Here is a 69667-nt window from a genome sequence, read left to right on the forward strand (position 1 = left end):
CAAAATAGAGATATTTTTCTAGTTATCCTATTGGAATTAAAGGTCAAAAAAACAATAATAATAATAATAAAAATGAAAAAGCACCCAACAACACCACTTGATCGATCCTGTTCAAAAGTTCTGGCCTGAAGTACTTTTTCCAGTTCTTCAGCCACTTCCGTCTTCACTTGCTCACCAAGCTCATCCCCAGCAGACTTACGAATCACACTCCCTCCACTGTTTGAAGTCAATATAATGACGGTGTTGTCATTAAAATCTACTTTCTGGCCTCTGCTGTCAGTCAGCCTTCCATAATCCAAAATTTGAAGCAGTACATCAAAGATATCCCTATGAGCCTTCGCGATCTCATCAAAGAGGATCAATGAATGGGGCTTTTGCTCCTGATGGAGATACAAAAAAAAAAGCCTTATTTTTTACTCATTTTCAACATGATTCTTTGGTTTCGTATAAAGCTTTACAATGGATTCTACCTTAACTATTTCCTTCTAACTTTTACCCCTAATTCTTAGTCATTTTCAACCTTGTACCACCATTAACTGAAACTAGTACTGCTAATAGATCAAAGTTCTACTCAATTAATAACTAGGTCCTAACCCTGGTGTGTCTTTGAAGCAATTAGGTTCTTTCATGCCAAACTGCATATGTTATAAGGAGAATTAACATTTTATGTAGCAATTAGGTTCTTTCTATTTATTTCTCTTTTTCTTTTCCTATATCTATTGCATCTTTTCTCTACCAACACACCTTATGGGAAAGCCACTATGGTTCAGCCTAGTATCAACTAGAATGCCAAGCCAATTTACGTTTCATTAACTTATAAAGTGGTCAATTAAAAGGCTTTTTGTCTTTTATTGTGTAATTAATATTCATTTTCTGTCGTATTATATACAGCAATAGTAAGCTCCTTCTCTGGCCAGCATAGATGCACATAGCAAAGATTTTCATTGCAATGCAGTTCCAAGTGGATGTCTCAAGTATATTAGAAATTAATTTTACCATTCATATTACTCAGAATAACATACATACTGCCTGGATAACCATCAGACAAAAACCATTAAGGAATTCACAAAATTAAGACCAACAAACTATTCCTCAATTATTTAAAGTGCTCATTTTCAAATGTCCTTACCACACCAGACAAAAGAACAAAATAAGAGAACTACAACATATTCACATCTCCATTTTTGTCGATGCGAAGTGTCACCGGATCACCCTCCTTTATGTCTCCTTTCAGTATCTTCTCCGCTAAGTAATCTTCTAAATTCCTTACGATTGCCCTTTTCAGTGGCCTTGCACCATAATTGGAGTTGTTGCTCTCCTTCACTAACTTCTCTTTGAATTCTTCTATCACATTTAATCGAATCTTCTTTGCAGTCTTTAGTCTTTCGATAACTTTATCAAGTGTAATATCTGCTATTTGCTTTAGCTGACTGGTGCTCAACTTATGGAACAACACAATTTCGTCAATCCTGTTTAAAAATTCTGGCCTGAAAAACTTTCTTAGTTCTTCAGCAACTTCCATCATCACTTTGTAACCAAACTCATCGCCATCAGCCATGCCAATCACACTCCCGCCAATGTTCGAAGTCAATATAATGAGGGTGTTACTGAAATCAACTTTATGGCCTTTACTATTTGTCAGCCTTCCGTAGTCTAAAATTTGAAGCAGTACATTGAAAATGTCTCTATGAGCCTTCTCAATCTCATCGAAAAGTATAAGTGAATGAGGCTTCCGACGAATAGTTTCAGTGAGTTGGCCACCTTCATCATGTCCGATATAGTCGGGAGGAGAACCAAAAAATTTAGAAGCCGAACAACATAGTCCTTAGAGCGAAAATATTCAATAGCCAAAGTGGTTGCCATCTCAGTTTTTCCAACCCCTGTTGGACCAGTGAATAAGAAACTCGCAATTGGTTACTAGGGTCTCTTATACCCGATCAAGCACGACGAATGGCATGGCTTATAGCTTCCACTGCTTTATGTTGCCCTATCATGCGTTTGTGTAGAGTACTTTCCATGCGCAGAAGCTTAAGAGATTCAGATTTCGACACACTCTCAACAGGAATTCCGGTCCACACAGAGACCAAATATTGGATATGAGACTCTGTCACGATCTGCATTGTAGATGGTACTTGTGCTTGTTTAAGTTGAAGCATAGAACCTGCTTCATCAATCAAGGCTATAGCCTTGTCGGGAAGAAAAAGATCCCTGAATTATATATTAAGAAAACCTTAGAAATTTATATGGAAAACCATTTCTAGGAATAGAGCACACTAGATATAGAAACGTGAAGACAAATTTGATTCACCATAATCTAACCTAATGTACTGACTAGACAATCGACCAACATCAACTAAAGCCTGTACTGTATACTTGACATTATGGTGTTTCTCATACTTTGTGCATAAACCTTTCAGTATCTCAACAATTTCATTTACAGTTGGTTAAGGCACTTCCACCCTTGTAAACCGCCTTTTCAAAGCTGAATCTTTCTCAATGTATTTTCTGTATTTGTCAAGTGTCGTAGCTCCAATGCACTGCATATAGAGAAAAAAGATTGCATTAGATAATACAAACCGAAGAAAAAAAAAAGAAAAAAAAAAGAAATCAAAAATTGGGTGTCATGGTATCAAGGAAAGTATGAGATTACTTAAGGATCCAAGCAAACCTTAAGTACTATTGGATTTTTGGAACAAAAAACACAGCAAAAAATAAAAGAGGAAGAAGCTTAAACTGGTGTGGTCACTCCACCAGCCATACTTTGTTCATTATAGACATAACATATACCCATAAGTTTTCAGAAACATTAAACCACCTAATTTTCACCTACTACTGCGATAATCATATTACCAAAAGACAAGCCATACTTTGTGTAACGGCCCAGTCCACCCGCATCAAGATATTGTCCTCTTTGGCCCAGGGTTCACTCCCTCTCTCCCCCCTGGCCTCAAGGTTTTGTCAAAACGCATCTTGAAGGGAGAGGTGTCCACAGCCTTATAAAGACCACTTCGTGTCCCTCTCCAACCGATGTGGGATGTTACACTTTGGCTACCTAATACAGCACTGTTTTTATCAAAACTGAAAGTACAGTAACTAATCATTACAAAGCAACTTATGATGGTAACAAAAGTGACATTACACTAACACTCCTCCTTGGCACTTTTGCTGGAAACACTAAGATCGTTTCTTAATGTTTCAAACTTGTTTCTTGGCAAAGCTTTCGTCAAAATATCAGCAAGCTGGACCTCAGAACTGCAATGAACCAGCTTCTCTCACAGCATGATATTTGACTGGAATATGCTTTGTTCTTCTATGTTGACCTGGATTTTTAGCAATGGAAATTGCAGATTTGTTATCACAGTATATTGTGGTAGCTTCTTCTTGCCTCTCATTTAAATCAACAAGCAACTTCCTTAGCCATAAAGCTTGATTTGAAGCATCTGCAGCAGCAATATATTCAACTTCAGCTATGGATTGAGCAACTGAACCCTGTTTTTGTGAGCTCCATGAAAAAGGACCTGAATCAAGAGAAAATAAATACCCTGAAGTACTTTTTGAATCCTCCATGCTTCCAGCCCAATCACTGTCAACATAGCCCATCAACTTGCCTTCTTCTTGCTTCAAAAACCAAACACCATAGTCTATGGTGCTTCTAATGTACCTTAGCACTCTTTTAGCTGCAGAATAATGCATATGTGATGGAGCATGCATAAATCTGGAAAGCAAACTCAAAGAAAACATAATGTCAGGTCTTGAAGCACATAAATACAGCAAACTTCCAATAAGGCTTCTATAGGTTGAAACTTCAATCTTAGCAGCACCATCTTCGAGTTCAAATTTTTTATTGTAAACCATTGGAGTGTCAACTGGATTACACTTCTCCATGTCAAACTTTTTGAGTAGTTCCACAGCATACTTCTTTTGGGATAAGAAAATGCCATGACTAAATTGATATATCTCCATGCCAAGAAAGTAGTGCACACTCCTAAATCTGACATTTCAAACACCTTTTGCATTTCAGATTTAAACTCCAACACACTTTGTAAATCTCCTCCTGTGACAAATAAGTCATCATCATATAGAGAAACAATCAATTTTTCATCATTTGAACCTCACTTCACGTACAAAGTAGGCTCATTCTCACTCCTTTTAAATCCTCTTCCAATAAGGTGTGAGTCAATTCTGCTATACCAAGCTCTGTGAGCTTGTTTCAAGCCATAAAGAGCCTTATGCAATTTATAAACTTTGTCTTCCTTTCCTTGAACAACAAAGCCTTCACGTTGTTAAACATATACTTCTTCCTGCAGGTAACCATTTAGAAATGCAGATTTCACACCTAAATGGTAAACTTTTCAGCCCTTTTGAGCGGCAGGTGCTAGTAGAAATCTGATTGTTTCATGTCTCACAACTGGTGCAAACATATCTCCATAATCAATACCAGGTTGCTACACATAACCTTTAACTACCAATCTTGCTTTATGCTTATTTATTGTATCATCAGCATTGACCTTGATCCTAAAGATCCATTTCACTCCAATGGCCTTTTTGCCTTAGGGTTTGTTCACCAATTCCCAAGTTTTGTTTTTGCTTATCATATTGATTTCCGTTTTCATGGCCTCTCTCCGTGTCTTGAACTGATTTGTGTCCTTGAAAGTAATTGGATCACACAATGCTAGGTTGCATCTTTCATATTCATCAGTCAAGGGTCTTGTACCTCGAACATCGGATAGAGGTCTTATAGCTCGGACATCGGACAAGAGTCTTGTATCTCGGACATTGGACAGAAGTCTTGTATCTCAGACATCAGACAGGGATCTTGTATCTCGGACATCGGACAAGGGTCTTATATCTCGGACATCGAACAGGGATCTTGTATCTTGGACATCAGACAGGGGTCTTATATCTCGGACATCGGACAGGAATCTTGTATCTCGGATATCAGATAGGTGTCTTGTATCTCGAACACTTCTCTCGGATGCATCAGTGAAGGGTCTTGTACCTCGGATGCTTATCTTGGATGCATCAGTCAAAGGTCTTGTACCTCGGATGCTTATCTCGGATGTATCAGTCAGAGGTTTTTTAGCTCAGATGCTTTTCTCATATACATCAATCAAGGATCTTGTACCTCGGATTCCAACAGCATCTTCATCATTTGAATCATTTTCATCCTGAATCTCATCATGTTCTTGGATAAAATTATTTTCTGAGGCTTGAACTTCACTCTTTCCCCAATTCCAAACAGCAGCTTCATCAACTTTAACATTCCTACTAACAGCTAGCTTGTTAGTTTTCAAATGATATACTCTGTACCCTTTTGTGTTGCTGCTGTAACCAACAAAAATTCTCATATCAACTTTTTGATCCAAGTTGTCTCTCTTAATTTCAGGAACATATGTATAACAAATGCTCCCAAATATCTTCAAATGCTCCACAGTAGGCTTGACCCCATACCACACCTCATATGGAGTTTTAAACTCCAATGCTTTAGTTGGTAATCTATTTAGCAAATACACCGAGGTATTTACTGCTTCAGCCCAAAACTTCTTTGGTAATTGCTTCTCAACTAACAAGCATCTACACATCTCCATAATAGTCCTGTTCTTCCTTTCACTAACCCCATTTTGCTAAAAAGTATAGGGAGAGGTCAGCTGACGTTGAATTCCAGCTTCTTTGCATTGCAACTTAAACTTTTGAGTTGTATATTCAGTCCCATTATCAGATCGTATCACCTTGATACTACATTTTGCTTGATTTTCTACCATGGCTTTAAAGCTGGTGAAAATCTCAGCAACTTCAGATTTTTGTTTCAGAAAATACACCCAACACATTCTGGAAAAATTGTCTATGAAAGTAAGAAAATATCTACTACTGTTGATAGAATTCTCACTCATAGGTCCACATACATCACTATGAATTAACTGAATCTTTTCAGAGGCTCTCCAAGCACCTTTCGAAGGGAATGGCAGCCTTTGTTGCTTACCAAGCTGACACACTTCACACGCTTCCAGGTTTTTGCTAACAGCAGGCATATTCTCCACCACTTTCTTTTCATGCATTAGATTTAAGGAGTCATAGTTAAAATGACCAATCTTTTATGCCACAACTTAGATTCATCACTAGTTTTGGCATAAAAAACATTATTTTCCTTCTTGTTCCACTCTACCACAAAGCTTTTATCTTTCATTCTAACACTTAGAATTTCACTTCCATGTTGATTATATATTATGCAAGACTTATCTTGAAAATTCAAAGAATATCCATTTTCAAGCATTTGTCCCACACTTAACAAGCTTTGATTAATTTCGAATACATATAACACTTTTGAAATAAGTTTAGTACCTGTTGAAGTTTCCACAGCCACTTCTCCTTTACCTTGAACTTGAATAAAATCTCCATTTCCTATTTGCACTTTGGAAACAAAGCTTCTATCCAAGGTCTTGAAGAGATGAGTATCATGAGTCATATGTTGAGTGTAGCCACTATACACCAACTAAGCTTCTTTGCTGCCATTTTCTACATAACATGTAGCAACAAATAGCCTTTCCTCACTTTGCCGTGCTTCATCAGCAACTTGTACTTGGTGTGCTTGTTGCACTGGTCCTCGTTTGTTTTCGCAAACTTTTTCAATATGTCTTAGTAGTTTGCAAACTCTACATTGAACATTTGGCCTGAACCAACAATATTTTTCAGGATGGTTGTCCTTTTTGCAATAAGAGCACTTCGTAAACTTCTTTCTTTCACCTTCTCTGCTTGTACCAGCACCATGTTTTCCTTTGACATTACTTCCTCCACCTTATTGCTTCCTTTGATTATTGTTTGTTGGAGCCTTACCTTTTTGTAATGCTAAAAAGGCCTTTCTGAGGTTTCTTCTTGTCTTATAGATCTTCTTTGTTCAGTTGCGTGTAAACCATTAACAAGCTCTGACAAAGAAATATGATTAAGGTCTCTTAACTCCTCCAAGGATGATATCTTTGCTTCAAACTTTTCTGGTAAGCTGACCAGCACTTTCTCCACCACTCTTCTATCTCCTAGCTCCTCTCCAAGAATTCTGATCTGGTTTACTACCTTCATAAGTCTGTCAATAAAGTTTTTTACCAACTCAGAATCCTTCATTCTTAAAGTTTCGAACTCCCTCATTAAGTTCAAAACCTGCATTTGTCTTGTTCTTACACTTCCCTGGAACTCTTCTTTTAGCTTGTCCCAGACCTCTTTAGCTGTAGTGCAAGCCATAATTCTGGTGAACATCACTTCTGAAACACTAGCATGTAAGGCAGATAAAGCTTTAAAGTTTTTAGCAACCTCCTCACTATGTTGCTTTATTTGAGCGATAGTGGGATTTGTTGTCAAAAGGGGAGGATTTCTTTTGGTCTCTACTACTTCCCACAAGTCAAAAGCTTGAAGATAAGCTTTCATTTTTATAGATCACATGGCATAATTTTCTCCAGAAAAAATAGGAGGTGATGGAGCAGAAAAATGAGTTGAAGCCATTTAGAAAGGAAAGGTAGAAGGAAGGTTTCTTGTATTTTTGCTATTTCACTTACAACACCTCTAAGATCATTAGAGCTCTGATACCATTTGTTGGATTTTTGGAACAAAAAACACAACAAAAAATGAAAGAGGAAGAAGCTTAAACTGGTGTGGTCACTCCACCCTCGTTCATTATGGACATAACATATACCCACAAGTTTTCAGAAATAGTAAACCACCTAATTTTCACCTACTACTGCGGTAATCATATTCCTAAAAGATAAGCCATACTTTAGCTACCTAATACAGCAGTGTTTTTATCAAAACTGAAAGTACAGTAACTAATCATTACAAAGCAACTTATGATAGCAACAAAAGTGACATTACACTAACAAGTACACCTCTTGCAAATGCCGGCTTCAAGACATTAGCATCATCCAGAGCTTGTCCCCCTGCACCTGCTCCAATGAGAGTATGAACCTCATCAATCAAGAGAATGATTACTCCTTTACTTTTTTCCACCTCATCGACAATATTAATCAACCATTTTTCAAATTCTCCACGGTTTGAAGCACCTGCAAGTAGACACCCCATGTCTACCGAAAACACCTGCATTGCATAGGGTTAAAGAAGACAACACAATTTTTTTTTTTTCCATTTTTATCTTATGCAATTTCTAATGCAACATTGTTCTTCAATTCCAAAGAAAAAATAAATATGTAAATAGTGAGTGTGATAAGGTCTTCCAACCTTTTTTTTTCTGCAGTTTGAAAGGTATTGTTGCCTTACACAATGACTTGTGCAAGGCCTCCAGCAATTACAATTTTTCCCACCCCTGGATCTCCAATAAGGCATGGATTATTTTTTCTTCATTTGTTTAAAATCTGAATAACACTTTCAATTTGTTGTTCTCTTCCAATTACAGGATCCAACTTACCCTAAACAAAGCAAGCTTTTTATCACCTTACAGGACCAATAAACACAAGCACAAAACACTGTCTATACCACACACACACACACACAGAAAAAAAAAAAAAAGGACAAAATTTGAATTACCTCCTCAGCCATTTTGGTTAAATCAGTGCCGTACTTTGACAGCATTTGAATCTTGAGATTGTTTAGCTCAAGCTTCTCCATTTGCAATTTCAAGCAGACTTTTTTTTTTTTTTTTTTTTTTTTGGGGGGGGGGGGGGGGGGGTTGCAAATTTTAAATGAAAATTATGCTGTGAGTAACAAGATGAAAAAGTTCGACTGGTTGGTTACCAGTTTGCTTGATATTCCATGCTATTTTATACATACCCTGCAATTAATGCTTGAGAATGTTGAGGAATTCCAATGCAGCATTTTGGTCCTGCCAAATGATTTCCCAAGACAGTTGCTTGCTCTTCCTTAGCATCTCTCTTTTCTAAGGATTGCTGCAACTTATAGTGACTATTCAACTTCCAAAGAATTAATTCAAGAGGGTCACATTTCAAAGCATTTTCACTATGTTTCCTTTCTGTCTCTTTTCTGGATTTTCCAACAAGTTTAAACCGAGAGATGATCAGTTTCTTCGGCGATTTGATCCTCTATATAGATATATAGCTATGAAATTTTTCAAAAATAAAAGCATGTGCTTCTAATTGTGAATCCCAACTTATTTTGCTACATTATTCACCAATCATTAACCCCAATGAAGTCCTAAATGAAAACATGAATTCCAATGATCTCTCTCTGTGCCCCACATTCAGATGGGAAAATGGGAAAACCCACTTATGTTTATGTTAATTAAATTTTTCATTAGTAACATGAAGATTCATGAGCTTGTTCTTTTTCCACTCAGAAGAAGCATGAAATTTTTGTCCAATCTTCATAATCCCATGGACTTCCCATTAGTCTCAGTGAGAAACTTTTCTCCTACATCATTTTATTAGGAAACGTAGTGAACAAGATGAGTTTTTATATCGAAGTTGAACGAAGCGAGAAGGTTCACCATAGCAGACGACTAGCACGAATTAAGAGTTTTAACATCACAAACAACCACATCAAAGCTATTAATATGGTATGACTGGACGACTTAGCATAAAATTTGCATTATTTAACGATAAAAGTTGCCATTGCTTATTTAATTTAATAGCACTCGTCCAAATATTTTTCAGGACATCTCATAACTGTAGGTGGAGTGAAACTTCAGCTACTACCATAGAATGGGCAATGTAAAACTAAATCAAATTCTACCACACCTTGGTCAGCTACATTTTGTTAGTTCGGAATTTGGATACACACTTCCATAAAATCGAGCAATGAAAATCAGGTTTGCCAAAAATATCAAATGTTTGATTTTATGTTTACAAACATTTTCCAAGGGGATTCAACAAAGCCTAAATGCGAGCTTCATAACTCTAAAAAATTCCAAAACTCAAATCCCAACCAAAAAAAAAAATATATATATATATATATCCATTTCAGCAAAAACTATTAACATTGAAGTAAAATAATATCAAGAATGAAAATCAGGGTAAGCCAAATTATTAAAAACTTCTTCTATATATTGCTATACGTGTTAATATATTTTCTCCAAGGGGGATTCAATGGAAGCCCAAATGCAAGCTTCATAACTCTTAAAGAATCCCAAAAAAAACTGAAAACCCAATAAATTTCTATTACCGATAATTAAAAAAAAAAAAAAAAAAACTGAAAACGCCATAAATAACAGTAATAATAACAACAAATAACCAAGAATGAAAAAAAAGAGACCCATTTCAGCAAAAAGTGGAAGTGTTGCGGTCCTCAATAGCAACCGGAGGTATAACAAAGTGCCAGAGCCTCCCAACCGCTTTCACCAAATATTTCCTACAAAGAAACTCCTCGGCGAACATCTTCTCAACCTTCCTATTCACATCGTGAAGGAACACGTGCGTCACTCCCTGACCCTTTCTGTCGCGTGCCATTACCGCCGCCGAGAATATTGCCGCCATTCTTCCCGGAGCTTCAGGGAAATACCCTCTGGGCGCGTCGATCATTATCAAGTCCCACTCTCTCTCGTAAACCTCATCCGGCAACTCCGACAGCACCAACCTGCACCGGCTGTTCTTGCTGACCCGAGCGTTGGCCGGCAAACAGTCCGGCTCCGATTTGTACGAAGCCAACAGTTTGTCGGCTTCCGAGAGTTGGGTCCGATACTGAACCGAATGGGCCTGAAGTATCGGAGTTTTCCCGACGATGGTTTGGACCCATTTTGGGTCCTCTTCGAGAAAAAGGGTGGTCCCACCTGGGTTGAGTGAGGCCCACATAAGGGAGTCAAAGCCCAGCCCGAAGACAAGGAAGTTACAGGGGGCGAGAGATTTGAGGACTTCGAAGGAGACTCGGATCTCGTTGATGCTCTGTTGAGGGACGATATTCGACGTGGCGTAGTGGAGGATGGCGAGGAGCTGAGTGGGCGTGGTGGCGTACTCGGCGGCTTCCGGCGTGAAGTACTTGCCGGAGTTAGAACAGAGGAAAGTTGATGATAATGGTAATGAGCTGTTGACGTACATTCGGCTCAAGACGATGACGATAACGGCGGATATAACAGCAGAGATTAGAAGGGCGATGAGCCGCGGCCTTTCGATTTGAAATAATCGGCTTCGGTTCTTCATTTCCTCGTCTTCTTCTTCTTCTTCTTCTTCTTCTTCTTCTTCTTTGAGGTTTAGCTTAGCGTTTTCTCTGCGTTGAAAAAGAATGGGCCTTCTTGATATTTTTATAGGTAAAACGAAGAAACCCAGACAAAGGACAGAGGTATTAAATTTTTATGGCAAATTGCTGGATATGAGTGGATGGACTTTTGAATGGGAAAATCTAGTCGCTACACGTTTCTCGAGGTGATGGGATTTCTCAATGTGGACATGTATGACGTGGCTCGTTCGCATTGGTTGAGAGTAGAGGATTGCAACCGGTATAGGGTAAATTCGAGTGCAGGTTTGTTTGGAAAAAACATAACAAAAAATAAAAAAATGTTACAGTCGGTTGGAGAGCTATTAAATTAAAAGGGATTGAAAATTGAAACTTATGAGTTTGAAGGACACGTTTCAAACATTATAGCAAATAACAACAACTTCAAAGCGATGTTGGTGACGGACCATTCTCATTAATTAATCATAATGCTTCGGTTTATTTGGTTTAATCTCGTAATCATATCAATAAATTACCATTGTTGGTGATATTTATTATATAATATAAGGACTAGATTTTGTGTACTATTTTCGTTATTAGTATTGTTTTTTTTAATTTTTTGTGTTGACTAGAAAATAATTTGGATTGTCAGTTTTTTTAATCTTAAACTGATTGAAATTGCCAACAACAAAGACAAAGACGGTGTCGTTTTTTTTGGTCCGATAAAATCAATGTGTGAGGTGAAAAGAAAGACAAACCAATCGGCAGAAAATAGCACCCTCTCGGTAGGTTCGCCTTCATGCACTGTTTATGTCCAACATACTTAAAAACAAACCACAGGAGAGTGTGTGCAAGTCACGTGAGGTAAACACATTATTATTGACATTATAATCAGCCGTAATCTTCTGTCTTTTTTGTTGATAGCTAAATTCTTTATTCTTCATCCATGAGTCAAGCATTTCCTTCGTATCAGACAATGTTCAGCAAAAACTACTCAAAACAACCACACGGTTCTTATTTCCCTAAAACCAAATATACTATAATTATAAACCCGTCAATACTCACTAATAGTGATCTAATTAAAATAATTTGTTTAAACTATAGAGGAAGTTCCAAAATTATTATAAAAAAGTAGACATCACAGAGAGCTCTTTTATCATCGTCTACCCAAAATAGAAGACCCAGACAAAGGACAAGGTATTAAAAAAAAAAAAAAAACTTATGTCAGGTGGCGGAATATGATTGGGTTGACTGAGCATCTTGTCTTTTGTTTGGATTGAGAAAATTCAGTGGTTATACGTTTCTCTATGTGATGAGAGATCTGGATATATTATCATATGACGTGGCTTGTTTGAATTGGTTATGAGTGGGGGATTTCAATCGGCAGAGGATAAACTGAGTGCAGGTTAATTAATGGTCCTTTGACAAAATTTTATTGTTGGAGCGATTAGAAGGATTGCAATTAGAAATTTATGAGTTTGAGGACACGTTTCAAACATTAATGGAAATAATAACTTCCACTTCCAAATGATGTTGGACCATTTTTATTAATTAATTGTAGGGTGGTAATTTAGGTTTCGATTTGAAAACAGTATAAAATTATCCTATTTAAGTTTATTATAAATAATTTTAAATTAAATTTAAATTAATTCATTTAATATGATTATTAAATACATTGATCTATTTAATTTAGAATTAATTAGAATTAATTCGTTTAATTAAATATATCAATTCAAACGATTATAATCTATTTAAATTATAATTTTAATATATTAAATTTACTATTAATAAAATTTTAACTAATAGTTTTTATTATTAAATTACAAACTTATTTGTAGTTGAAATATTCATTTTTTTATTAATTAAAAAATAAAAATTAAAAATCATTAAAATGATATTTATTTATTTAAATATAATATGTTTAATATATATATATGTGGATTTATGAATATAAAATATTAAAAAATAATATGCTTAAAAATATTGGAAATGTAGAAAATTAAAAACATGATTACTAATAGAGTTTCGCTGTACACTATACACATTAATGTCGACACTTTCATTCAAAGAGCATCAATTTTGATGCTGTCCGTATACGGATCGTCCGCACTGAAAAATTCTCCTAGATTTATTATGTATATATATAACTATTACATGAGATTTTTATATTATCATATTATATGTTATAATAGTGTAAATTTGTAACTGTAATTATATAATTAATATATATATATATATATTACTTTAGAATTAACTAATGACTAAATATTTTTATTTTATATGAAATAATTAATTTAAACAAGATAATTTATTTAATTGGGTAAATTTCCTGTAAACGGATTAATTTCATGTAAATGAATCAATTTAGTATAAACGAATCAATTTTATTGATCGTGTTGACCCAAATTGATCTATTTAATAAATAAGTTATATAAGTTGTATCAACTTACCTGTTTATTAAACAAGTTATATTCGAATTGAGAGTTTATGACACAATTAATAAATGAGTAATATTCAGATTGATCAATTTCAAAACAATTAATAAACAGATCATATTCAGATTGAGCAATTTGAACATGATTAGTAAGCAGCGTGATCTAAATATGATCTGTTAACACGAATTGTCACCTCTAATTAATCATAATGCTTTGGTTTACTTAGTTTAATCTCATAATTATATGAATAAAATACAAAAACTTTGTCACTATTATTAATATATGTAATATACATACATGTATACATATATATATATATATATATATATATATATATATATATATGTAAGAATACAATTGTGAGGGGAATCGTCCATCATTTAATGCATAAAAGTTTTATGTAGTTGTTGGATTATGCAAATTATACTGATTTGATTGTTGTGAGTTGTTATCACCCACTATGTGATGTCCAATTTCACCACTTTAACAACCCATATATATATATATATATATATAAAAAGTGATGAAATTGTATATATATATATATATATATATATTTATTTATTTATTTAGTAAGTCGTACATATATATTTATTATATAAATGGATTGACCTGAACATGTTCGCGAACACAAATTACCATTTTTAATTAATCACACTGTTTTGGTTTATTTAGTTTAATATCATAATTATATGAATAAAATATAAAAACTTTATCACTATTATTAATATATGTAATATACGTACATGTGCACACACACACACACACACATACATATATATATATATATATATATATATGTAAGAATACAATTGAGAGGGGAATCGGCCATCATTTAATAGATAAAAGTTTTACATAGTTGTTAGATTATGCAAATTATACCAATTTGATTGTTGTGATTTGTTATCACCCACTATGTCCAATTTCACCACTTTAACAACCCATATATATATTAATTGGTAAGTTATATATACATATATATATATATATATATATATATATATATATTTATTATAATTAAAGGATATATTTATATGCTATTTTCGCTTTTTGTGGTTGCCTACGTTTAGGGTTCTCAATTAATCTCCAATTTTATATAAATGCTCTAGACTCTGGAGGTTGTTGATTTGGTTATTTATTAAATACAAACATTTTCCAGGATTCGAAAAACATTATTCAATTGATAATTTTTATCATAAAGTCCGACGATAAAGACAAGACGGTGTCGTTTTCCGATAAAATTGATGTGCCGACAGAAAGAAAACCAAAACAGCAGAAATGCTGTCGTCTTGGCATTTTCAGGCACTGTTAATGTGCAACATGAAAACAAACCGAGAGTGACCGCAACTCACGCGAGATCAATACAATACTGACATAATCAGCCATTTTCATTTTTTTTTTTTTTTTTTGATAGATTATACTCTTCATCAATATTCTTAGCATCCTCCCTCTCAGACACAAATCAGTAAAACCACCCAACAACCATTGTTTTTCTTATTTCCCTAAACCAAATCTACTACAAGCCCGTCAACACTCAATGGTAGACATCTAAAATAAATAGTTTTATATATAAAACTTTATATAATATACATAGCAAAGAAGTAGTTCCAAAGTTATAAAAAGAAACAAATTATAGAGCTTTTGCTTTCCCAATTCCCAAAAGATTGGATTTGTGCCAATGCACCAATCGGTGCACATAAATAGCTGCAACGTTACAAAAAGAGAATGAATCAATACCACAATACAGCAGATTGATTGGGAAAAAAAATAAATAAAATAAAATAAAAATTGGAAACAAGTCCCAACGTCTAGAACAGTCAGGCGAAAAGTAAATTAAGATTTTGCATCCCATAGATCAGAAAGCTAAAGCTATATTTTTGCATGCACACCAAAGCGCATTACAAGAATACCAAGTAAAAACTAGCATATCGTGGACAGAGGAAGGCAATTTATTTAATTTTTGGACCTAAGCACTCAGATACTGCATAAACATAACAGAAATCACACGAAATCAGTGCATATGTTACAAGGTGAGTTGGAGAAAACTAGAAGTGAGAATTACACAAAATAAATAAATAAATTTATCAAATACTGCAGGTGACAAGTTCATCACCAGTCAGTTAAGAGAGACGAGGTAAAAAAATTTTACCATTGATTATTAGTCAAGGTCCTAGAATAGCTTGTGAAATGATGATACAAGTATTTCTAGTACGGCCTATTCTATTTGGTTATACTTCACACAAGTAGTCTTTTTTAGAAATAATTTATATAATAGTCCGGAGATAATTTGGTTAGCAATCAATTTAAGATACTAGAGTACCATGAAATGCATAAAGGCATAAAACATCATGAACTAAAATATGAAAAAGATACGAGTGGAAGTTTTCATACCTATAATCGCCACGTAAGAATTGTAAAACCATTGAACTCCATGATAGAGGCAAAAGTTTACACACTTTCATGAGGAGATTATGGAAAGCTCGACTGTACCAGATAAAAAAATCAACCCCCAACCTCAAAGCAAACCACATGCAGAGCTGTCAAAATGGCATGTTACAATTTGCATCCTATGCTTCACCGGCTCAAGAAGCAGGAAAATCTCCATCATTTATGTAAGTCATCAAATTCATTCACAATATTCCAATCAAAATGAATAACACCATATTGATTAAGCCTGCAAAGGTGAAATCAAAGTTGGACGGTTCCCATATCTTTCCAACCCATTTCTACAAATGCACTTGCTTAGAGTCGAAATCCTTACACAACCCATTTTTCTTCATCTACTTCAGGAACTGCAATATCTTCCCTGATCAAACTAGCATAATTCTCACTTACATGTGCACCAGCTTGTGCAAATGTTTCCACCACTGCAGGTAACCTACCATAATATCTCTTCAAACTATGTTCTAGCGGTTTATCTCCTCTTGGGTCTAGAACATGCCACACATACACTGGAGGAAGTATGTCATCAACTGTTGCCTCCTGCCATGCATGCTGCCCATCCCTCATCTGGTGTTTGTAAGCTTGACAATTTCTCACTTTATGGCCTTTAGGTCCAACCTGAACCTCTGAACAATATCCACAAGTTTGGACAACATACTTCTCCATAAGTCTTAATGCTCCGGAACGCAAAATCTCCCAAGCCTCCATGCCTCGAACAGCGACAGCTGTAAAACCGTCACAACCTCAGATGGATTTATTACCCATACAGAAATGATAGTCAAATTACAGTAGGTCAAAGAATAAAGCAGCTGTTGTACAAATGATAACTACGAGGAAACTGATACCAATGAAAAATTTTGGAATCACAATGATGACAAAAATAAAGAACTTGAGAAGTAAACCAGGGAACAAAGGACAGGTTAAGGCAGCATATCATAACAAAGCTGCATGCGAGAAAGTGCTATATTTTGGATGAAAAGAACAATCAGACCAATGAACCAAAAGAAAACGCACCATGAATATCTTCAGAAAGCAAGTCCAAAGACATTTTGTCTTTGCTGGAAATATTTTCCCAGAACCCATATGTGTTAACATCTTTGCCTGGAAAATCACCTTTAGGAAACCTCCTCTCGAAGTCAATAATCCTACCTGCAACACTGTACACAGGAAAGGTTCTTCTCCTTGTAGGGTACTCAGGTATATTCACCCCAGCTTGAACACACAATTCCACAATTGCAGGAATTCGATCCACTAGAAGTTGCTCATTATGGGAAACAGCTCTTCCTATTCGATCATAGAGATGAAATGATTCTACAAGAGGCAATACACTTTCCATACCTCCTCTTTTCCAACCGTGCTCTTTGCTTGCAGGGCTACCGGTGACATCACATGTTCTAATTTTATGTGGTGGATGACCAACATGAACTTCTCCGCACAAGCTGTCCACAGGATTAAACGATTGAAATTAGAACATATGAGATACGGATTTCTTAAAGATTAATTTTGTCATTAATCCACTTTACAGACCCTCCTCAAGAAACAAACTTATTTTACCCACAATCCCATAAAAGTAGTAATTAACCAGAAAACTAAAACCCAGCAACTTATACACTTAGCATCTCTAATCACTTACAGAAAAAATATCCCTCAATTCCAATAGCTTGAATGTAAGATATAGAAAATCTTAAGCTTTTACCTGCATGAATATATAGCAATGCTCTTGACAACCTTTGAAACACAAGAAAACAGTATGGACCTTGCAGCATACACTTTCTGAGCAACTGGAATCAATTCTTTGATCACCAATCCATTTTCAGGAGGCTGCAAAGTAACTTCATGGGCCTTCTGCCTTTCTCTCTTCCTCAATCTAGCCTCACGTTTGAGTTCATTAAAACTCCTTACCAATGGCTTCCTCTCAAACTTCTTAAGCTTCCGTGGAAGCTCAGTTGGCACAAACCCAGTTGAGTACCAACCACAAGAATGCTTACTTGTGCCACTCAAATTTGCAACATAATTTCGTGAGATTATCCCAAATAGGTGTCTGATGTTCTGAACTCGTCTATGCAACATTTCAAATGATAAAATTGGGCCGTATACTCTGAATATACATGGATTTCAATTAAAACTCAACATAATACGCAAAACACAAAAGCTAAAGCTGTTCAACTATCCCACCCAATTCAGACAGAATACACGCATCTTCAACAAAAGACAATAATAATTGATAATAATTCTAAGAAACCCAACACATCTAACAAAAAAGATAAATAAATAAAAATTAAAATTAAAAAACCCAACGCAGGCTAATAAATTTAACTTAAAAACATGTAGCCGGCAAATTCAAAAGCTGGGAATTTTACACGGAAGTGTTGCAGGTGCTGTGAGTAAGGAATATTAACAAACAGTTTGTGAGCAACATCAAGTAAAAGCAATTCCTATCATTGAATTTGAGTGAGACCCTGCAATTTCAATGAGTGTTTATCTATCCAAATGCTGAGAGAAACGAATTTCCTACTTCAAAGATGTTGGTTTTGTCATTGCAAGTAATAAATTAGCACTTGGTAACCAATCAAAATCTATAAGAAATAATAGTAAATGAGAAAAGAAAAAAGTGAGGGATTACCTGTCCCTAGATGAAATCTGAATGCATAAAAATTCAAGCTTTTTCAATTTTCAGGCCGTTTTCGGAACAACCTTAGATAGGTCTTTGGCGGGGACTACTGCTTACAAAATAATTTTGAGACAATTCGGTTTTACTTATTTACTGAATAAATTTTTGCTTCCAATAAATGGGAAGGAGAATGGGACCCACTATCTCTGACAAACCCCTGATAAGATGGACGGTTGAGATGCAACTAGTCCATGGCCACAAGATAAAGTTAATTTCCACAATATCACTGAATTCTCCATTTTTCTATCCACAAGCGCCAGTCCTCGGCTTTCAACAGTGTATGAAAATTCTCAAAATTCTAAATTTTTTTCTTTTCCATTATCTATTTATGCTTGTAGCTTCTAAAACCCATTTGAAAATCATTCTGGCTTCATTTGGATTGAATTAATTTTTCAGAGCAAGAAGCAGATAAAATGGCGGCTGCTGCATCAATGAGTTTCAACCTGGTGGGAGCATTCAGAGGAATGTCTATAAGCTCAAGCTCTTCATCGTCTTTCTTCAAAGGTGGGGATTTGGGTTCGTTAGCTGCGACTCCAAAGCCATTTCTTTACAACCCACAGAGGTTCCCGTTGATCATTGAGAATGCCCACAAGAAAGGAGCCGGAAGTACCAAGAACGGTCGCGATTCCAGAGGCAAAAGGCTCGGCGTCAAGATTTTCGGTGACCAGGTCGCCAAGCCCGGCTCCATCATCGTTCGTCAGCGAGGCACCAAGGTTTTCTTTTTCCCTCCCTTTTTTTTTTTGGGATAATTATTGAAACTCTGTTTTTGGTGGCATAGGAAGCCTTTCTAGTGGCGAATCCTTTGTACCCTCGTAAGTAGAAACCTACTCGTGGGCAATTGGGAACTGAAAATTTTCTTCTGGGAAATTCATTCAAGCATATATGAAAAAAAAAAAAAAAAAAAAAAAAAGGCGGTTCTTTAGGCTGTTGATTTGTAGAAGAATTATTGGCCAATCCACAAAATGCTGCTATACAACTTCTTGTGTGTGATTTTGAGGAGATTTTCCTACAATTACTAACTAGTTTTAAATGTGCCACTTTGAAATTGATATTTGGCATGGAATTTCAAAGTCGATACCCCTCCTAATCCTAAATTCAGTGATTAATATAGTTTTGGTGAAAGGAAGATTTGGGGTTATGTTTTTTTTTTTTTTTGGTGTGTGTGTATGTTTATGGTTATAAGAAACTAGTGGATGTTTGCTTCATCTCCATCATATTATGAGCAAGAAACCTGTCTCAAACAATAGTGTTTCTGTAAAGGATTTTGTTGTGTATTTAAATGAGTTAGCTAGCCTGCAGATTTATTTGAGGCTTCATTTGTTCATAGGAACTGTAGTATGATGTAATGACTAGGAGACTGTTAAATGTACACTGCTTCACTGTTTTTCTTTTCATTTTTTTATCTCACATTTGAGGAGTGGCATAGTTAGTCTCAGTTAAAATCAATTCAAACTGGAATAATATTATTCCAGTTAGGTGGCTATCCGACCGGATGTGATATTGCAGAATGCTAAATAACATTTCTAAATGTCGTTTCTATTTCCTTGATATGCATAATTGGTTTCTGAGTTCTCGCAGTAGGACCTTTCGGGATTAATAGTAACCTAATTGGGAACTGTGTGATGGAAATCTTTCTATTAATCATGACCTCTTATTGGAGGTAGTTTATTGTGGAGGCTATATAATGAGAAATTTATCCAACATTTCTTAAGTACTGAAATCAAATGAATTACCAGAAGAGAAATAGAGGCAGATTAACAGCATAGATGACACGCATGATGCAAAATAAAACTTGCATATATGATCTATTCTTATTTGTGGAGATTTGCGAAATTTTTTATTTTTATTTTTTTTTTCTCGCTTTTCTTTGGATTTCTTAAGTGGGAACATCAGGGCATGTGTTAATTATTGTTGCCTAATAAATGTCATGCTCTTTAGCTTATGATATCTGCATCAATTTCAGTTTCATGCAGGGAAGAATGTTGGCCTTGGCAAGGACCACACTATCTTCTCTTTGATTGATGGGCTAGTAAAATTTGAGAAGTTTGGGCCAGACAAGAAGAAGGTTAATATTGAAGCTTCTAAACCTTAAAATTGGTTCTTCAAAGAGCTGGCTGCTCTATACTGAAATGGATTCTATGCTGTGTAATTTTCAGGTGAGTGTTTACCCACGAGTAGTACAACCTGAGAACCCCAACAGCTATAAGGCAAGGAAGAGAGAGTACTTCAGGTTGCAAAGGGAGCGAAAGAAGGCGAGAAAGGAAGGCATTATTTCTCCACCCGAACCACAGCTGGTTCTTGCTTCTGCTGATGACACTGTTGCTACCAATCCAGTTTGCTGATCTTCTTACAACCTTTACATTGTAGTGTGGCTTTAGCCGACATTTTTATCATTTTTTGTGTATAACATCCTATGGATCTCAACTGAGAAATCTTAATTCTGTCGCATCAATTCTGCATATTCTTATTAATCTTCGTATTTTTTTTTTTTCCCTCCCAAAACAGTTTACAAGCAAAATGAGATTCTGCTGTATCAATTCTGCCAATTCTTATTCATCTTCAATTTATACGCAAAACAGCGCCGTATAAGTTTGGCGGCTCTTGAGTTGAGCTTGCGCTCTGGGAAAATATTGCAATAATGGTACCCTTTAGTATTTTGTAATGTGGCCTAGGCCTTTTTTGTTTTATTATAACGTGGTGTAGGCTTGCTATTTAAAAATTTCTGTCTATGGAGATTAAGCAAGTACTCAAGTCATAATATCTTAAAGTAACACTAATAAGACATGCTTATCGTCTTATCCATGTGACGAAAACGCCCCTTGTTTCAATATCAGATTCTATAGTGTGCGCTTAGGTTTGTGAAATGCTATAAACAAAAAAAATCAAACCATGTGCATTTCCTCGGCCCCCCCCCACTTTTGAGTAAGACAATGGTTTTAGCTTTAAAAAAAAATTATAAAAAAAAAAAAAAAAAAAAAAAAAAAAACGAACACGACAACAACAGAAAACTTGCTATTTTCTGCCAATTCGATATAAAATGATTAAATAATAAATAGTCAACTACAAAGTAAGAAACTAGACGACAGAGTGACTACAATTCTAAACAGTATCAGTTCAACCAGCTTACAGAAAAACGAACACCAAAGTTTTACGACATTATAAAGCACTGGGCAGTTAGATCTTCTTCCACTTAGATGTTTACTGACAACTTCCTTCTTGCACCTCTGTAAATGACCTGCAGATTTAACAGAACTAATTTGCAATGTAATTTACAAAAGAATATTGAACGAAAGCATTTTCAACTGATAATTCAACAGTAAATTAAACATGATTATGCATTATCTCAAATAAAATTTAGTAAAAAAATTTTTTAAACCCATAATGATTCATTGAGAAGCAAAGATCCATATAAAATCAATCTAAACTAACATATACGTACTCCAACCAACCCAAAATAGTCAGTTGAATATGTAAATAACTCAGTCAGTACCTACAAATCATTAAAATAGCATCCATAACTTACAACATGACCGTAAAGAAGACAGTCAAAAGAACTACCTAAATACAGTAATTACCCAAAAATCTCAAGAACAAAAGCCAAAGGAAAAAAACAAAGCTACAGAACTTTGTCTAGAAAGGCTTAGAAACAGAAAAAGCAGACTAGGAAAATGTATACAAATGGCCAGCCAATTGTTCCTTCGAATTAAAAACAAACAACTCAAAACACTGACTACAAGATAACAAGCTTATTACAATATTGAAAAGACCAGTTGCTGGGTTGTTTTTCATGGGATGAATCTTCTCAATGTTAAAGCTCATTGTAGGTTTTGGTAGGAAGGCAAAAATATAGGAAGGGCTGATAGGTCAGTAGCTGGAAAAAATATACGAGAGACGAGGGGGAAAAAATATATATATATATATATATATCTACCATGTTATCTGCTACAATAGGAATGCAACAAATTCGAATTATAACAAAATGTGGATTATTTTGTTCTTCCTCTAACCTAATCCATTCTTGGATGGATAAATTTTAATGAATTTAGATGAACTGTAATCTAACTCAACACAATAGTACTATTTCGTAAGCTACCCTAAAAACATGACAATAGAAACTGAGCATACTAAAAAAGCAAAAAAAGGGAAAGAAGAAAACAGACATTTTTAGAACTAATGAGCTAATAATATTACAGGATGGCCCTAGCACTGAATTCAATTCTTCAAATCTCGATATTCATTTACGATTCTAAATTTCTTGATTTCCTTTCAACATCAACCAGCATGCAAATACCCAAATTTCTCAAAATAAAAAATTAGCGAGTAAAATCAAATGACAACAGCCTACATTTGAAACGACGAATCCAACGACACCACATCAATCGCATGCAAAAAAACCCCAGATTGAAATTCATTGGATCAAACTAAAATAAAATAAAATTTCCAAATCAAGACAAGCTTACCTAGCTAGATCCGACGATAATATTGTTGATGGGGATGAAGATCAGCTTCACAAAGAAGCCAACGAACCCCATCACAACGAATCCAATCGCCGTACGGAACGCGACCTTGGTGAATTCTGCAATTCCAAAAACGCAGAAGATTTGCATGAATTTCCAAAAACATTAAAAAAACCAAAAAAAAAAAAATGAAAATTTCGCAAGCTTCATGGAAGATCTGAAGAACATAAGCATTGGGACAAAAATGGAAGATTATTTTTTAAATTATTATTATTATTTTACCTTTGCGATCGGGCTTGTGGCAGCGCTTGACGAGGCGCACGCTGTCCTTGGCGAACTCTCTGAGAGGATCGAAGACTGAATCTATGGCGTCCATTTTCTCTTTCTTCAACCAACAACTACAGGACCAGATATGTTAAAATGATGAAAATAATTCTTCTTTATATATAAATGAGAGTTGGGACTCTCTCTCCCTTGATATCTAATACCTTGAGGTTTTTTTCTTAATGACATATATGCCCCTCTCTTTTTTTTTTTTTTTTCCCCATAAAACAAAATTTTAATTTTCAATAAACTTTATTGTTTGTCATAATAAATAATATATCATTTTAATATGGAATTTCTTTAAAATAAAGTTTCTTTTTCTGAGTCTTTTAATTTACAAAACTTATATATATATATATATATATATATTTTTTTTTTTCCACATCATTATCATACAAAACCCCTCTTCCCTACTTTGGCATATGCCCAAAGAAATGTTCAAATTAGATTAATTTTATTTGTGCCAAGGTTTTTATTTTTGAGTGTCAATTAAAATCCCAAACAACAATCATTAGCCAATGATCACCCATTTAAAGATTAAAACAAGCAAATTTATCGGCATGCGTTCTCTCTCTCACAACTCAAAATACAGCAATTGCAATTCATCCAAAATTGATTATTACCATAATATATCATGGTCCAACAACACTTTCAAAAGCAACTGACCCTACAGAGAACAAATATTTCCAAAAACAGCCAAGTAATCAGTCTCAACATCTGTTGCAGAAGCTATCTGTACACAATGAGAGAAGGCAAAGCTCATAGCAGGCAGATCTGAGATTGAATGGCGTGTATAATTTGCTATCGCCTTGTTCCGGCTGACGTGGTGTCTGGCTTTTTCTCCCGTTGGACAGCTCGAGGAACATATGTCAAGCCACGGGTGTGGCGCCTACCAAAACTGATGGATGAAGGTGAGTCTGAAGTGCTTAATTTGGAGACAGCTGAAACAAGGCCATCAATGGTTTCATTTTCTACTTCCATACTCGAAGCATCCGCCTTTTTATGAACAGCTTGTCTCCTATAGTTCTTCTGCCTCTGTTTTTTCGAAGGATGAGTCTTCTTAAGAAACTCAAATGAAGTTGGGAATTTATGTTTGTCCACCAGATGCTGTTGCCGACCTTTATAGTTCTTAAACTTCAAACCACATCCTTCAACAAGACATTCATACTGTCACATGTAAACCAAGAACTTCATGTCAAACGAAATTAAAATGCATAAAACATAAGCTTGCAATCATTATACAAAAAACAGAAACATATGGATAGACAAAAAATCGTCTAGCAAAAACCATAGGCTTCAAGAGAAGCTAATTAGGCTGCTGACTGGCTGGCAAAAGCAGCTAGGAAAAGGGATCTCCCTCCTGGATGGGAAGCTTATTTTTGTAGTGTGTTCTCTCTTATTTTGCATCATAATACAACCGGCTTGTAATTTGTTCTTTATTTAATGAGAATCATTTGTTGACCAGAAAAAAACATACGCTTTGGTAAACAGCTAATTGGTTCCACATGAGAGGGAAACAAAACCAAACCATTCCATAGTATGCACAGCCTAATCAAGAAGGAAAGTTAAGGAACCCATCAAGAAAACAAATCTGCGCCATAATATATTAAATTTAAAAGAAAAATCGGGGAAATTGTACTAACAATAAAACACCAATAACACAAGTGTCCCAAGCCACCCAATTATTAATAGTCAGAACAACACACACTAGTACTCCTCAGGTGGAGAACAATAAATTATCAGAAAGGAGGTTAATAGAATTTGGATATAAAACTAGACAAACCATTTGATTCTAATACCGTGTTAAATTACCATAAATTCTAAAAATTCAAGTTATAAGGAAGTGATCCTAACCACAGATAGCAAGCTAGCACAGGCATAGACAACAATCATCTCAGAAAACAGAAAAAATGAAAAACTGAAAAAGAAAAAAGAATTAACAAAGATACCATGGCATAGCCACGTGCAACTTTTGCTTGAAAGAATGAATCGTGCGCTTCAGATACATGTATACTGAGCAGGTGAGATGTTGGATACACTCTAGAGCACACTGAACAATATGCAGTATGCCGTGCATTGTAATGATCTTCAAAATCTTCCAATGAAGTCAAGCATGCACCACAACCAACTATGGGACAGAAAACCCCCCTGCACGGACATTACTTATGAGTCTTAAGTTAGGAACAATAAGTTAAAACCTTGTGAAGAAATATACTTAAATTTTAATTTCAAAAAATGAAATATAGAACTTCTTTAAATCTTATCGCATTTCCAATATCAAGTCAATCAACTCGAACAGAGAGAGGCCAACATAATATAAACCATTCCAAAAAAACAGAGTTCCCAACGTATAGATATTGGCCAACAATAAAAAGAAATTAATAATGAAAAGCCTAAATGTCTGATTTATAAATAAATCTAACTTCAAAGGAAATATATGTGAAATCTATCCAAGCTATAGAATTAAAAAGCAAACTTTAGCAACTTCTATCACAAGATTAAGAATTTTAATCACAAAAAAATAAAAAAAATAAAAACACCATGAAATTGGAAGTCAGTTATCTCTCCAACCCAACTAAACATATTCTAGGTCCCATATACTTAAAATTCTGCAATAACATGCATCACGGACAAAATTAAATGAAATAAATAAAAATAAGTAACCTTGTATACCTGCTATCTTCACCTAAAGAATTCCGAAGGTAATGCTTTTCATCTTCACTTAAGTCAAGTGCAACCTGCACAAATAGAATAGCAAACATCAGAAGAAGCTCAAAATACAAAATTTCGATTTTGAAGAATCACAAGCTACCCACATTCAATTCCAGAAGCAAACTACCAATAAAATGTTAAATATTTGCAGTACTAACAATATTTCATAAGGTTGTATCCTATTAAACAATTTGCTGTATCCAAAAAATTCACTTTCTCTATCACAAACCATATTTCTTGAATTTGAACTACGATTAAATCAATGGCAGGCACAAATGGAAAACAATATAAAATCTTCAAAAACCCTGTTCAGCATACTAACCTTGATATCCATTCAAATGAAATCTTCTAAAAAAAATTTCCTCTTTCCCCATTCTTTTTTTTTTTTTTTTTCGAAATTCTATTTAATTTACACAATCTTCCAACCTCTCCTAACATATAACTTCAACAGCCTACAAAATCCAAACTTGAGAAACAATTTGGAATTCTCAGAAGCGACAAGCAGAGAAACCAGAAATCACATTCGACACGATTTCTCGGAAAGCTGAATCGAAAAGCAAAACGAAAAGAAAAACCAAAAATTTAAAAATTTAAAAAAAAAAAAAGAAAAAAAAAAACCTGCTTTGCAAGAAGTTCCCTCTCGATGTTTCCAGAAGCGAAGAAAGGAGATTCCGGATCGAACCTGCGCTGGATGGGTTTCCAGTACGGAAACCCTAGTCGTCCTTGTTCAATATCCATCGCCATGGCCTCTGGAGCTTCTGACTGCCAATGCTCAATCACTCGAGACTCTGGCTCTGATTCAAATTTAAACCGAAACGTTAACCATTTTCTAATTCCTGCAACATGGACCAAGTCACATATGGGGCATCTTGGTTGTCTCCATTCATGTGGCCCAATACATTAGGCACTGAACAAGCCCATCTCTACCCCCAAAAAATTGGAATTACATTCCACCTCTACATTGTAGTCTTCTGCACTTTGGCCCATAAATTGTTGCTTTTCTCTTCTGTCATGTTAAATAACTAAAATAGAAATTGGGTCACAATGTGAGAGTTTGCTTCATTTGGGGGTAAAGTATTATAACTTTCAGCTTACATATATGTGTATATATACTGTTTTCATAGAGTCAGTTGATAAGGACTTTGAATAATTTATGGAGAGAGATTTAATTATCATTTCACCTGCCTTGAATATAACCAAGATCACAAAAGAAATTAAAAAAAATAAAAAAATAAATTGAATATAAATTTAATTTTCAGATAATTATTATATGATAGTGGATTACCGCAAAAAAGGAAAAAAAAAAAAATATATATATATATATATATATATGATAGTGCATATAATATAATGAGTAGTATTATTCAAAATATAATATGGTGAATGGACTTCAATTCAAAATTATTATCATCACTAGTTGCTCGAGGGAACAATGATAATGGTAAATTAGGATAAATAATTATACTCTCCCAAATTTCTTATAGAGATCTTTATTTTTATCTCCCTCAATTAATCTAACAAAACTTCTTGTGTCTTTCAAATAATAATAATAATAATAATAATAACTTCCTTCTTATGATATACATTACATAGTTGATACATTAACAACCCTCTTTTTGTGGCTTTTGAATATTTACCTTTGTACATTTAAAAATTATCCTTTTAATTTTTATTCATGTCAATGCAATGTCACCTTACTACAACCTTTTGCGTCCATCGTTTTAAAATCTCTGCATGTAAATTGAAGAAGTATAAAAATTTGCCATTTATGTTGCATTTAGAACATCACCTAACATGTACATTTTATCCTAACTTCATTATGATGCATCTTAATTAAGTTTTATCTTAATTACACCTTTTATATTTTATAACTATTTATTGTTAAAATGTAGGATTTCAAATCATGACTAATTATAATTGGAAATCCTACATTGAAAAGTTCTTCAAGGACAAAGTTTGAATATGAAATTAAAATTATTTGATTTTGTTTCTCATATATATATATAGCGGTCACAGGTTTTGCAATTTGGTTGCAAGTAGCGTAGTATATACTATACGCAAGCTAACTTATGTGCAAGTTACTTGAATTAGTCCTCTAAAATATATTTAATCCAATTGCAAAGGTGCTAATTATGAGACAATATATTCTTTAACTACGCATGCAAATTGCAAATTGCAAAGCTACCTAGAGCTGTAGACAATTTCAAGTTAATGAAACTTATGCATATATACTGTATTACAGTATATTCGTTCTTCATTACATGATAGAAACGCAAATACACATTAGACTTATCCTTCCGGGATATCAGAAATATAATTATTAATGAAATAATTGGAAACGATCAAATTATTGGAAATATGTATATATATATATATATATGTGTGTGTGTGTGTGTGTGTGTGTGTGTGTGTGTAGTGTATGTATGTATTAATGATTCTTTCTTATTATCTAATTCCAATTGATCGACCACGCCATGCGAAACAATTTTTATCTATTACATCAGGAAACAATAATTACCATTTTTAAAGAATTCATTATGCTTTTAATGTATGTCATTGAAGAATATTCAAAACCCCTGACTAAGCAATTAATGGAAAAGTCTCTCTTAGACTTATGCAAAAGTAGTACGTGGGGGATTTGTTATTTTGTCATTTTCAGTTCAATTTTACAAGTAAAAGGAGTTTCTATTTGGTGGCCTATAAATTAGCGCGTACAAACTGATAGAAAAAAGAAATAGAAATACCCATTCAATGAATTGGACTGCTAATATATATATATATATATATATATATAATAAAATAAAATAAAATGACCTATAGCCCATGGTTGACTTGCAAGGATCAACAAAGACTTGATCAAATGTATAAACAAGCTTTATTAGCCGTTGGATCAGACAAATCTAACAAGGCAATGGATATTATACTTCGTTTTACAATGATTTTGTGCAAAAAAGGTTGTATATATTAATTATATAAGCCCTTAAGGCGTATGTTCATATTCACGATGTTATAACCCCACAAAGAAAAAAAAAAGTTAATGAAATTAATTCGAGCAAGTTGAAAGTGAGATATATTTGTAGAAAATATAATGTAAATACAATTTTAAAATCATGCGCAGCTAGCCAGGATATACTAGAAGAAGTATTGTAGAAAGCATTAAAAGTCTTATAAACAGAGTCACCTGATTGGACCGAGTATTACGTTCACTGACATTTAACTTTACCTAACTAATATGGTTTAAAATTTTTAAAAAAAACTCGTATGGTTTAAATATCTCTCTCATTTTCCTTCTCACTTAATTTCTTCCATAGCTAGCTCCATTTATATTATAAACTCCATTGCTATATATATATAAGAGGAGAGAGAAGGAAAACTTCTACATATATATCATCAGAGAGAGAGGTTGGAGAGGTTGAAGAGAGCTAGTTAAAAGATGAAGTACTGGTGGATTAATTTGGTTACGGTTTTGATAGTTTTAGCCGGGAGTGGAGAGGCACAGTTAGCTGAAAACTTCTACAGATCCACCTGCCCAAACGTTGAAGCTATAGTACAGCAGGCTGTCTCTACCAAGTTCAGTCAAACTTTTGTCACAATCCCGGCCACTCTCCGCCTCTTTTTCCATGATTGTTTCGTCGAGGTATGCTTTGTGTTCTATGTTTCTTATCAAATCCATAATACAATATCATCGAGTCCAGATTGATTGTATATGTATATATGAATGTTGATTAATTAGCAATATTCTCTTGAATTAGTTAATAAATTGTAATAAGTTTATATGCTGTACTCTTTTTTCTTGAACTCCGTCCACATTATTTAGTTGGATTTTTATGGGTGAATTAATTATAATACATAAATGTAAAAAGGAAATCTAAAGAAGTTTGAATAAGATAGAACGGAGAGAGGGATAATGTTTTAATCGATGAATTTTCTTTTTTCCAATGAGTTTATGACCAGTGGAGGGTCACAATTGGAGGCTATCATATGCATGGAAGCTACCTTACAAAACCATTGACTAACTATGCACGTATATTAGCCTACCTGGCTGGGATGTAATACATAAAAATAGATGAATATTATTGTGAAAAAGTAAAAGTTACGCGTGGAACAAAAAACGACTTCTTCTTTTTTTTTTTTTTCGTGCAGAAAATAAAAGGCTTCTAATATTTAATTAGTAGGCAATTTCTTTTTTTTTGAGAAAATTAGTAGGCTATTTCTTACACACACAGAAGTGACCAACCAAGTTTGCCGACATGAACCAAAAATCACTATCAAAATGAACGAAAATTTGAACACACACACACACACACACACATATATATATATATATATATATAAAATACAATTCATTCATTAATTAGATCATGCTACATATTGATCATGATTGAATTAATGTATAATTCACCATTTTTAGTTTGATTAGACTAATTTTCTCAATTTATTTGATATATATGACGATTATTTCATAATTGATTTGTCATGGTATTGTATATAGGGATGCGATGCCTCAGTCCTGATTGCATCTCCAAATGGGGACGCAGAGAAAGACTCAAGTGACAATATATCTCTTGCAGGAGATGGTTTTGACACCGTCGTCCAAGCCAAACAAGCAGTCGAAGCTCAATGCCCCGGCGTCGTTTCATGCGCTGACATTTTAGCTCTCGCTGCTAGAGACGTCGTCGTTTTGGTCAGCACCTACCCCACCCATCCCAATTCCTTTAATTTTTTTTAATAAATTTAATTAATTAATTGATGTAATCGGAAAATTTTTCAGACGGGAGGACCAGCGTTCAACGTGGAGTTGGGACGCCGGGACGGGCTGGTATCACAGGCATCACGGGTCGCCGGAAACCTACCGGAACCAAATTTCAACCTGAACCAGCTGACGTCCATGTTCGCCAAACACGGTCTGTCCCTGACCGATTTGATCGCTCTCTCGGGAGCTCACACATTGGGGTTCTCCCACTGCGATCGCTTCTCCGACCGGATCTACTCCTCTCCGGTGGACCCCACCCTAGATTCCGACTACGTCAACCAGTTGAAGGGCATGTGTCCCCGTGATGTGGACCCCAGCATCGCCATTAACATGGACCCCGAGACTCCGAGGACCTTCGACAATGTTTATTACCAGAACCTGGTGGCAGGGAAGGGTTTGTTCACTTCGGATCAGGTTCTTTTCACCAATTCCCAATCGCAGCGTACTGTGACCGATTTTGCGAACAATCCGGGTGACTTTAACGGAGCTTTCATCACCGCCATGAGGAAGCTTGGAAGAGTCGGAGTCAAGACCGGTAGCGATGGGGAGATCAGGAGAGACTGCACTGCTTTCAATTCAAGAAATTGATGATAAGATTTTTGATAATGATGGTGATGATACATACATTCATGCATGCATGGACATATTAAATAACAAATATATCCATACATATATATAATAATAAGCACATCATGATTTATAACTGTAATTTGTGAGTCATCATTTGTGGTTTTTTTTTTTTTTTTTAAACTTTATCTATTTTTTGGGAAAAAGAAATGTGAATTGCTGTTTGGTGAATAAAAATGAAAATTGTTAATAAGTGCTTATTTTGTTACAATAATATAACTTCTTATTTTATTTCTTTTCTTTTTTTTATTTTTTTATTTTCTAGATGGAAATGTAACTTGTTGTTGGGAAAAATCACACACATCGTAAGGCTCCAAAATTTTTTATTATTATTATTATTTTGAATGATTTTAGTCCTTTATGACTAATGAATTTCTCCATTTTCCCACCAAAAAAAAAAAAAAAAAAAAAGAAGAGCGAGAGAAAAGTGCTTTCGTTATTTTGGAAGAAAAATGTTATTATTATTATTTGTGGTGCAACGATTTAGCAGGCGAAACTTGTACCTAAAGCTTTTTGTTTGAAAAAGTGATAAGTTTTACCTGTTCATAAACAATATATTATAAGGGAGTTGATATTGATAGAAAATGACAACTACCTAACAATAAGCTATATATATATATATATATATTTACACACATATGGACTGATTAAATGATTGAAAAAGGAGCCTCATAAACAAATTTAGCCAGAGGCCTTCTCTCATTTTCTTACGAAAATTACCAAATCTTGCCAAACAATTTTATTTTATTTAATTGATTCTCTATCAAATAGCTTAAGAGATAACATTCTAACTATTCACACTATGCTCTGCTAATTTGTAAACAATGAACGAAAAACATAGTTGGAATGCCTAATTTCTTTGTAATTTCTTGTGAAACCTCTATCATAATCTTAAAAAGGAATGTATAATATAGGAATGGTGGTTCTTCTTTTTTCCTTTTTTTTGTTTCATATCAAAAATAAGTTTTAATGATTTTTCTTAATCGATATTGAAGTAAATTTAAATCAAAACCGTGGCCATTGTACAACGTAAATGTTTTTACACATTCTTTCTTTATTTACATTTTCAAATATCACCTAAAAAATACAAGTATCAGATTAAGATATTTCACCATGTCATCATTAAAGGATTCACATAGTACCAAACAAGTCGATCAGAAAGTTGTCATTCACAATGGCTAGCTAGCCTACAAGTGAAGCATTTTCAAGGAAGTGCTATACATAACAAGGCAAGGAATGAAATGGTGAAATTAAGAAAAGCAGAGTCATTAGAATAGGTCCTAAACCACCCCATATAGAGCACTCTGAAAACTCTGATTCCTATAATAGTGAGTTCCATTAGAGGCAAAGCTCCTCCTCATCAAATATGGTCACATGTCCCTCATAGCTTTCTGCAAATGCCATATTTTCACCATTATTCAAGAATTCAATTGTTCACACTGATCAAAGCAGCGTAAAGTGATAACATTCTACATTTGCTGATAAATTTGCTAGTTGTACAAGCGATGAATAAGATTTTCAAATTTCTTAATTTGGGCAAGTTTAAGAAATATGTACCTACAAAGTTGGGCTAGCTTCCCTGGTTTCTTCTTCCTTATGAGTCATTGATTGCCATTATAAATAGACTCGGCCGCACCAAAAGACTAACAGAGAATGAGATACCAAGAGCAGGAGAGAAGTTATCATTTTCTAAGAGAAATGGAAGCTTGGAGAGGCATGTTTGTGCTAATGGCTTTCATGATTATGCAGAGAGCAGGAGGGCAATTAGTTGAAGGTTTTTACGAGTCCAGCTGTCCGAATGTAGAAGACATTGTGAAGAAGGCAGTGACTGCCAAGTATATGGAGACTAATATCTCAGGCCCAGCCATTCTGCGCGCATTTTTTCACGACTGTTTCGTTGAGGTAGGAAGAATAAAAAAATGCCTTTTGCATGCCTATCGCATTGACTGAGAAGATACCGATATAGCTTGAGTCTTCTTTTAACCCTTTGTCAATTTTGGTTCTGGCTGCAAATATATTATACGCAATGATATCAGAAAATTAAGTAAAATAACTGATTAACTCTTTGAATACAGAAATAACCTTTTACAGCACTGACTGTCATGTTAAAACATTCTTATGCTGGTACGTTGATCTCCTGGTGCTTTCTGCTCAATTTGCTTTGCAGGGATGTGATGCCTCAATCTTGATTGCTTCAGCAAATGGTGATTCAGAGAGGGATGCAGAAGCTAATCTTTCTCTCAGAAGAGAAGGGTTTGACACTGTCAACAGGTCAAAGATAGCAGTGGAAAATGAATGCCCTGGTGTAGTCTCGTGTGCGGACATTTTAGCTCTTGCTGCCAGAGATGCAGTTGTCCTGGTAAGAAAGTCCACAAGCATGAACAACTCGCACTGAACTTCAAGCTGTTGTCAATCCCTGATAGCTTCTTTTTTCTTTTTGCTCCTGACATGTAGAAAATTTTCAGACCGGTGGCCCTACATTTGATGTGGAATTGGGACGTCATGATGGCCTAATATCTCAGGCATCCAGGGTAGCTGAAAATATACCAGATTCCTTCTTCAATCTCTACCAGCTTAAAACCATCTTTGACAAGAAATCTTAGCACAACTGATATGATAGCATTGTCTGGCTCTCATACCTTGGGCGTTTCGCATTGTCATCCAATTACAAAACGCCTCTATGGCACTTCACCAGACCCTTATCTGCCCCAAAACGTCGCCCAGCAACTGAGGATGATATGCCCTCGAGATGCTTCCTCTGATATGATCGTACCAATGGATCAAACTCCACTTAACTTTGACAACAAGTACTACAAAAATCTCACACAGTGGAAGGGCTTGTTTATTTCAGACGAGGTACTCTTTGCTGAACCAGAATCCAAGCCTACCGTTTTAGATTTTGCTAACAACACTGACAGTTTCATAAGAGCCTTCATCACTGGAATGATAAGACATGGGAGAGTGGGAGTCAAGACTCGTATTCAAGGAGAAATATGTACCAACTGTGAAGCTTTCAATTCCTGAAAGGCATGATGTCAACAATAAAACAGAGTCTACTCCTAAGAAAGAGAATTAGAAATACCTTTTTTTCAGACCAAGGTAATGCTAGTAATTGTGTGTTCATCTATCATCTTACCATAGGAATCATATCATGTATCCTGCAACTGTCATGTTGCCTAATACATCATATAATGATATAAGTCAGCCTCTTGATACGCATAGAGTACCAAATTTTTTAGTATACAAATATTATTTTCCTGGTGAAACTTTACATAATGATGTTCATTGAAAAAAGAAACACTTGACAAATACCCCCATCAAATATAGTTTACCTTGAGCTGACACAGCTCTCACTGCTTTCTTTGGAAACTCAATGCAAGCTTACGGCATATGGATGTAATTCACTTCTGCTTGTCATGGTGCACAATTAATTAGTAGTGCAAGGTACGTATCTCACACTTTCTATTTCAAATGCCATGCTTATATTGCGTCATAATTAATGGATTTCATGTATTCTTCATGAATCATGAAAAATTATGCTCTGCAACTACAGTTATCAGCACCCCAGCTTCTGCTCCTTGAAATTGCTAGTAACAGTAAGAAGTTGACAATGTAAAAAGAATTTGCAGCCGAAATTGCTCAACTGTACCATTTTGAATACCCAAATTCTGAGGAATACTATGTGATGAGAACCAGAATAAGTTGGGCTTTACCCACCATTTCACAGAAAATATGGGAAAGAGAAAAACTGTATCATTTACTGCACTTCCAGAACATTGTTAAAGAAAACTGCATCTATGTGAAACCAAATGAAAGAAAATGGAAGAATCAACATAAATAGTACTCTTTATTCATTGAAAATAGTGGACACAACTGACTATGAAATCTAAAACTTTCATGTCAATGAAGAGTACAAACTTGAACTCTAAAGAATACAACATCTCAAGCACCAAAAGGGAATCCTAACTACTACGCAGCAGGCATTGAACAGTACACACACACACAAAAAAAAAAAAAAAAGGGCACTAGTTTCTGATTCTCACTCTAAAAGCGAATCATTTTGGATTACATAGTGATTCTTTAGATATATTTTAAAAGAAACAAGGACAAAAATCCTACACAACCTTGGACAGGGTATACAGAAACAACAATGACTTAACTGAAAGACTTTGATTATGAAACCCTAGCTTGACTGGATTTTCCATATAGGTTCTTGTACACGATCTTAGTCCGATACACAAGGATCATGCTTAAGATAGAGGCAACTAAGCAAAATGCAGCCATTATTACCAAAGTTAAGAAGAAGCATATGGAACCTTCACATTTTGGTGGATCATCCAGGCCAAGCATGCTTGAGAAAAACGATCCTGATTTCTGTTCCCAGTGTAGGTGTTGATGAGCTTGCTTCTCTGCTTCATGGTCATATATATTGCTGGCAATTAAACCAGAGAACAGTAAACCACCAGCAGGATTTGCCATCGTGATGAAATTGTACAACACCCCGAAGTTTTTCAAGCCAAACAATTCAGAGGCAGCAGCTGGTACGATTGCCCAGTGAGCCCCATAGCCAAGCCCAATCAACATGGTACCAATATACATTGCCCCAGGCCACCCCATTGCAAGGAAGATATGCCCAAATATCATGATAAACTGGGCCACAGCCATTGCCAAATGTCTTGGATAAGCATAGTCCCTGTAAGACAAAAGCACAGTAATGGATGAGAAGTTGAAACCAAAAAAAAAATGGAATGATAGTAAATCAGCAACCAACGAAAATGAAATAATTTTTGTACCTCACAACAACCTCAGAGAAGTAACCCCCACCAACGCGACCTAGAAAGTTCCAAATGCTAATCATGGATACAAATATATGAGTATTATCATATCCGAGTGCTTGGCTCATTTGACCCAGGTTATCAATCACTGTCAAACCTGACCCAGAACCCAACAAAAGCGAGATGAAAATAAGCCAAAAGTCTGCTTTAATCAAAGCTTGCATCAAGGTGAAGTCCTCCCCTCTACGCGGACCCCTCCTGCTCTTGACCCTCACTGCTCCTTCAGCAGCTGCTTGAAATAGTTTTGATTGCAACTGAGCAATTCGTTTTCTCCTTTCTGATGCTGGAAGCAAGTCTACTTCCTTAGGCTTCTCATCTTCCACCTCACTGAAAATTACTTCGTTAACATCTGATTCAGATTTCCCAGATTCTTGTTTCGGTGTCTCAGATAGGAGTGCCTCTTCTTCTGGACCTCTAGGGTCTAGGAAAAAGCTCAACGACACAGGAATCACAATGGGAACCAGGAGGATGATGAACAAAACCACTGTAAATATTATGATCACAGTGTGGCTAACATAAACCAGGTCTTGAACCAGCATGACCGCCATCAAATAGGCAGCCAAAAGAAGGCAAATACTGTAGATAAATGTGAAGCTCATGGCGTCAGTCTGGCGGACTTGTCTGTGACCTGCAACAGGTCTGACAATGAACATAAAAGCTATAACCACCATTGTTGGAGCGACTGCAATCATGAAGATTAGAGATGCATGGTCTGGTGCATGGATCATTGCATATATTTGAGTTAAAATTGCACCACCTAAACCTGCAAAACCCTTTAAAATTCCAACAACAGGTCCCCGGCTTTTTGGGAAGTTTTGCACACAGGAAACTAAGGCAACTGTATTAAAGTAGGTTTCACCATTTGTCCCCACAAATATAAGAACGCACATCTGCAAATTGATATACGTTATAATGTTAATAAACAACAGCATCATTAGTAGTTAGGTCAAAAGCTTCTCATTTTCCTGTACTTAACAAAAAAAGACATACGTTATGGTAGTCAAGCTTTTCCAAAATCAGTGGATACAGAACTAGATTGACAAAATCATCTCTCCTAAAAAGTTTAACCTGTAAATATTTTCTTATGCTTATAATAAACTAACAAACTGGAACACTTAAATGCTCATTGAGCTACTTTGTATTGACAAATAGCTAAATTTCATCAAGTCCTGATAAATATTGACCAGAACATGTCTTAATCCATAGCAGACATAAGCATCCAAATTGAGAATCATGTGTGTACCGACAAAGTAAAAGCTCCGGTAAATAATATATAGCTTACCAAGAATCAACAGTCACAAAAGTTCATTATTATGAAGTGGGATTTGAGAGCATGTTACACCATGAATAACCAATTACACCAAAATTCCGTTCTAAGCTGCCACATAATTAATCCCGAGTTTCTGTTATTACAATGCTCTTGTTCCTTCCCGCATAGCGGTCACATAATTAATCTGAGTTTCTTGCATGATTTATTTTGTAAGATTATAAATTCTAGCTAAAAAGGAATAAGACAAAGAAGGTTGATCACCAGTCAGCAACATTTAATAAGATATAAATATTAATAGGAAAAAAGTAGTTGCAAAGGAATAATGGAGTTAAACGGAATTAATTCCTAATTTAATTCTCTCAACATCAACCAGAAAGAAGAATCAGCACATGCTTCACATTAAAATGATAGCCCTCCAGATGTCAGATCTTTAGCATAAAAGAGAAGTCAAACAAAAGATTCATGAGATTCAATCAAGGGGAAAATAAAAATAAAAATTAAAAAAAGCTGATAATAAAAAAAGTTCAAATTTTCTTCTCAAAAGCCTTGGACTCTGTTTGGATTGGGAAAAGATGAGGGAAAGTAAAAGAAAGGTGCAAAAACGTCAAGACAGGAACAATCTGGTTTCTTTAAGCCGCAAAAAAGCAAATTCTTTTTTCTTAACCCTTTCCCGGGATCCAAACAGAGCCTTCAACAAACTCCAAATTTGCATCTCTTCAAGCAAAAAAGAGAAAAGAATCTAATGCTTCCAATCGGAAACATGCCTAAAAGTAGGGAATATCACAGTTTCCAGACTTAGAAAAATATCCTTCTTTTTTTAGTACAGATAACATAGAAACTCTGTTCCATCAGCGTTAAACGCAAAACTTAAAAACCATATCAATTTCAAAAGAAACTATTTCAATTCTATGCGCTAATATTACTTTATCTAAAACTAACAAAGAAGTTAATTCCAGAATCAGAGGATCAATGGATTCAAGAAACCATCAAACTACACGACGATGATGGATATTAATACAGAGAAAGAGACAAACATAGACAAACTAGATCCACAAGTAGAATCCAAAAAATTTACAAAACATCAGATAAAAGAAAATAGAAAGAAGAAAAGGAAATCCAAGGGTTGATATACTCACCGCCCACAAAGGCAAAGTAGGTAGTCGACCAGTAACAACCAACCAAACGGAACCATACCCAATAAAATTCTTCAAAGCACCAACGAGAAGACCAGCCCACAAAGGCAAAATCTCACACAAACTCCCAGCAAAGAACCCTACACTATCCCCAAGGTCCTTAGCCACACCCAACCTTGCAATCTGCCTCTGGTTGTAGTTCAAATTGCTCTTTATCACCGGCGATATGCTTCCGAACAAGTAACCAATCCCAGCACAAGATTGAATCCACATTGCAGCCACAAACACTAGCCATCTGTTGTTGATGAAGGCACGGAACCTCTCCTGCAACTGACCCATCTTACACAAAAAAATAACAAAAAAAAATTTGGTTTTTTAGGCCAAAAGACTTTGAATTTGCACGTTTTGGATACAACCCAGTTGGATTTTGCAGTCAAAAACTAAAATTTAATACGCAGAAAAGGCCAAGGAGTGGGAGGCCTTTTGATTGTTCAAAATGATGATGTTGATGATGATGACGATGTGCTCGTTTTCGTGTCACCGACCGATAATGGAGCTCTGTGTCCCGGTCCTTTGTTTGGGCATGAAAAGGAGAATATGAATAATTAAAAAAAAGCAAGAATGGCAACCCAACGATAATTACGGGGTGTGCCACTGCGATGACTCCGTGATGTTGATGATCAATGGAGGGTCACATTGTTGGACGCCATGGGAGAATTTTGAGAAAGCAAAGAAAAAAAACAGATAAATTTTTTTGAGAAATAAGCAAAAGCAGAAGGACTTGGGTCGCTATTTATTAGGAAAAAATAAAACAAAATGGCAATGGTTTGGAAAATGGTTGACCGTTTCCATGACCGTTTTATCAGTCTTTTCTTTTCTGTTGTTTAATTTGGATTCTCTTACTTTTCATTTTTTTAAACTAGTTATTATTTTTTTTTAACCCTATTTGATAGATATAGAATCTTGGAAAAAACTTTTTATTTTTATTTTTTTTTCACTTTAGAAGTCAATCAACCTATTTTCTTGTACACCATATTAAAAAAATTATTATTTTTTACTCTGAAAAATAACACAAACTCATAAAAAAGCATCAATAAATTATGATTTAGAATTTGATGAATAAATTAGAATGAATCCGATTTTGTTGAAAAATAGAGGTGATATTTTTATTGAAATTCGAGAAATAATAAGGACAGGATTCTGTGGCAATCCCTAGAGATGAGACCATTTTATGTAATTATAGAAGGTGATAAATTGTATTTTTGGTAGGTAGGTGTTTGTGGGCATGGAGGTTATCCTTTGGCTGTCTTTAATTCCTCGTGCTCATATGTCGTGTTATGTTAGCCAGAAAAAAAAAAAAAAAAATGTCGTGTTGGAAGCAATTTGCAAATGAGCTTGGCAAAAAAATAAAATAAATAAATAAATAAATTAGAAGTAGCAAATATCTTTAAAAAATGCCAAAGTTGCTGACATAAGAAATCCATTATTTAAAAAACAAAATCATACCAACTCAGCAGGCAGCAGCCTCCATCGATGAAGATAATACCATATCTCTAACCATGAAATGTGCCGCTAAAAAAATATGCATTTATTCACGTTTCTGCTCAATTATTCATCTTCCTTTTCAATCTAAATTCCAAATCATTGGACTATTTTCCTCACCACCCTTGCTAATTTTTCAAACTTATTATTATAATTAATAAAAGTGGGGGAAGAAAATTAAATAAAACAAAAAAGAGAGAGATAATATATATATATATATATAGAGAGAGAGAGAGAGATATTCAAAGATCATATGATTATATAGACAGACAAAAATCATGTTGTATTTGTAGACAAATGCAACATAATAATAAAGATAGTAATTGGCAATGCAATGCTTTACGAAAACAAAAATTGCTGTTCTTTTCACCATAGTTTATTTATTTATTTCATGTGGAAGCTTAGTTCTATAATGGTTCATTATGTTTAGGTCCTTTTCATATTTTCTAGGAACGAGTATCACATGCTTATCAATACAATAAATATTATCATATCTAAACAAAAGCAAATCTTCAAATGGAATCTTGACTAGTTCTAAGCTTGGGGTTTATTTATATATATATATATATATATATAAAAGATAAGAGAAAACATTCAATAAAAAGTGAGTGAGAGAGAGAGAGAGAGGTATAAGAAAAACATTAATATTTTAAATAATTTTGGTTACAGGATGCAACAATTTATGTTTTGAGCCACCCTGTGCATCTTTTAGAGAGAGATAGAGAGAGAGAGAACCCACCCTGCGCAAAGTTTTGAATAAGGGCATGACGATTTGATCTTGATTTATGGTTAGTAGTTATCCCCCAAATCTAATTTCTTATACCACTAGATTTTTTATTTTTTTTTGACAAATATACCGCTATAATTTTGTTACCAACAAATAATTATGGAAGACGAATATATATATATATATATATATATATATATATAAAATCCAAATCCTTGACCCTTCTCGATGAATAGAATTTGTACATCAAGCATCAAACATCTTATCTTTTAGCAAAAAAACAGGTTTATATATGATAATTAAATCCACATTATGGAACTCATGACGTTTTAATTTTCTTTTCCTTCTTTTAATTTACAATATTTATAAACTCATAATTTTCAAAATCCAGAAAATATGTTCAGCTAATATGCCATTTTCTATATAACTTTCAACTTCCAAAAAATGTTTTAAAAATATCAAATTCACTTTCAATTTAATTATATAGTAATTAAATCCGTATTGTGGAACACATGAATCATGCCACATTCATTTTTTTCTTTTTTTCTTTTTCTTTCTTTTGTTTTTTCCTATTTCAGAATAATTTACAACGTTTATATATAAACTAGTAATCTTTAATATCCAAAATTAATGTAACTTAAATAAAAGTGATGAGTAAGCTAACATGACTGATCTATGTTCAAAAGAAAAAACAAAAAAACAAAAAAAAAAAAAAACCTATCACATTTGATGTAATTATGTTTGAGTAAATAAGACACCTTTGATGTAACCAAACAGAAAAATGGAGAATTGGTATGTGAGGTGTGCGCACACATACATATTAGAATAACTTTTATTTGATGATAAAAAAATTTGATCTCAATTTATGTCAATTACAAACAATAATAAACTCTATATTGTAATAAAATTATGATTTTTTAGGGCTTATTTTAAGAAATTTTGCCTTTATATTGTAAAAAATATATGTTAGCTTATATTTAAAGATCAACATAATATAAAATATTTTTCTAAAGTTATTTAGGATAATGATATATTTTTTATGGGGTGTTTGGTAAAATGGAAAGTATTGAAGAAATTAATTATTGGGAATCAGTTTCTTGGGATTAAGTTTTTCTGAGAATGTGCTTTTTTGATATTTTTTTTATAGTGTTTGGTTAATTATAGAAGAAAATAGGATTTATAAGTAATTAAATAAATTTATACATTAAAATTAAAAGATAAAATTATATTTAAAAAACTACGTAATATCAGTTTCTTAGAAAATTTTAAAATGATACATTTTTAGTAGGATTCACTTTTTCTGTCAGTTTTCCACATTATGAGATTTATTTTCCACTGAAATTCATAAATTTCTTCTTTTAAAAATTATCCAAACAGAAAAAAATTTCATTTAAAATTTTAGATCCGTCTAATTTTACCACTACCCAAACACCCCATTAATGTTGCTACAAAATTTGTAAATTTATTGGTATATAACATGTCAACCTTTTTGCTGAAGTTCAAATATTTTTAGTTATATTTCTTATAAGTTATAATCTTTTTTTAGTTATAAAACTAATTTGGTATCAATAGTATGATTATTGAAAGGCTAACATATATTTTTTACATTATATTTTTTTACTGTATATATATATTTTTATTTTAAATTATTGTTAGTAAGAATTTAATATCTATTATTTTTAATATATTTCATGGCTAGTTTTAGAAAAGTTTATGTAAATTTAATAATCCAATATCTTTTTATGGAATTATCTCAATAACTTTTTTTTTTCTTTTTGTGAATATGGAATTATTCAAGAACTTAGAAAATACGTATAAGAAATATATTTTTTTGATAGCTTAACGCGGACAAAAAATATTGGAGTGCAAAAGAATTTTTAGTTTTCCTTTCGTCCAAAAAGAACAGCACATTTCAGTGAACAATTAATAATTTGAGGTGGATAATTTATTGGGAGCCCAATATTCATATTCGATTCATTTTGCATGTGATTAGATCTAAATCAAGATTTGAATGTTGCTTCTATATATCATTAAATCTCCATCCCATTTTAATTAATTATTATATTTAATACCATCAAGACAACCAAGCTATAATCTTAAAAAAGCCTCTAAGTGAAAGGTACAATGGTCAGGATCCACATGTTGTCAAAGTTTAATATTAATTACTTTATTTTATTTTATCTTTGGCTAATTTATTACCATTAAATTAATGATGAGTACAAGTATCCGTGAGACAATTTAACACTTTCTTTGCCAATACAATAATATATACATTAATTTACTAAATTCCAAGCATGTGGTGGGGTCAACCTGGCCCTACCGTAAGGATTAAAAGAAGGTTGTCATGTTCTCCACTCATTTCAATTTTATTTATTTATTTATTTTTGCTGGAAATTTTATTTTATTTCTCTTTTGAATCTATTTGGACAATTATTATATTTTTCTCCCAATCTAATTAATACATGGCTAGCTGTTTGGTTTTTCCACCACATATATTTATACATTAAATTTACATTTGGTACTACAAATTTTGGAGCCCACCTTTTTATTGGTATAAGTTTTGGAACCATCTGTTTTGTTTGAGACACTCCAACAACACACAACTTGTAGGACATATATTTAGTGTATGTTGCTTTTTATTTTTAAAATTAAATAAAAACTAAAATATAAGAGAAAAATAAAAATTAAAGCCCCTTTCAATTATCAAACCGTCCTCTGCACCGTTTCTCTTCTTCTTATCAACAATGACTGTATTCTCTCCTCATTTTTTTTTTTCTTGAGTTTTTTAATTTTATCGGTAAGACTTTTGGACCTTGATGGTGACAATTGTCCAAGACCAAAAACATATATATATATATATATATATATATTCAACATATGTATATATATATATATATGTTCAATCCCTTCAATAAAAAAATATTCAACCCAAAAAATAATAATAATAATAAAATATGCATTGATAGATATGTTTAATTTTAATTAGCCAAAAAAAAAAAAAAAGATAAGTTTGGAATTTAACATGTATTTTGAAAAAGTTGAATTAAATTTGAGGTATAAAAGCTATTTCTAGGTCTGTCTCAATAATCTTTCGAGCTTTTAAATTTTGAAGACACTTTTTAAACCAGTGGGGTATTATTGATAGACAAGTACGCAATCTACATCCACGAATTTTGGTTACCCATTAATTGATATGATTAATAAAATAATCACATCAGTTAATATCAAAAGAGATTTAGTAACAAATTGGTATCACATCACTTAATATCAAAAGAGTTTAGTAACAAATTGGTATCCATATGGAAACCAATGAAACTCTTTAATTTTCTCAACCATGGAGACACTATTGTCTTATTTTTTTATTTTTTATTTTTTATTTTTATCTGATGGTGACAATTGAAGTATGATAAGATCATATCTAGTTTTGCAATATTAAAAAAGGACTATGCTGATAAGTGCAAGTTGTTGATTTATATATAGGTACATACTGTACTATGCTGGATCAGTTACATTAAACATCCTTGTATTTTGAGAAAGGCCATGTCAATATGGTTTCGTCAAACAATATTACAATTGTACTTTGTAAAAATACTACTTTCATTAATTACCCCCCAAAAAAAAAATGATGCTAAATTTTTGTCAATTTTTCAAATAGAGTTCGACACAAAAATGAACCGTTTGAACTTTTGGAGCCTCTTATGTAATTAACATATATACATGTATATGTGGAAAAAAAAATTAAAAATATATAAGTTTTACTTGAGGGCAAGTAAAAGATGAATGCTGTGCATGTATCCTTTTCCTTGTCATGACTTTGTTGTAACTTGCTTTTACAGCTAATACCCCCACATGTTATTCATGAGAATAAACATCGAATTTTTTTTTTCTCAATTATTTGAAATATGAAATTTGCTAAGACATGGTCAATAATTGTACAGCATCTTCTGTCCCACAAACCTCAAAAACATACGCACACAATAAAGAAATGTCCCATACCTTTAATTGGGATTTCAATATTCTTGTTATTTTATGAGATTGTTAATCACACGTATGTGTGTGGGTGTTTTATTTTATATATGCCACTTGAAAGGAAATGATGTTAACTAAAGTTAGATTGTAACCAAGTTGTTAAATTAGATCTTTCTTTTTATTTTTTTATTTGTGTGTGTGTGTGTTATTTTATATATGCCAATTGAAAGGAAAAGATGTTAACTAAAGTCAGCTTGTAACCAAGTTGTTAAATTTGATTTGAGCTTTAATTTTAACTAAAGTTTTTGCATAATTTGCATGCCATAGATCTTAGCTTATCCATATCTATGCTTAGATTTCAGAATGGAAGTTTAATTATATTATATGTTTTTTTTTTTTATAAATTAAACTATATATATATATTTTTGATAAATAATTAAGCTATATTGTTGGTTGTGGAGTCATGGTCCGTACGAAATAAATCACCTAAGGTTTTGCCTTTTGCATATTGATTTGATGTGTCTTTATATATTATTTCTCCTAAGTTAGCCAGCTACTATCGCACTAGACCATTTAGGTTTGAAGACCAAAAGCCACAAAAACTAATTTAAAACATTTATTTATTTTCTTTATTAGTAAAAAGGATTGGTAGTCTAGTTTTTTTGTTTTTTGGTCGGAGAAAGAATCAATCTGGATGAGACAAAAGAACAAATTAATTTGGGTAATATTTAAGTAACCCTAGATTAAAACAGGCTGTGTTGTGGACATGCTTGTGCGAGCACATTATATACAGTGTTTGCGTTCATCAAATTTAAACTTATCCTTGTTGAAAATGAGATTTTTAATTTTTTTTAAAGAAGAAAATTAATGTGTGTCATATTTAAAAAATAATTATTATTTTATTTCTTTTTAGTTTCATATTTATGCAATTTAAATGCTCTATTTTAAAATCTACCATATCAAACCTCCAATTTTGAATTTCTTACATATTTGTCTAATTTATGAAGATTAAGTCTCGCTTTCATGGCCAGTTGGCCTAATATGTAAGAAAGCTAGCATTTTGAAAGCCTAATGTGGTGAATTTTAACAAGAGAGCCTAAATTAATTAGAGGTAGTAAATGCAATTAATTAAAAAAATATGAATATATATATATATATATATATATATATCTTTAATATGAATAAACTGATATACAATATGTATGTATAAAAAAAACCAATGACGTGAAAAAATAAATAAATAATCTGAGTTAGGCTTCAAATAGTGTATGACAGGCCCATTATGTCTAACAAATACGTGGTTGAAATTTGACGATTGATTTACAAGGTCACAAATTAATCACCCCCCATAATAACGTTTCTTTTTTTTTTTGGGATAAAAATCCCATAATACCATTTCAATAAGGAAAGCTTCAACTAATATATATATATATATATATATATATCAAACTAAGTTGCATTTAATTCTTTGAGTATTGAAGGGAAAAGAAATAAAATATGGTGGTATTTTATAAACCTTATGTCCGTATATTTATTTTGGTCGATAATTTCTTTAGAAAAAAGGTCTAATTAAACCTTGAAGGCATCACTTCGCATTAGTAACTAAAAGTTTCTATTTTAGTAATTAGCACATTACAGATATCAAACACTTTTAACAAATTTAAAATCTGCTTGCACTACAAGATTTTAGTTTGTTGATTGAATTCAAGATCTTATTACCTTTTAAGCCTTCATTCATTTGAGGTTCCATCAATTTTAATTGTCGATGAGGACTAATAATGTGAAGAAAAAAAAAATTTGGTTTGAATCGAGATGTTCATATACAATAATGAATATGCATATATGATTAGGATAAAGATGATGATCATTTTTTGATGATTATAGTCCTGAGTGAATCAAGAATCTTGAACGTAGAAGAAAAATGCTTACGAAATTCCCAGTGGCAAACTAACCATCTGCACCGTTTATATTCATACTAGTGAAAACAGAGCAAGACTTCATGTTCCATAATAATTTTTATCAAAAACCGTTCTTTGCTGAATTTCATGCGCTAGACATTATGTTCAATTCACACTTTTGATTAATTAATGCCGTGCTTCTGGCGTGGTAGTAATTGTACTAAAGGTATCATGTGTAATATTTGTTGCATGTGCAGGGTCATTCAAACTATAAATTATGTTGTAGCATTTTTCTGCTTAGACTGACCGAGTTAAATTCAATTACTAATGTTCACACATAAAGATGATCCAAGAAAGCACAAAGTACTTCCATGTGTGGTTCAGTCCTTTGGGAAATCAAGCTTGCCTTTTAATTGCTTCTATTTCTATCTCCTTGAATAAACGCCACACCTCTTTAATTTAATTTATACATAAATACATATATATTCCGTGGAGCTTCGCACGGCTGCTCTACCTATTTAACATACAACCTGAAAGAAATGCTGCCACGTAAATGATACATATGACTTTATTATAGTTCATAAAGATAACATTGCACTGCCGGTTTGAGCTTGGGTCGAGGGTCGTTTTGGGTTTTAGAGCTTTAAGGCGAGCTTAGTTGCAAAAGGAGGAGGGCGAAGAAAATATTACTGTTGCTTTATTTTGATTTTGATTGGTTAAATGTAATAAGTACCTACGGCACCGTTTTAGTCGTTTTTTGAGTTAAGTTTGTAACCAAACGATGTCGTACGTCGTTTGGTTTAGATAGCTTGTTTGAAAGCCGGGGTCGTTTTCTACCTCGATCTCAATTGAACTTCCTCCATTTTTTGTGGAGCTGTAAAGCCCCGAGAGCTTGTTTTTCTTGTCCCTAAGGCAATTGAGGTAATATGTTTTGCTTCTGGGGGTCAAGAAGAAAATTCTTATTCATGAATTTATTAGTAATATAGCTGCTAGCTGGGGAAGATGTACGTGGATGCTTTAAATATTGCACTTGAAAGCTTAAAAGAAAGGCTAGTTAATTTCTTAAACTTTAGTATGCATTAAGCTTAAAAGCTCTAAGCAACCTCTAAACTCTTTTGGCGGGGTGGTTTATTTCATGGCTCATTAATTCCTCCAGCAAATTGCTAGCTGATTATAGTTTATATAAACTATTAGGACTATAATATAATTATAATATATATAAACATTTCCATGTTGATCCAGTAATACCAAACGTATAGGAATTATAATATATCTAAACTATTAGGAGAATAAATCAATATTCTCTACTTGCTTTTTTTAATTAATCTTTCAGGGGGAGTATTATTTTTTATTTTTTGCTAATAAGGGAGAGTATTATATTTTGTCCAATGGGGTTGGTTTCTTTACAACAATATTTTGCGTCATTGAGATGGATAAACCACATCTACCCCACAACTTTGAGACTCAGATATACCAAGAGAGGAGCTCGTGGCAAGCTAATTTTTTATTATATATAATTTATACAAGGGACATTTGGTATTTCAACGAAAAATATGGTAGTGTTTGGGACTTCACTCAGAAGGAAGATGATATAACAAAGAGATAGTTGATCGTAGAAAAACTAACATATCTTTACCCCAAAAAACAACATATGTTGACTAAAATGACCATGAAAGGTAGAACCCTTTTTTCTTTGTTATTGTATCTAATATTGTATTACATAGTTTTTTTGTTTTGTTTATCAAATCAGGCCAAGAAATTGCAAAATTAGAAGCTTGTATTATGAAATTAATGAAATATCGATGAAGAAATTGTCATTCTGTTTTGTTTTTGATAAGTTTTCACAAATTTTGCAAATAAAGAGAATTGTTATTTGGGTTAATATGTGTGTGTATATGTATATATATTTGAGTTAATTGTATTTTATTATTTTGTATTTTAGTCATGTTGTACATTAGACATTCTAATTTAAAATATTTTCCACATAAGATCCTCAATTTAAAATTTGTTTTACACTAATCCAATTCCAAAATTGACTAAAGTTTAAAAATTGAGAAAATTGATTTTTGTTTTCTATTAATCAATTTTTTTCTTCATCTTATCAATAAATTGAGAAACTAATCAATTTTTTCAATCTTTACACTTTTTCTTAGTCAATTTAAAAATTAATTCGAGCATTGGATTATTGTATAACAAAATGTATATTAAAATGTTTCAAATTAATCCAAAGTTCCAGTATGCAATCTGGGCAAAATATAAGATATTAAGTACAATTAACCTTATATTTTGTTGATTGTCATCAAAGAAACACATATGATTAAAATTCTAATAGCTCCAAACCATAACTCAGTAATACGTGCATATGAACCGGATATACCAATTTATCAACAAAAAAAAAAAAAAAAAAGGAATATAACAGTACCGTAATATAAGATAAAAATAAATACCAAATATTATTTATTAACAAACTTGTTTATAAAAAGGGCCCAAAAAAAAGAAAGAAAGAAAGAAATGCAAGTGTAATACCAAGTTTATAAAAAATAAATAAATAAATGGCTCACCAAGCCTTTGGAATTACCCATTTAATTGAGCGCCCACAAATATTTACATTCATATAATCACACCCACGAACTTGTTCATCTTTCAAGTTGTAACTGTATACTCGTATATAATAATAATCCATGAAGTATATTGAATTTTCTTCTATAATTCTGGAAAATCTACCGTTGATACATGTTCCTCCCCTATCCCCCAATAATATATATAGCTCGATTAGACAAATTCTGCAAAAATATACATCCTTTCTCACGGTAATCCAATATACAGACCACAAATCCAATATCAGTACTTGCTGCTGCTTCATACGTCTCTTCCACAATCAAAAATCTCATCCATTGATTCCATCAAATAAGAAATCGAATTTACTTGACCAGTAAGCAAGCCTCTTTTTTGGTCATGGATGTCCAATATGCAAAACTTTTGTGGGGAAAATCCATACATCAACTGAATAAGTAATCAGACATCGTATATATCTGACCAGTGTGGAAATGTAATATCCATATAGCGCTGATTCTCCAAATGAATGCATGTCCATGTGTTATCTCCATATTTCCACAATGCAAGTTTGTGGCTATTACATCACCGCAACTAAGAAATCCACACTACGATCGAGACGGATCCGAAGAGAGGATGGCTTTGTAAATATGATTGTTCTTGAAATGAATGGAGTTTGTTGGAAGCTGGATTTTAACCACGAAGAAGGGATTAACGAGCTGTGGATTACGTGCGTTCATTCTGTTGAAATCCACCAACCAACCATATATATGACGACCCCAAGCACAAGCAATTTAAGGGGACTCCTTCAAACCGGTCCTTGTAAACCAGGTTGTTCTCTGTAACACTGATGAAGCGACGACTATAGGGATCTTCGTAAGTGAGAAGCATAAGCAATGGAATTTGGCGCAGTGTAGTATATGAAGGAGAAGATCCATATATAGTATCCCACCGGAGCTATATTCCAACGACAACACACTGCTTCGAAACGAACTATTGCCACAAACGCAAGTCGTTTGAGTACCAAGCCTAAGTCAAGCTCGCTCCAGTTTGCTGCCATATAATTGCTCTCTTCGAATCTTTACCACGTTACAGAAAATAAAAGTATCGATCTATCTACATATATATATGTATTATATTAATATTTAAAATACTAGTTGTATCTTCAACAGGTTGTCTAAAAGTTTTAGTATTTTTATTCTAAACAAATTAAACCTACTTTTGATACTTCAATAGACTTTGTCAAACGAAAAAAATTAAATTCAAAGAATTCAATTAGATTCTCTATATAAAATTTTAAATACATGTATTTATTGTACGAAAATTTTCTATGCACAATTAATATAATTTATTTGATTTCATATTATATATATAAACACTTTTCTGTGGTTGTATCCGTTCTATCCTCTATATATTCATGTTCTGCAAGTGTGAGTGTGGGACTTTGAGTGTGGAAAAAGACGTAGAAAATTGGTACTTCTCAAATTATCAAATCTATGTCATCATGAGAGAGGAAAGAGAGTTTTGTTAGGTTAATTTAATTATTCCACCTTTTTTTTTAATTATTCGACCGGAACAATTTATTACCAAAAAAACAAAAAAAAAAAAAAACTCATAAAGGGTCCATATAAAATCTATCAAAAGGTTTTTAGGTTTTTCTTCAATAAAATAATTTTATTAATAATCATGGGGAAAAGAAAACATGAAAAGAAAAATAATTCTTTCTTTACTGATAAAGAAAGATGGAGGGAAATCAAACTGATAGAATAAAATGGAATGGAAAAAAAAAAAAAAAAGCCATTAATGACAAAAACAAAGAGAAAAGTGAATATTAATTATTTATTAAAAAATATTATAAAAAATACCATTGAAATTGGATTAAAAATCATGTTTTTATATTTTATAATATTTTTTAAAATACTTTTTATTTTAAAGTTTATACTTTTTAAAATAAAAAATACCATTAAAAATGCTTAACAGGAAATAAAAGAGATAACATGTATAAAGACTACCTAATATTCCATATAGAAATAGAATTTACATAATGATGGCTACTTTGTTTTCACGAACTCACGGATAAATCACTATTTCACTTCAACGAGCCATTCAAAGCCCCTTATTTACCTATGTATTATTGTTTAAAATAAAAAAAAAAGAAAAAAAAAAGTAGCCCATTAGGCCCATTATGTATTTCTAATATTCACAAGTATAATTTTTAGATTTGATCGTGCGTACAACCACTTAAAATCTAAAACTTTTGACTGCGACTTAAAACCCTCCCGATTGAAGTTGCAATAAAAAAATCCGAAAGGTAGTATCTAAAATAACGTAATTTTAGAGAGATCAGAAGTTTAATTTACTTTTGAAGGTTTTTTGTCAAGCATTGTCTCTCTTAATTTACTTTTTGAAGATGTTTTGTCAAGCATTGTCTCTCTTACCAACATTGAATTATACATGAGTTAGTTAATTATAGTTTTGAAACCTTCTAGTTTGTCCTCAATTTCACTCTAATTGTTTTTTAACAATTTGACAATCTACATGTTGTTGTGTAATTTTATTATGTATATAAGGGTGTTAACACAAGGCTCCAAGATTTTTAAAACAATAATACTAATAAAATAATAATAATAATAATAATTATAATTTTACTTGTGAAAAATGTGACATATGGTGATAAATGTTTTATTTTTATTTTTTATTTTTTATTTTTGGGTTAAGAACAATGTTTTATTTGTTAAAGGGTACAAAATATTATTAAAATTTTAGCTTGACCTACCCTTAATTTTAAACTCTTAGTACAAGAGGAATTTATTTTGATTCCAATTACATCGTGAAAAAATTAAATTTGAAAATATTTTGCAACTGCATTTAATTTAAATTTTTTGAGCCCTGTGACAAGGATGCAATGATTGCATTTAAAATGAGTTAATTTCATCCACATTTTCTTCCCTAAAAATTCAAAAAAATCATTTTCTCTCTTCAGATATCATTAATTACTCATTAAATTTAGTACCCATTTTGAAATGCGTGTCCTTGAAATTTGTATTTGAAAGTTTTCAAATGCAAAATTCTTTTATCTTATTACCATCTTTTTGATTAATAAACAGCTTCAAGGTCAATCCCAGATGGATCCCCTGTAGCCTTTACTACCATCTCTACTCTATCTATTGACTTCTTCTTCTTCTTCTTCTTCTTTTATTTTTTTTCAATATTTTTTCGTGGGTAAATCCATCTGTCTACTCTATCGTGCTCTCGATGCAAGCAGCTTTTCATCTTCAACTTTCTGTTTCTTTTGGAATGGTGAGCGCAAAGACAACTTTGCCACATTTTTTCCACATTACCACTGTCAAGCATTATGCAAATGTTTTTTTTTTGGGTCCTGAAGTAATTAATATGTGCTGGGAGTTTAAGAGAGTAAATGTCAAGGTAATTACCAATACTTGCTCCAACGAGTCGTTGAGAAGACAGTGCCACTGACCCCACCACCATGATTAATGTGCAACAGCAATGATGCCCAAAAAGAGCAATGGACCTTAAGTCAAAATCATTGTTCATTTCTCGGACTTTTTGCATTTACAAAATTAAACTAGTCTATTTATCCTTCTTTTTCAAACAGCTCAACCCACAGAATATCATCTTGAATCTATTACCATAACACAAGTCTCAAGCTTAATTATTTACTTGAGCAACAGTAATTTTAAAAAAAAAAAAAATCAACACATTTAAACACTTGTGTTAAAAAAAAAAAAAAAATTACTTGTGTTTAATGGACAACCTATGAATTGTTAGTATGCACCGTATGAGTGTTACATGGGAAGCTTCCTTAGAGAGAAAATAAACACAAGTGGTTGTCTGAGTTGTAAGATGTGAATCAGAATTGCTTGATTCCCTCCCTTCCCCTTCACTTTTTTTCTTTTCCTACTTATCAATCCTTTTGTCTCTTCCTTGTAAAGAGAAAATCCTATCTTTATATAATAATAATGCCTAACTTTCTTTCTTTAAAAATTCCACTACTTCCATTATAATCATTATATATTTAGATCAGAAAGCTTAATACAAAGACATTTTGTGGAAGAAATAGGGAGATCAAGAAGAAGAAGAAGAAGAAGATGTCTGATTGGGGGCCAGTTTTTGTTGCTGTGGTGCTGTTTATACTGCTAACACCAGGGCTTCTGATTCAGATACCAGGAAAGAGTCGATTTGTAGAGTTTGGAAACTTTCAGACCAGTGGAGTGTCCATACTGGTTCATTCTGTTCTCTACTTTGCTCTCATTTGCATCTTCTTATTAGCTATTGGAGTCCATATGTATATGGGACAATAATACCCTCCACCACTTTTCAAACTTATCTAAGCTTTTCTGGGTTTTCTTGTTTTTAATTGTTTCTCTATCTATCTGTGGATATGATCTCTTAAGAAATATTAACTGTCTAGATTTTTCATTTTCTGGAATTGGTTAATCTTTTTCTTTGCTATCTACTTTTGTTGTCAATATTGGGTTCGATGGTTTGTAAATCTAGCTACTAGTTCTTAATTAGACTCACCTTCTTCCCTGATCTAAATTATTCCTAAAGAAAATACAATAACAAATCCCTTTATGCAAATACTTTATGCCAGTAGAATATTTTTTTTGGCTAGCTCATTAGGATTTTCATTGTTCTTACGGAATACGATGAGAATGGAGCTATTTGTATGGGAAAGGTTACAACAAAGACAGAATGTAGTAGTTCACTTAAGATTAAGTTTTCTGCTAAAGCCCATTTAGAATATGTAGATCATACCTTGATACAAGTATGCATAATTATTTATTTATTTATTTATGGTAGAAAATTTGGGCTACCAAGTTTAGTGATATCTTCTTCACCCAAAAAAAAAAAGCATAGTTACGTCTTCTGGGGGTACTATATGTGGTTTGAGACTGAGATAGGTATAATTATAAGCAGATTCAGATTTGAGCTCGGAGCAGGGGAAATGGGGGAAAGGAAAGTAAATATGGGTTTCTTTTGTTTTGTATGCTTGAGTTCTTGCAAACCTCAATTCTCTGATTTAGATCCTTTTGATTGTCAAAATCACTGCCTTTACCAAGAAAATAACACAAAAGAAAGAGTCTTATATGAGTAGGTTTTGGCATTTTTTTGAGTTTATGGTCCAAATTTGGGTGTTGGGACAGAATCAAATGGCTAGTGTACGCGTTTCTTTTGGTTGGGGGAATTAGATCAAAATCAAACATTTCATTGACAACCAAAATTCAAAAGCTTTCTTTGTTCCCCCTTTGAGAACCTGAAAAACCAGAGTCCGAAATTTGGTGATTTCTTGATCTGTATATAGAATATGCTTACTTTCTCCTTTGAAGTGGAAATCCACCTCAAATTTAACATTTTCTTACATACTAACCATGGTAGTGGACCAGACTGCCTCTGTTTCTGCTTGTGGCAAAACAAAGAAAAGAAAAGCTAATTTCTCAATTGCTCATCATCCTTTGAAAATATGAATTACAAATCAGAAAGTAAAAAAGTAATTTTCTCCTAGGAATTGGCTTTAACATATTCATTTCCACATACAAGAAACTCCATGGACTCTGTCTTACATGTAATAAAATTGAAAAGAGAAAAATCACTAGGAAAAAGAAAGGAATAATTTAACAAAAGTACTCCAAAGAAGCTTCTATCTGGTTTCTGATTTCCTAGGTAGGCCACCTAGCTAGGCATAGAGATGGACATCAAGAATAACAAGAAATAAAATAAGAAGCAAACCATAGATAACAGCATGAACAAACATGGAAGCAAAACTGGTCTTCATGTTCATGAATTGGAAAGGGAACTCCTTCCCTGGCATTTGAAACAGCATCCCCGGTGCCAATACTGCAAACAAAGCCGTAGCTATCAGTGGAGCAGCCCAGTCTCTCATTCTTTCTCTTTTAGTCTTAATATTACCACACAATCAACAAGAAGAAGAAGATGATGAAGAAGAACAGGAAGAGAGAAGAATCAAGAAAGCATATTAAAAAGGGTTTGTATACATGGTGTTGATATTGAAATCCTTGGAAGAGGGAAAGGGAATCCCATAAAGCCACATAACGTGAATTATCAATCTTCCACTTTACCTTTCCAACCTTTTTTGGTTTATTAATTTATATTTTCTTTTGGTGGTTTGTTTTGCTGGATAAGAATAAGCATCATTTTCTATTGTAATGAAGCCGCATAAGCCGGCAGATGGATTGCATTCATTATACATACTCATATATGTACAAAAACACGTATTACACACACAAACACTTATATATAAAGAGCAAATTGTGGATTGGTGGTTCAATGGTCCATCAGTTCGTTTTCAGCACCATTACAATAATGATAATAAGCAGGAAATGATTAGTCAAAAGGAATATTATAAACCAAATCAAAGGCGAATTAGAATGGTTGCTTTGTGTTTCGGTTGGGTTTTGATTCGTTTATTCTTCTGTGGCTGGGCCAGTCATCACGTATGACATTTCAGTTTTGCCCCCTTGGGTTTGGGACATTGATCTGTGGGTATAGAGATCAGCCAGACCATGCTGACCCTTGACCTCTTTTTCTCATTTAATCTACAAACCAAATCATAACTACTTTAAAATTTTAGTCCCAACATACTTTTTTTTGTTTCAATGTTAAGAAACTATAAAACTAGTTATAAAACATCCAAACTCCTGTCAATCATCTAAGATGATCATGAAATTGAATTTACGTGGAAGTAATGATTTCGTTTGAGACGCTGAGACTATAATACGTGTCCTCTGACGTAAATCTTAAAGCTTGGTGGACATAATTGGAATCTTACCGTAGGCTTCTAAATTAATCTAGAATAATAATACACAGGTGGACCGATATGAGAATATCTTCAACTCAAAAAACAAAAATTGAATACAAATGGATTTAGAATTGTATGCAATCGTTTTAAATAATTAAATCTATATATACTCAACTATAAAACTACACTAACAATATAAAATCAATAATCAGATTCAAGAAGGAAAAAAAAAAGAAAAAAGAAAAAAAGATTCAAATGCAAAGAGAAGTGCAATTAAAGTTTTAAAGTTTCTTTACAATCAAAAAATGTTAAATAAACTAACAACAATGATTATGACCCAGAAAAATTAAACTCATAATTTAATTCATGATGTTAGTATTAATTCTGAGTCATAATCATTTAGAATAGTTCCTATTTTTATAGCAATTATTAATTTGATATGCATGTATAACATTTACCGAACATTAATCTAGAAAATTGTAACCAAAAAAAAAAAAAATTTACGATTCCCAAGTGTCACACTCTCTCTCTCTGTCTCATTCTCATTTGAGTTGAGTCCACATCGCAAAACGTCTCGTTTGCGTCAACTAAAAGCCATATAATATATATCCCTCTCTCTCTCTCTCTCTCTCTCTCTCTCTCTCTGTATCTCTTTCTTACTTCTTCTTCTTCTTCTTCTTCTTCCACAAATTTAAGTCTGAAACAGAGTGAGCGGCAATGGCGGACTGGGCACCAGTAGTGATAGGAGTGGTTCTGTTCGTGCTTCTGCAACCGGGACTTCTGTTTCAGTTTCCGGGACACCACAAGCAGCTAGAGTTCGGGAGCATGAAGACCAACGGTAAAGCCATAGCAGTCCACACTCTCATCTTCTTCGCTCTCTATTGCATTTTCATCTTGGCCCTCCATGTCCACATCTACACCGGCTGATCTCCATCACCTTTATTTATCTTCTTTTTCATCTGGGTAATTTGTCTCTCTTTTTTTTTTTTTTTTTTTTTTTTGTTTATCTAAAATTAATCAAAATCTCTATCTGGGTCGCTCTGTAATTTTTTTTTTTCCCTTTCTTTTTGTTTTGGTTGATAGATGGGGGGTTGGTGCTTTTTTAATTTCTTGGTACAATCTTTGAAATCAAATCAATTATAAAAGCTTACTACATCTTTGTTGATTTCAGCCATTTTATAAATTAATGCAATCTTTTTTTTTTTTTCTTTTTTTTCCTTTCTCTTTTTGCCCCTTTTTTTTTTTTTTTTCTTTTTTCCGAACAAACTTTGAATCAAATCAAACATAAAGCTAATAGCCTAATATGTCTTTTATTGATTGGTGATTTATAAGTGGGATACTAAAAATCGGTGTATTTGGTAAAGTTTTATGGAAGGGTGATAATGCTTTTGCAACTCTCAGGTGGAAACCGCTGCTAGAAATAGCGGTTTCAAGAAGTATGGTAAGAGTATGAAACCTAGCGCTTGGAGTTGGGGTTTTCTGTCGGTGTGTCACGTGTTGTGTTGGCCTTGGGACTTTGGATATTGAATTAATTTTCCTTATCTTACGGTACAATTAAATAGTTACCAATTAGCAAGTGCGTATACACTATGCAGCCTTTGATTTTAGTGTGTATTTTATATTTCAGAATTCACATTTCATATTAACAACTGAAATATCCATGGGGCAAAAATCATACCATTCTAATCACTAACTTCTTTTTTTTTTTTTTCTTTTTTTAAATTTTATAATGACTATTCCAATTAGCATAGATCTAATCTGTTTATGCGCATCCATAGGGGAATCCAATAAAGTAATTACAATTCCAACACCACTTTTTTTCGCATCTGAGACTCTTACCATTGGTATTTAGACTACTATTTTCTTTGGTTTCTGACATAATGTTTTTGTTGGTTTTACTCTTTGTTTTTTGTGGCTATGCAACATTGTAATTTTCTTGGGAAACAAACAGAACAAGTAATTGTCTTTTAACTTGCATATTTTAGTGGACTTATTATCCCAGAACAACATGCACGTGAAAACGATTTACGTCAAACTTGGAAGCTAACCATCCGGTCAGCCATACACAAAAGTTAAACAATGAGAATTGAAGACGTAAGAGATTAGAACAAGGAGTCAATTTGATTTGAGGGGGAAAAATAATGAAAATATGTGAATAACCAAAAAAAAAAAAAAAAAAAAAAAGGTAAAGTCAAACCCAGTTTTATGGGAAAGATACTGGATTAGTTGATATGTATGTGAATACCAATTGCAATGACCAAAATGGTGATTATGCAAAAGTAAATGACAGCATGAACAAGAATAGCAATCCCACTTGTGTTCATGTTTCCAAACTCCATCACTCTGGTTCGTGCTGGCAATTGGAATAGCAGCCCCGGCGAGAGTAGGATGAAGAGAACCACCGCCACCACCACCGGTCCCCAGTCAGCACCCATCTCGTTCACTATCTTGCTGTTCTCTCTCTTTTGAGTCTCTGTCTTTTTGTGTTTTGTATCTCTAGGTGTTTGATTAGTCTGTCTCAGAGGGATTAATTTTCTCTTCTTGAGCTATGTATGAGGAGAGGACAATGGTTGTCTTTCCCAATATGTAGTAGGGAGGGTTGAGGGAAAAGGGACCAAATTTCTTAGCGAAGAAGGAGATGAAGGGGGGGATGCCAAACTTGGTGAGAAAGAAGAGAGTGAGTTTAAAGGAGGAGGAAAGGTATGTTAAATGTGTAAGGGTGGTGGGTTTGCTTTATGGAGATAGAAACAAATACCTTTTTCTTCCCTCCATTACCTACAAATAATTGTTCAACACGGCTCTCTCTTTTTCAACCAGCGTGCTTTATAGGTTGATCAAGGTGGAGTTCCTTTTTATAAAGATCGTGAATAGCATAAAACTATTTGGAAAATGAATTGTAAAGGTTGAGTTTAGGCTATAAATATATAATATTCTATTTTGGCAAAAAGACTGTAAAAAATGCATTTATGTATATATATGTGTGTGCATATATATATATATATATATACACATAATATTATAGAGGATTTTGAGCATAAACATGACTTGGGGTAGAATTAAGAGGGCACTGTATATATGCCTTGAGCATCTGGTTTGGAATGGAATAATGATACTGAGACAGCTGCACGAGAGGATGGGAATTGGATCCACAACCAATGGAAAAAAACACTTCCATCTGAGTTACGAAACATTAGAAGCAACTAATCTATGAATTACTTTCTTTTTTTTTAAAAAAAAAAAAAAATAATAAAATTTTAACCCCTGATTAACTCGGTCAGTTTTCATGACAGGTCCCAAATGGTAGTAGCATCAAGTTATACATACAAAAATATCAAATTTTAAACCTTGAAGTCAGCATCCAAATATAGGATGTTTCTAAATTGATGAAAAGACAACTTTAATAATACACCCACTTCACGTATAAAACAAATTAACAAGCAAAAGAATAAAAACAAAGAGTCGCTAACTTTATTGCTAATATTATGTACAGCTTCGTACATATAAACCAAAACACATGAAATGTATTTCAGCAAAAAAGTAATAATAATAAAAAAACACATAAAATGTAAAAGTAGATAAAAACAGAGATGGATTTAATTGTTAATATTAGCCAGGATGGCTGGATTTTCAAACCCAACTGAGTTATCCCGGTATTTTCCTAATGAAGCTCCTAATGAAGTCATAAAAGATTTGTTCGTTGCTAATTGCATTTAGAGTTTGGGCCCTAGAGATGTCATACGGCAGCCTTTTTTAGCCTGGGATTTCTGCATGATAGCATCCAATTTTATCAAAATAAACAAATAAAGCACATGAAATATCAAAAGAAGTGTATACAGCAAATTTTAAGGTGTAATTAGAGTCCGTCAGGGTTCCTAGGCCCAAAATCCAATGAAGTGTACCATTGTTTTTAGGTGCCCAACCCAAAAGCCCAAATCCAAAAAATGTCCAAACGAGTAGTCCAAACGACAAAAGAGACCCCAGAGACGGCATTCTATGGCGTGCCGTCCGATGGCGATGGATTTCGTACCCTTTCATTGTCGTCACATTCCAACTTTTCGTCCTCGACAATTCCGTTTATTGTCTTAGTCAAAATCAACTCTCTATCTTTGTTCCACTCTCTTTTTATTGGGATTTCTGTTGGACTTCCATTTCTCATTTTCCACTGAACTCTGCTTACAGAGAGAGAGAGAAGAGAAAGCAAATAATAGTGTGGTAATGGCTGACTGGGGTCCAGTGGTGATTGCACTGGTGCTTTTTGTATTGTTGACACCAGGCCTGCTATTTCAGCTCCCAGGGAACAACAGAGTGGTGGATTTCTGCAACATGCAGACCAGTGGAATTTCTATATTGGTTCATACCATTATTTACTTTGGTCTCATTACTATATTCCTCATTGCTATTGGTGTTCATATCTACCTTGGCTAAGTGGGTTTGTTTTTATTTTTTTTATTTGGGTTTTGGGATTTGGACAATATTCAGATGGGTTAGGAAGCAATTTGTGAGAAATTTATATTGATTGTGTTCCAAATTGTGATTTTATCTTTTATTTATTTATCTATTTTCTTTTCTTTTGGCAAAGTGTTTTTTGAAGCAGACATATGTTATAATATTCAATCCAAAAATTTGGTGGGTGGTCTTAGAGATGGTAAGAAATTTGTCACTTAATAAAATTACAATTGTACCATTTGAATCCTTTTCCAAGTAATGATTTATAGATTAGCTAATGTAGTTTTATGTTGGAATATAAAACTTCATGATTTGCTTTTCTTTTTTTACTCAAATCTAATCCAGGTTTACCATCTATGTACCTAGTGAAAAAAACTTGTATATGTACCTAGTGAAAAAACTTGTGTACAATCTTCTGCTGGCTTATAAAAGTTAATAAAAAAATATCTCTTGAATCCATGAGATGTAATAAATGTTTATTCAATTAGTATGAGAAAGTTGTGAGACCAAATCATGTCAAATATTTGATTAGGAGTGGTTAAAATTTCTCATATTGTCATTTGCAAACCGTGGCTGCCATAACTATAATATCAAAAATTCAAGTTCATATTCAGCAGAAGTGACATCCCCAAGGCATAAATAGTAAAATATTCTAAAAGAAGCTGAAAATCCTAAAAACTAGTAAGTGAGAAGAGAAATACTCAATGCAAAATTCAGTATTACAAAACCGCATTCATAGTCCAACCGCATTCATAGTCCATTGTTAATGAAGATCAAACTCCCATTTCATGTAGTTTTCATTCCTCAAAAACAGACATAATAACATAACAAGATGTATATTATTGCCTAATATAGCTGTTAATTGATAAGCCAAGCTAACCTAAGATAACGCTTCATATAATCCTCCATATGATCTTTTGTGAATATGAGATTCAAGACAAGTTCCATGCAGCAGCGATTGTCAATACAAAATGGTTAACACATGGAAAAGGAATAGCTCCATGAAGAATGAGAGTGATTGAAGATATGGGTGTTTTCCACCCAAAAAGCCTTATATTAACAACAAAATCTTATTCTTTGGAAATATAATACACAGTCTCAACTCAATATCAGTGCAAAACAAAGCAAAAAAGGAAACCATTTTTAACCGTCTAAATTATTCAGTGTAAAACTTAACTGACCATGAAAATCTCTAGGAGACGCAGGGGGGTAAGAGAATGGAACGACCCAGTTGGGACAAATTGGAAACAATCTCGAAGACGTAGAAAACCATAACCAACCCAATCACAAAAGGCATCAGCAAAAACCCAATGACAAAAGTGACGGACCCAAACAGCATAAGAGCCAGAGAAATCCCCAGAAACAGAGAAGCGAAAGAGGTGGGAGAAGAAGTCTGCGAGACGACGACGTTTCTTCTGGACGATGGAGATGAGGGTTCCACTCCAACTCCAGTGTAAGGGGTGGGAATGGGAAGGCAGGGAAGAGGAGGGGATTTGAGGATGGCGATAATCATGGAAGTGAGGTCGTACAGAATCCTGGATTGCTGATCTGTAGTCCTCATTCTGTGTAACTTATTAGTGTTCGAATTGGCTCTCTAATGAATCTGAAGTGTATTTCAGAGCTTGCTACAACTGGAAGAAGAAAAAGAAGATAAGATCAAGGAGAAGGAGAAGGAGTAAATGGATAAGCTGCTTCTTCTTCGGGAAACAGAGGAGGAGGAGAAGCAGAGCACTCTTGGGAATCCCGCCGCTTCTGCGGAGAACAAATATGGGCCATTATTATCCAATCACTGGGCCTCTGCTATCCATGGCCTCCATTCAGAAATATCCATTCTCGTCAGAGTCACTTTTTTTTGTTATTATTTTTTTAAAAAAAGTCTAAATCATAGTTCCATTAGTTATTCAAATTTAATTTTTTCCACAAAGAAATATTTTAACCGTACATATGGTCCCCTGAAGGGGGAAAAAATAAAAAATAAAAAATAAATTTACACTTTATTTATTTTTGGTTACATTTATTTATTTTATATTAATTTTTCAAAACTACTAATACATTACCACATTACTAATCATATAATTATTTTGATTGACTTTGTAGCATTCAAATTTTGAATTTTTTAGTACTCTAATTATAACTGAATATATATATATATATATATATATGGCAATAAATATAATTTAATCACATTTCATTATTGTTGTAGCTAGTTCAAATTCAAGTCACCGAGGTGAAACCAACGTGTGCCCTCGGTCACCATTTTATTGGATAACTTTGAGTTTGAATTATATTGATTGCAACGTTAGTAAAAGAAGATGTGGAAATGGACATCCCTCAATGTCAATAGTATTACAAAACACCACTGTTAATTGTTTCCACCACTCTCATATACTACATTCCCTCTCTTTGTTCCCTGTCAGAGGAGAAGGTTTCATACAAGATTGAATTAGATCATTCCCAATTTTCTTAAAAAAATAATTTATTCAAATATATACATATAGTGGTATAGAAGGGCCTGTCATCAGATAACAGATTTTTTAGATTTTTTTTTTTTTCCTCATGTATTCAAATTGGAGAATTTGAATTTGGAAATATTATTGGAGAAATGCAGTATGTTTTAATAGCTTTGTGTTAGTGGTAGATAAACAATCCTAGCCGTAACTCGTGTAGTTTACATTAATACAATATATATTAAATATTTTCACTTTGCAACTAGAAAATGATCAAAAGACATTAGCATTTGGAATATTGCTAGATTGCACTTTACATTAAACTGAACTGCCAAAAAAGTTTAGATTTCTATAGTGCCAATTGGCTACCAGACCTACCCAATTGACATATATCTAGCTGCTTTATCAGAATTAAACTTCTCTCTGCTTTAAGAAAAAAGGTATACACTTTGTGAAGCCTAAAGTCATCCGTGCCGTTAACTATGAATATAATTTTTTTTTTTTTAAAAAAAAAAAATCCCTTTCTCTCCTCTTATCGTCACATTATTGAAAGCAGAATCTAAGTCACTTATTCGCTTCACTTTTTGCATAAAATTATTTTCCCATTTGTGGGAAGGGAAGGGAAGGGATATTCTATATAAATTACTCCATGAAACATCTACTTTATTACGTGACAAAAGAAAATAAAAAAAAAATTTCTTGCTCACATGCGTTCAATTTAATTTTTAACATGTGTGCGTGTATGTGTGTGTGTATATATAATATTTTCATTAATTTCTTCCATTTTCTCTTACAACATATATAAAATTAAGCTTAAAACGTGTCTACCTATTTTTCATTAAGGGTTTTCTAGTTTTAAACATTATGAGCCAGAGAATACTAGATTTTGGATCTTAACTGGTAAATTATAATAGATTCAAGGATGTTATTTTTACACATTTAATTAAACACATTAATATATAAATCTTATGTACTAATTCTTTGATTGAGCAGGCAACGATTATATCTGTGGTCGTCTTTCAACTTGGATTTGGTTGCTTTAATGATCTGACAGACACTGAACAACGAAAAAGTTTTTCTCAACTTCGAATTTTGTTGGGTAAGAAATTCTCTTGTCCAATCAAATACCATTTGATGCTTACTTGTTGGGATTCTTGCTTGTCTCTTTGCTTACTTGAACGGTTAAATGGCATATCAAAAGGACTTTGAAAAGGAAAGAGAAACTATCTATTTGTGTATAAATGGGAGGGAGGAATCAAAAAAACAAAAAAAGTTTATAAAAAAGAGAATTCTTACATACTGACCTCTCTATCTCTTTTTTCTTTTTCTTTTTTTTCTTTGGGAAATGTTACATATTTACCTCTTTCAGTATACATTTAAATATTATATATAGTTTAATTTTACTGACATTGTTTGCTCTGTTTATATATAAATATATATGATAGGCTTAGGATTTGACACCCACTAGAAAATGATTATTAGTATAAAACTTTATTCTACTCAAATAGGGAAGTCGTGAAAGAAAAGAAGTTAAATTATGATAGCACATTTTAAATACAAATTTATTATTATTATTATTATTATTATTATTATTATTTATCCAACATGTCTCTTAAGCATTTATCATAAAAAGAAAAAAAAAAAAAAGTTCATGTTTCTTAAGCATTAGAAAAACCCTTCACTACGTACATCTAGGAACATGATGCAGTTATATAGTGATCTCTGCTTTTCAGTTTTCATATATATATATGGGAAAATTTAAAATGAATTAATATTTCAGTCAAAATAAAAACCTAATATACTGATTTAATTTACAACTTTTAAGTCCCTTCCTTCAATTTGTAACACTATTGACCACAAGTATGTGGTCAATTCTATGCCCCATTCAATTCTTTTGTTTTTCTTTTGCTTTTATGATGTGTAAAGGTGAATATTCATGTGGACCAAAAGGGCACTAGCTTTGGTATCCACGATCGATCGGTATCTAGGGTAATTCTCATATTAATAAATTTACACTCAAGTTGAGGGCAAATGAGGCCTCTGATATATCTATATATATATATATATATATATATATATTTAAATCAAGTTTTAGAAATTAGAATTAATGTAAACAAAAATTAGTTATTGAATAATATTAAAAATTAAAAATTAAAATTATATTTATTAATTATCAAATTTTAATATAATTTTTTTAAATAGGATATTATTATATAATTAAATTTATATTTGATTATTTTTAAATTTTAAATTTTAAAATTGATATAATTCAATAGTTAATAAAAAAAAAATAAGATGTGAAAACCATTAGAAGATTTTGTTATAAGCCTGATTATATATATATATAACATGCTATATTTCTTCATACTTTATCATGCCTATATCATCATTTTATTGCATGCTTGTTATTTGTTGGTAACTTTTTCATACGTTTCACAACCTTGTAAGATTTACACATCATAAAAGCAAAAAATCCATCCAGGAAAGAAAATATACCTTACACTGTTTGGATTTATTATTTGTTTTTGGAGTTAAAAAAAGTTATGAAAATAAAGCGTTTAGGTGTAGTTTGTTAAATCCAAAGCGTTTAGGTGTAGTTTGTTAAATCCGTTTTTTCTTTTTTCTTTTTTCTTTTTTTTTTAAAAAAAAAACCATAATGTCCCTTGTTTATTTTTTTTTAATACTTTTTTTTTAAAATTTTTTGGTTAAAAACTGGAAAATGAAATTTTTTATTTTTATTCATTTTATCTTTTTCTAGGTTGAGTGCCTACATTGTGACGCACCAAAGTCTCGGTTGACTAGTCCATATGTACTGCGTAGAGTGAACCCATGTTAATGGATTCAAACCTCGGTCTTTGGTAAGGATTTATGAATGCAAATACATAAAAATAATAATAATAATAAAAAATAAATAAAAGAAAGAAAAACCAAAAACAAAAATGATTACTAAATATGTTGCTGATTAAAAAACAAAAACAAAAAATCATAAACAAGAATGAAAAACCAAAAAACAAAAAACGGACCATGTTATATAAAACATGGTTACTGTGGTTTTTTTTTTTTTTAAATAGTAACCCTTTTTATTTCTTTTTTTTTTTTAGTTAAAAAGTGGAAAACAAAAATTTTTATTTTTATTTTTTTAAGGTTAAGTGCCTAAATTCTAATGGACCAAGTCTTGGTTGACTGTCCCATGAGTATTATGTAGACTTTAGCCCATGCTAGTGGTAATCCTCGACCTATTGGTAACAATTGATAATTGCAAATTTAAAATAAATAAAAAAAGAAAAAAAAATAAAAAAGAACTGCCTAATGAATTTTTTTTTTTTTTTTTTTTGCGTTAAATTCAAAAACAAAAATGATTACCATATATGTGCAAAACCAGAAAAGGGACGATGCTACCTAACCATACTTTAGCAATCAATTTTTTATTTATATATATATATATATATAAATTGAAAAAAGAGATTATAATACCATGTCTTAAATCAAAATCTAAGAATTATCATCTATTATTATCGTCAATTTGACTGTTCTAAAAGAACAAGTGTTTAGCAATCATAAATAAACAGAATAAAGATGCTTTTGGCTGCAACAAGAAATATATTTAGTGGCAGCTCAATTCACCTCTAAATAGATTCTCTTGCAGCAGGTCGAAAGGTATTAGCAGCAAAATTGAACTTGCCACGATAGGATTGCCACTAACAATATCAATAGCTATGAGTTGGAAATTCCCCCATAGCAACTGTTTTGTATTACAATTTTGCCCACTCACAACAATCACCCCTCTATTAATTAAATAGTTTTTATTTTGTATAGCTATTAATTAAACAGTTAGTTCTGCCAATTTGTTGAAGATTTTATGATATTAATTCCATAGCTCGAAGATAATATATAATATCAGAAAAAGAAATCCAAGATAATATATACATATATGTAAGACTTAAATTGTAAAGAATTTGAGCAACTTAAGTTAAATACTCTGTCTGCAAAGACATACAGTGATAATCATTATTTCCTTGCGTCCAAATTCAAATCTTACTAACTTAATATGAAAAAATATATATTAACACAAATATCAAATTAGTTTATTCAATTTTAAATACCAAATGTATAATATCACAACATGCTTTATATACAAAAAACAAATAAAATAAAATCGTGGTTCTTATACATATACTATATATGAAAAAGAAACCAAATTGCAAACTTATAAATTAAACAAAAATTAATGTTAAATCAATTAATGACTCAACAAGTACCACTGTAATTCAAAACTTATAACATCTTTATCATAGCAGCTGTAAGAAAAACTTGAAACTGAAGTTTTTAGAGGTTATACCAAACCTGTGCTAGAGATAACCAGCATATTGGATAAGGTCAACAGGGTTTCAACGTTGGAAAGGTGAAGGTAGGGTGGAGAAGGTGGTGGGAATCTCCTAATTGTAAATGTTCCACCTCCATTGTCTTATCTTATATTTTATATATATATATATATATATATATGTAAGGAAACATAAAATATTATTCGGTCTCCAAGGTTCCCTACTTCAATTTGTTAGGTACAAATAATTAAAGTTGATGAGAGTGAGAGACACATTTTCACGTTCTACTAGAGAGAACTTTGCTATATTATATATATGCAGCTATACTACCAACCACCAAAATGAAACCCAATTTATCATATAGGAAGCCAGCTAGCTAGCTGCTTGAGATATGGAAACTTCTGCTTTAATAAAGCAACAATTTTTTGATTTGAAAGCCAGGAATCATTTGGGCTGTGGCTTTCTATTTGTTATCTTTCTTTTTCTATTTTTTATTTATTTATTTATTTCCTCTCTCTCTGATCACTTTATATTATTGGAAGGAAGAATCGAAGGCTCTTTACTATATAGTAAGATTTTTCGTGCAAAATTCGAGCATAAAGATGGGAATATTCTACTTAAAAATCTGAAATTTCAGTTCTTTTCTTATTTTTTGTAAAAAAATTTGAAATATCAGTCACATGCATTAAGTTTCACCCAGCCAATTATCTTGGGCCTCTTGGCCATTACCCTTCCTTTTGTACACTAGAGTATTTGATTAATTATTATTTATTTAAGTTATATGTATATATATATAACATAAGTTTTGTTGTGAGCTTGATTACATATACATATAAATTATTATATTTTTTTGTCATACAGTGGCTTTTTCCTCATTGGATTTTGCGTGTCTCACTCAAACTTGCATGTTATCGAGCAATTAATTGCTAGCTTGAACTATGGAAATGAACAAACTACCCTAATATTTAGCCTTTTTCTTTACAATTATACAAGCGTACAGGGATATCTGTCAAGTAATTAAAAAATAGTGAAAACTCACAAGTACAATTTGGTTGATTGCTTGAATTAATTGAAGCTTAATAATATTTTTGATAAACACACACCGAAAAAAATGCACAAGCTCTGAATTAAAGATACAAATATTAATAAATGGGCTTGAAAGCCAAAACAGAGCATATGTAAATTGGAAAATTAATACAAGAATCCAGCTAGTGTTTATTTTGCTAAATTAGGAAGACAAGGTTTTAATTAAGAAAAAGGTGAAGTAAATATTAAAGGAAGTACTTTGGACTATAAGATGTATAGTGAATGATTAAATTTTCCATGTAATAAGCTACATACATATGGTATAAGAAGTGGTATATATATGACCAAAAAGCAATAATTATACCAAATCCTTTTTTACTTATTACATTAATTAGACTGACAACTCTCAAGGTATACATATGAAAATACCAACTCGATCAGTCACTCAGACGACTTAATTGGCCTATCTAAGATACAACCAGCTTCTATTTTAATCTTACAGCTAAAGACAGACATGAACAAATTAATTAAAATTAAACACACACTTAACCTTAATTAATGGCCTTAGCTGTAATTTGCTAGCTTTATCTATTATTTTACTGAATAAATTTAGCTGCGAATTATTTATTAAATTTTTTGGTGGCAACTCTGCTATGCTAGCTCTCTAATGTATGTCTTGGCACTTGGGACGTTCAGAGTTGATTCGTTCGAGCTTGAATCGTTCTTGAACAGAAGAAATATAACTAGCAGCTTTCATATCAACAGCTTCATCACAAGCAACACCATAGATGGTACCATCCAATTGCCCGAACGTCGATTCGCGTGAGTTTTCCGGCAGCATGAACGACACCTTCTTGGTCGGAAGCTGACCGGAAATCACGTAGTCTTGAACATGCACATAACCAACAGAAGAAGCTGAAGGAGAAGACTGGCTAGGCTTGATGACTTTGCTTGTGTATTGGACTGTTGAGGAAGGCTTGGCTGCTCGGTAGAATGGCATCAACTTCCCCTTTATGAACCCTCTTCTCTTGCGGCTTGACTCCATTTCTTAAAGACTACTCTGTTTTTTCTTCTGTTTCTTTGTTGTTGTTGTGGGAAATATGAGTAAATTGTGAGTGTGTTATGGTCCAACTCTGGCTTCTTTATATACTAGTTTTGTTAGAGATTTTTTTTTTTTTTTTGGTAACATTTTTTTTTTAA

General features: G+C 32.9%; 13 protein-coding genes, 1 long non-coding RNA gene and 2 pseudogenes across 15 annotated transcripts; 5 read left to right on the forward strand and 11 right to left on the reverse strand.

Annotated features, from left to right (window-relative positions):
- Positions 1–1159: 1159 nt before the first annotated feature.
- On the reverse strand, positions 1160–8604 carry LOC107427933 (chaperone protein ClpC1, chloroplastic-like; annotated as a pseudogene).
- A 1370-nt stretch (positions 8605–9974) lies between these two features.
- On the reverse strand, positions 9975–11231 carry LOC107427923 (arabinogalactan O-methyltransferase 2). The gene has a single exon (XM_016038332.4). It carries the CDS (start codon positions 11082–11084, stop codon positions 10209–10211), a length of 876 nt encoding a protein of 291 aa, XP_015893818.2. The 5' UTR covers positions 11085–11231; the 3' UTR covers positions 9975–10208.
- A 3848-nt stretch (positions 11232–15079) lies between these two features.
- LOC107427915 (APO protein 3, mitochondrial) lies at positions 15080–18739 on the reverse strand. Its single transcript, XM_025076974.3, has 5 exons — positions 18598–18739; positions 17671–18072; positions 16989–17413; positions 15924–16699; positions 15080–15236 (listed from the first exon to the last, which is right to left on the reverse strand). The coding sequence occupies exons 2-4, from the start codon at positions 18042–18044 to the stop codon at positions 16290–16292; spliced, it is 1209 nt and encodes a 402-aa protein (XP_024932742.3). The 5' UTR covers positions 18045–18072; positions 18598–18739; the 3' UTR covers positions 15080–15236; positions 15924–16289.
- A 50-nt stretch (positions 18740–18789) lies between these two features.
- Positions 18790–21116, forward strand: LOC107427916 (large ribosomal subunit protein bL27c). The gene is made up of 4 exons (XM_048480356.2): positions 18790–18923; positions 19042–19358; positions 20609–20710; positions 20802–21116. The coding sequence occupies exons 2-4, from the start codon at positions 19059–19061 to the stop codon at positions 20985–20987; spliced, it is 588 nt and encodes a 195-aa protein (XP_048336313.1). The 5' UTR covers positions 18790–18923; positions 19042–19058; the 3' UTR covers positions 20988–21116.
- A 523-nt stretch (positions 21117–21639) lies between these two features.
- LOC107427937 (protein transport protein Sec61 subunit gamma) lies at positions 21640–23550 on the reverse strand. Of its 2 annotated transcripts, none has more exons than XM_060820226.1 (3): positions 23385–23550; positions 23106–23221; positions 21640–21897 (listed from the first exon to the last, which is right to left on the reverse strand). In XM_060820226.1, exons 1-2 carry the CDS (start codon positions 23476–23478, stop codon positions 23106–23108), a joined length of 210 nt encoding a protein of 69 aa, XP_060676209.1. In that variant the 5' UTR covers positions 23479–23550; the 3' UTR covers positions 21640–21897. The 2 variants fall into 2 exon arrangements, with proteins under 2 accessions (XP_060676209.1, XP_015893833.1); XM_016038347.4 differs by having other exon boundaries at positions 21640–21880; positions 23385–23544.
- A 477-nt stretch (positions 23551–24027) lies between these two features.
- Positions 24028–26974, reverse strand: LOC107427936 (uncharacterized). The gene is made up of 4 exons (XM_016038346.4): positions 26757–26974; positions 26100–26164; positions 25376–25574; positions 24028–24593 (listed from the first exon to the last, which is right to left on the reverse strand). The coding sequence occupies exons 1-4, from the start codon at positions 26880–26882 to the stop codon at positions 24228–24230; spliced, it is 756 nt and encodes a 251-aa protein (XP_015893832.2). The 5' UTR covers positions 26883–26974; the 3' UTR covers positions 24028–24227.
- A 2423-nt stretch (positions 26975–29397) lies between these two features.
- LOC107427935 (peroxidase 55) lies at positions 29398–31753 on the forward strand. Its single transcript, XM_016038344.4, has 3 exons — positions 29398–29775; positions 30631–30822; positions 30910–31753. Exons 1-3 carry the CDS (start codon positions 29572–29574, stop codon positions 31477–31479), a joined length of 966 nt encoding a protein of 321 aa, XP_015893830.3. The 5' UTR covers positions 29398–29571; the 3' UTR covers positions 31480–31753.
- Positions 31754–32538: 785 nt separating this feature from the next.
- Positions 32539–34249, reverse strand: LOC112492765 (uncharacterized). The gene is made up of 2 exons (XR_003057163.3): positions 33076–34249; positions 32539–32909 (listed from the first exon to the last, which is right to left on the reverse strand). It is a non-coding gene; the product is annotated as an uncharacterized LOC112492765 (long non-coding RNA).
- Positions 33172–35456, forward strand: LOC107427938 (peroxidase 55-like; annotated as a pseudogene).
- LOC107427934 (protein NUCLEAR FUSION DEFECTIVE 4) lies at positions 35341–39603 on the reverse strand. Its single transcript, XM_016038343.4, has 3 exons — positions 38760–39603; positions 36312–37243; positions 35341–36211 (listed from the first exon to the last, which is right to left on the reverse strand). Exons 1-3 carry the CDS (start codon positions 39093–39095, stop codon positions 35692–35694), a joined length of 1788 nt encoding a protein of 595 aa, XP_015893829.3. The 5' UTR covers positions 39096–39603; the 3' UTR covers positions 35341–35691.
- Positions 39604–53259: 13656 nt separating this feature from the next.
- LOC107427943 (uncharacterized) lies at positions 53260–57391 on the forward strand. Its single transcript, XM_016038354.4, has 3 exons — positions 53260–53751; positions 53799–53815; positions 56939–57391. Exons 1-3 carry the CDS (start codon positions 53555–53557, stop codon positions 57151–57153), a joined length of 429 nt encoding a protein of 142 aa, XP_015893840.1. The 5' UTR covers positions 53260–53554; the 3' UTR covers positions 57154–57391.
- LOC107427944 (uncharacterized) lies at positions 54886–55830 on the reverse strand. The gene has a single exon (XM_016038355.4). It carries the CDS (start codon positions 55348–55350, stop codon positions 55144–55146), a length of 207 nt encoding a protein of 68 aa, XP_015893841.1. The 5' UTR covers positions 55351–55830; the 3' UTR covers positions 54886–55143.
- A 937-nt stretch (positions 57392–58328) lies between the features above and the next one.
- LOC107427941 (uncharacterized) lies at positions 58329–59128 on the reverse strand. Its single transcript, XM_016038351.4, has one exon. The coding sequence runs from the start codon at positions 58659–58661 to the stop codon at positions 58449–58451; it is 213 nt and encodes a 70-aa protein (XP_015893837.1). The 5' UTR covers positions 58662–59128; the 3' UTR covers positions 58329–58448.
- Positions 59129–59575: 447 nt separating this feature from the next.
- LOC107427917 (uncharacterized) lies at positions 59576–61067 on the forward strand. The gene has a single exon (XM_016038323.4). It carries the CDS (start codon positions 60442–60444, stop codon positions 60649–60651), a length of 210 nt encoding a protein of 69 aa, XP_015893809.3. The 5' UTR covers positions 59576–60441; the 3' UTR covers positions 60652–61067.
- A 323-nt stretch (positions 61068–61390) lies between these two features.
- LOC107427931 (uncharacterized) lies at positions 61391–62495 on the reverse strand. The gene has a single exon (XM_060811439.1). The coding sequence runs from the start codon at positions 62231–62233 to the stop codon at positions 61865–61867; it is 369 nt and encodes a 122-aa protein (XP_060667422.1). The 5' UTR covers positions 62234–62495; the 3' UTR covers positions 61391–61864.
- Positions 62496–68808: 6313 nt separating this feature from the next.
- LOC125424289 (uncharacterized) lies at positions 68809–69592 on the reverse strand. The gene has a single exon (XM_048481181.2). The coding sequence runs from the start codon at positions 69510–69512 to the stop codon at positions 69132–69134; it is 381 nt and encodes a 126-aa protein (XP_048337138.1). The 5' UTR covers positions 69513–69592; the 3' UTR covers positions 68809–69131.
- Between the last annotated feature and the right edge of the window lie 75 nt (positions 69593–69667).

The sequence above is a fragment of the Ziziphus jujuba genome, chromosome 9, assembly GCF_031755915.1.
Source record: "Ziziphus jujuba cultivar Dongzao chromosome 9, ASM3175591v1".
NCBI classification, from domain to species: domain Eukaryota; kingdom Viridiplantae; phylum Streptophyta; class Magnoliopsida; order Rosales; family Rhamnaceae; genus Ziziphus; species Ziziphus jujuba.

What these genes read in the sequence shown, in the direction of transcription:
- LOC107427923 (XM_016038332.4), bottom strand. Translation starts at nt 11,084, where the DNA reads ATGAAGAACCGAAGCCGATTATTTCAAATCGAAAGGCCGCGGCTCATC.
- LOC107427915 (XM_025076974.3), bottom strand. Translation starts at nt 18,044, where the DNA reads ATGTTGCATAGACGAGTTCAGAACATCAGACACCTATTTGGGATAATC. An exon ending in ATTGCTATATATTCATGCAG is followed by an intron (nt 17,414 to 17,670) that starts GTAAAAGCTTAA and finishes TCCTGTGGACAG; the next exon opens with CTTGTGCGGAGAAGTTCATG. An exon ending in GCTTTCTGAAGATATTCATG is followed by an intron (nt 16,700 to 16,988) that starts GTGCGTTTTCTT and finishes ACGGTTTTACAG; the next exon opens with CTGTCGCTGTTCGAGGCATG.
- LOC107427916 (XM_048480356.2), top strand. Translation starts at nt 19,059, where the DNA reads ATGGCGGCTGCTGCATCAATGAGTTTCAACCTGGTGGGAGCATTCAGA. An exon ending in TTCGTCAGCGAGGCACCAAG is followed by an intron (nt 19,359 to 20,608) that starts GTTTTCTTTTTC and finishes CATCAATTTCAG; the next exon opens with TTTCATGCAGGGAAGAATGT. An exon ending in TTGGGCCAGACAAGAAGAAG is followed by an intron (nt 20,711 to 20,801) that starts GTTAATATTGAA and finishes TGTAATTTTCAG; the next exon opens with GTGAGTGTTTACCCACGAGT.
- LOC107427937 (XM_060820226.1), bottom strand. Translation starts at nt 23,478, where the DNA reads ATGGACGCCATAGATTCAGTCTTCGATCCTCTCAGAGAGTTCGCCAAG. An exon ending in CCACAAGCCCGATCGCAAAG is followed by an intron (nt 23,222 to 23,384) that starts GTAAAATAATAA and finishes TTGGAATTGCAG; the next exon opens with AATTCACCAAGGTCGCGTTC.
- LOC107427936 (XM_016038346.4), bottom strand. Translation starts at nt 26,882, where the DNA reads ATGGCGATGGATATTGAACAAGGACGACTAGGGTTTCCGTACTGGAAA. An exon ending in TCTTTAGGTGAAGATAGCAG is followed by an intron (nt 25,575 to 26,099) that starts GTATACAAGGTT and finishes ATGTCCGTGCAG; the next exon opens with GGGGGTTTTCTGTCCCATAG. An exon ending in TTGCACGTGGCTATGCCATG is followed by an intron (nt 24,594 to 25,375) that starts GTATCTTTGTTA and finishes TACATGTGACAG; the next exon opens with TATGAATGTCTTGTTGAAGG.
- LOC107427935 (XM_016038344.4), top strand. Translation starts at nt 29,572, where the DNA reads ATGAAGTACTGGTGGATTAATTTGGTTACGGTTTTGATAGTTTTAGCC. An exon ending in TCCATGATTGTTTCGTCGAG is followed by an intron (nt 29,776 to 30,630) that starts GTATGCTTTGTG and finishes TATTGTATATAG; the next exon opens with GGATGCGATGCCTCAGTCCT. An exon ending in CTAGAGACGTCGTCGTTTTG is followed by an intron (nt 30,823 to 30,909) that starts GTCAGCACCTAC and finishes AAAATTTTTCAG; the next exon opens with ACGGGAGGACCAGCGTTCAA.
- LOC107427934 (XM_016038343.4), bottom strand. Translation starts at nt 39,095, where the DNA reads ATGGGTCAGTTGCAGGAGAGGTTCCGTGCCTTCATCAACAACAGATGG. An exon ending in CTACTTTGCCTTTGTGGGCG is followed by an intron (nt 37,244 to 38,759) that starts GTGAGTATATCA and finishes ATCAATTTGCAG; the next exon opens with ATGTGCGTTCTTATATTTGT. An exon ending in TTCTCTGAGGTTGTTGTGAG is followed by an intron (nt 36,212 to 36,311) that starts GTACAAAAATTA and finishes TTTGTCTTACAG; the next exon opens with GGACTATGCTTATCCAAGAC.
- LOC107427943 (XM_016038354.4), top strand. Translation starts at nt 53,555, where the DNA reads ATGTCTGATTGGGGGCCAGTTTTTGTTGCTGTGGTGCTGTTTATACTG.
- LOC107427944 (XM_016038355.4), bottom strand. Translation starts at nt 55,350, where the DNA reads ATGAGAGACTGGGCTGCTCCACTGATAGCTACGGCTTTGTTTGCAGTA.
- LOC107427941 (XM_016038351.4), bottom strand. Translation starts at nt 58,661, where the DNA reads ATGGGTGCTGACTGGGGACCGGTGGTGGTGGCGGTGGTTCTCTTCATC.
- LOC107427917 (XM_016038323.4), top strand. Translation starts at nt 60,442, where the DNA reads ATGGCTGACTGGGGTCCAGTGGTGATTGCACTGGTGCTTTTTGTATTG.
- LOC107427931 (XM_060811439.1), bottom strand. Translation starts at nt 62,233, where the DNA reads ATGAGGACTACAGATCAGCAATCCAGGATTCTGTACGACCTCACTTCC.
- LOC125424289 (XM_048481181.2), bottom strand. Translation starts at nt 69,512, where the DNA reads ATGGAGTCAAGCCGCAAGAGAAGAGGGTTCATAAAGGGGAAGTTGATG.